Genomic DNA, 60948 nt, shown 5'->3' on the forward strand with positions numbered 1-60948 from the left:
ATGTGTTTATAATAAGTTCACTGGATGGAAACAACTCCAAAAAGTATCTAACGTTACACTGAGGAAGTTGTTATTATAAGATAAATATTTCCATTTAGCAGAACTAGCCTCCTAAAATAATAACGGATCCACTTAAAGCATAAAAGACAAACATCAAAATGGCTGACGGGACATAAAGACCAACAATTACAATAAAAAAAATCCATTACAGTTGGTGATAATAAAAAAAAAGACGTAATTAAATTAAAATTACATTTTGTAAAAATTGGGATTATTTAGCAGGATTATAATTTTAAAATCCATCAGTTTTTCTATAAAAACACCGAGCTGAAGTCTCTGTTCTCTTTGTTTTCTAATGTTACATTGTCATCAATACTTATTGATATTTATTAATCTTGTTTTTATTTGCATATTTGGTGTTGATGTAATCCAAAAGTACCGGGAAGTAATTAAGTTACGTTACTTTATTACTGTGATACTGAGTACGTTTTTGTTTTAATTAGTAACTGTCTCAGATTACATTTTAACCCTCCTAACCCTGTTTAAATGACATTATTCTAACTATAATGTGTTTAATATGTTGAACTCACTGAATTAAAACAACTTGAAATCCTCCAAGTTACACTGATAAAGTTATTAAATAAATAGATGAACGTTAGATTTCCGTTGAGCAGAACTAACGTTAGCTAACCTCAACGGCTAAACAACAACGGCTCCACGTCGAGCATAAAACACAAAAACAAAATGGCTGACGGATCATTACAGACGTTATTCTGCCTAATGAGCACAATTTTTGGATTTTCTATTTAGCTAAATTAACAATTTTGTAACTTGCGTTTTCAAACGTTTAACTTGTTAAAGACCAGATAAGTTCACTCATATAACATTAGATTACTTTTATTGCAATTTATCCGAAAGAAAAAACTAACGGCCGAACGTTGGGGATGACGTCACCAACGGCTATGCGCCAGCAGTTGAGCAGCTGGCAGGAGACACGCGCACACACGCGCGCACACAGTGGGGCCAGAGTGGCGCGAAAAAGGAGCCGTTTGCTTAGCAGACCTTTAAAAAATAAAATAATAATTAAATAAATATTTATTTATAATCTTTATATTATAATAATATTTATTTTTTCTAAAAAATAAAAGCACCATAATTGTTTATAAATCCATAAATTAGATTTAGATAGTAATAATAATAATAATAATAATAAATGCTTGTACAATGATTTATAATATTTGAGCTGCATTGAGTTTAAAGTGAAAATAAATCAAATTAATAACAAGAACAACATTTCATAATAAACAAATTAATAAAACTAAGATATGAGATAATAATGAAAACAACGTTATGTAATATAACTTAATTATTATTTTAATAATTAAAATATAATCTGATCTGAAACAGTTGGATTATGATAAGTTGCAGTAACTTTTAACATTTTCTAGTTAGAGCTTCTTAAATGTGAAGGTTTTCTTTGTAGTTAATGAAATATTTATTTTTTTAACAAACAATTTGATGTCACCACGAGCTCTCTTTCCTTTCATATACAAACTATTAATTGGTGAATAAAGAATGAAAACACCTGTTAGTTGCAGCCCAATAATGTTATCACGTTGCCTTTTTTAGACTAAATCATGGCTTGAATGTAAGAATATGAAACACCAGCTATATAAATGAGTGAATTACCATATAATTGTCTTCCCTTCCCTTCCAGATGCCCCTCGCCTCAGTGAATTTACCCACACTGCTCCTCCGCCCATTATTCACTTCCCATTTACGATGTCAGGCCGTTACCCCAGCTGCCGCGTGCCGTGTCCCAACCTCCTGCTCAACATGCCCCTGTTGCCACCCGTACCTGCCGGCCTTTACAACGACGGCCTCTTTGGACCTTTAATGTTCCCCCACTTTCACCTGGGTGCGTTGCATTACCCTCCTCCACCAGAGGCTGCTGCTGTGAGTTATCCCTGAGTACTTTTAAGACCATCTGTATTGGAAACCCTTCCTACTTTAACCGTGTGTTTGTGTTTAATGTTTCAGGATCGGGGACCGGTCTTCTTCACCCTCCAACCACCCCCGCTCCCAGAGCCCCTGCAGGAGGAGCAGATGCACCCACAGCCTCCTCTTTTCACTAAAGATACTTAACTAATTATCTCCTTCATTAATGATGCTGTTTGCAATCTGTTGTTTTGTATTTAGATTGATTTATTATTCTTTTTGCGCAATCAGCTTTCAATTAGCAAAATATTTTTGTTTAGTTCACATTTTTTATACCATTGATACCAGAATGTACTGTTTGTTTATAAAGAAAAATAAAAGTTTGTTGGGTTTATCTTTTCATATCTTTCCCTTTTTGCTTTTATTTCAACATATTAATGATGCTATTAGGCATTTATTCAGTTTTTCACAATAAAATTACACTAGCTTGTTCCAATCTTTAATGTAATTTTGTTTTTATTTTAGTTTCATAATTTCTTGGGGGATTTTTCCATTGGCAATTCAAATATTTTTGATTATTCAACAACTGAACTAATATTTCATATCTAATCTTATTAGTAGTAGCTAATAACTCTTTTAAGGAGCATTATTAGGCAGTCTCATTGCTCTAGTGATTGCTAACACTGAAATGACATTTAAAATATTTCACATATTAAACTTAAAACTATAACAAACCTCTATAAACTCTTTTATAGTTGGCGTTGGTGTTTGATGGTGGTAAACGAACATCAGTGGAACTCAAAAAGACTCTCACCTCGCAGGTTGATGGACAACAAAAGTAGTTTTACAGGTGCAGCAGAGGTAATAACCAACCTGACCCCCCCCTCTGCCATCCATACCTGTGGTCTCTACCAACTCTACAGAGTGTAACAGCTTTAAAACACATATCTACAATTAAATCTTACAACTATTTACATTATACACAATACACACGTCTAGTGAGTAATATAGATTAAACTAAATGTATAATACACTGAATAAATACCAAAACGAAAGTCAAACTCCTCCACCCACTCCCCTCTCTTCACCTCACTACTTGGTTCAGCCCAACCAGGTGACATCAGCTGAGACCTCAAAGAGACAGAGGTTAGTAGGGATTTCAAAATAAAAGCATAACAAAAAAATGAACTTCCTGTATTAGTTTTGTGCATCTTAACACAGTCAATGTGCGTGTGTGTGTGTTTCTCTTTCAGCCTTAGTCTCCATCCCTTTGAGATACTATTGATTAATTGATTATGATAAGTTTATCTTGCAAGAGTAAAATAAGATGATTTCAGTTATAATATTTATATTTAATAAACTAACTTCTGAAAGTAAAAACTCACTTCTGGCACTGCCTTTTCATAATCTCACTGTTTTTATATATCTCTATCCCTTTTGGTATGTACTTATGTATTATATTACATTGTTCTTGTAGGACTTGTTACTGCATTGATGACATTAGGCAATAATTTGTTATAACCTGCCCAGGGACTATGATTGATAATTAGCTTTTTAGCAAACTAACAAAGAATCCCTTAAAAATATGCATGTAATCCATTAAAATACCTCAAAATACCACAGTTACAAAATTATTAATGAGCCAGTTAATGAAATCATGAATAAGGGGATGGTGTTCATTGGGTTTGTTCATTTTAAAGGGGAATTACATATTAAGAATCCCCTTAACACATGCCTATAATCCCTTAAAATACTTTAAAACACCCCATAGTTAAGTGACTTCTCATCTACATTATTTTCTTTATACATTTCCCACTTTCCCTCCTGGTCTGCTTCCACTCATTCTCTTTCACTCATGTTTTTCTGAGGTCGACGCTATGAGGTACATTTTGTAATAATGTCCACCAGAGGGAGCAGGCCTCCTGTTACATCTGAAACATGAACTTAAAGTAGCTCAGGTTTCTGTTTTTGTTTATTTTGTTCAGTTCCTGATTATCACATTGCATAACTACACTGTTTGTGGGAGGGTAAAGGAGCATTTACTTAAAATATTTAGGATAAGCATCAAATCTCCACTGATATTAAAACAGGAAGAAACCCATCAACCCATTAAACTCCTACTGTTATATAAATAAACTATATTTACTCCACTACTTTTATTTACTGATGAGCTACTTTACAGATTAAGATTTTTACATTAAGAAAATAGATGATAAACTAATATAAAATACAACACATTGTTATATATCAACACAGTGGTTCCTGAACTGTTTTTGCTTGTGACCATGAGTTGTACATTTCCAGTCTGAACTCCTCAAATAGTTTAATTTAAATAAACGTCTGAGGCTGTATTAAGTAAAACTCTTATGTATTTAACACACACACACACACACACACACACACACACACACACACACACACACACACACACACACACACACACACACACACACACACACACACACACACAACAAATCACCCCTCAGATTTATCTTGAAGGGGACCCCGACCCCGAGGTGGATGAAACTACGTACTACAGCAGCAGATGCATCAATATTAACAATCTAATCATAAATATATCTGATATATCTCTCACAGAGGCCAATTCTCTGCAGAACAAGTACTTTTACTTCTGATTTTGAATGCAGGACTTTTACTTAATACTTCTTCCACAGTTGTTAATCACATCACACCTAAATGTAGAGCAGGTGACACATCGCTCCACATATATTGAACCGAAGTCCGTTGCTGGTTTCTGATATTTGTCACCAGAGTGTTGAAGCTTTATGAAGAATTCCAGTAACAGTGCGACACCGCAGCCCCGCTGGCTATCTCCATGCTGGGGCGATTTCCATCACACTGACTAATGTTGGCAGCAGCAACTACAAGGAGTTCACTAAGAAGTGTGGATTATGTGTGTGTGTGTGTGTGTGTGTGTTGTGTTTGTGTGTTTGTGTGTGTGTTTGTGTGTACCTCCCAATTCCTGAGAATACTTAAACCAGATGAATCACTTCAGCTTTTTTCCTCTTTCTTTATTTTGTCTTTCTCGTTCCTTCTTACACGCCTGATAGTGAATGTCACCGCTTCCTGGAATCATCATCCGTCTGAAGGAACAAACTAACAAAGGCAACAGTGCATGTAGAGTACCTAGCAGCTCTGGGCTTTGAGCTACATGCTATCAGTGTGCTTACATGCAAGTGAGCATTAAACAGACGTATTAACCTAATTACAGTTCATCCTGAGGGGAAACATGAACGTCTGCATCAGATTTAATGGCAATCCAACCAATAGTTGCTGAGATATTTCACTCCAGAACCACGAATGTCGACCTCACACAGGTGCTAAAGTCAGAGTATTACCAAAGGATAATTAGTATATGAGTGGCTGGGTGCCGCTCCGCCACATGTTTATGATGCAATGCAAACATTTTCCAGTTGCTGCTGTTTGAAATGTTGCTGACTGAGTTACAGACAGTCAGCTTCTCTAAATCTGGCTAACTTTAGCTGTGTTTCCTGTGTGTCACCTCTCTCTACACACAGAGATTTCTGGAGGATAAATCACTGGGATTCACCCACTGGACACCATCAATGTTTGTCAGTCCATCCTGTAGCTTTTGAGTTATTTTAGTCTGAACCAAAGTGGTCGACAGACGGACAGACGGACTGACACTGACATTCACAGAGCTGCTAGTGTGCCAAAAAACACAACAACAACATACCTTGCTAAAACATATGATGGACAAATCAATTCTGTTAAACGTTACAGTTACAGATACAATGAAGGCCTTTATAAGTCTAACAAAATGTTCTTTTTCAGCTATAATTACACTCAAGAATTATCTGAACTCTGAACTTGCAAAACAGTTTCTGAGCAGCAAGTGATCACATGATTGATCTATGTTCAGAGCAGGAGCAGCCAATCAGAGACAATTATTCATCCTAAAGAAATCCTTACATTTTACTCTTATTCTGTCATTTTAATTCATAAAAAGCTGATTTTTAAAATATCTGCAGTATCAATTAACATATTTATAATTAATAAAAATAGTGATGGCATAATAGGAAATTGAAAAAAGAACTAAACTGAAAAAAAACCCCATTGTTCTCCCAGTAGACAGACGTACTTCAGTATACTGTGTTTGCTCACCTCTGGCTCTGAACAGGGGTCTCACACACAGGAGGGCCACTTCAAGGTTCAAGCACTGCAAAGAAAGTAGAATATAGTGAAAATATTTCCATTAATAACATCATACTTAACAAAAACAAAATGCAAACAAAAGTTTCTATCGATTTTTATATCATCTTTGTTGTTCGCAGCCAAACAACAAATAAAGTCCTGAAACCAGCTCTCTTCTTATTAACTGTTTGCAGACCTGACATTTGTGTTTTAATTTGAACTGTATATGAAGGGGGAGTTTTAACTAATATGAAATCTTGCAGGCCGGATTATATAATATTATATTATATTATATCATATGATGTTGCAGGCTGGAGGGAGGGGGGTGGAGGACTTTGAGACCACTGATCTGGGATCTCCTCACAGCAGGTGCAACACAGCAATCTCTGATGGCTGATTTATACCTTTAAATGTAAAAGTAGGTTTTAAAAAAAAGGGTTCAAGTCTGGGCAACAGATTTACTCTGAAGAATAGAACAGAAGGGGACAAAGGAAATAACTCATATCAGTCAGTACAGACTAAATACAGAATACAGTGAGTCAACACTGTACAAATGTGAATTTCAGCACTGCCGACACGCATCATCTCCGCCCTTAAGTATTACTGAAAGAGGATCTCTGTCACTGCTGTTTTTATGCTTGTTGAACTCCACAATGTGAGTGAAAAGGCAGCAAAGACAGGAGTTTGGCAAACAGTAATCCCGTCCAGATTCCAGGTTAAAACCTCATATGTTTCATATAAAAACACCTGGCAGGTCTGGCACTGTTGAAGGGAGAGATCTCAATCCAAAAACACTGCTGACTCCGAGATAATGTGCAGCTATTGTTTATTGTGGTGTCCTTTTTATCGTTTACAAAGCAGCACAGACGCTGCAGAATATGACTGATGTGTGTGTGTGCAGTTCCAATTAAAACCTTATTATAAAGACTCATGGCTCGTGTTTGTAAGTCGTTGCAGAAGAAATTAACTTTCCTCAGAAGTGCTTCCACAGAGGTTACCATGTCAGCTGGTTATGTAACCCTGTAACAGTGAACACATAAGCTGCTTAGAGGAGCTGCTTTTGATTTTACAGATGGCTGAACCCACTGAATCTTCACCGTGTTATTTCTGCAAAGGTTGGGCTCCTGTCAGTCTCAGTCTCAGATCAATCAGTTCATCTTGCAGAGTGGTGCACAGAAAACAACCTACTGCTCAACATCAGCAAAACCAACGAGCCTGATTGTTGATTTCAGAAAAAAAGAAGAGGCACACACACACACACACACACACACACACCCACACACACCCTTGTTTGCATCAGTGGAGCTGAGGTGGAGCAGGTGAGCAATTTTAGGTTTCTGGGAATTAACTTCAAAGAGAACCTGTCATGGTCATGTCACATCTCCACTCTGGTTAAGAAAGAACAGAAACGACTGTATTTCTTAAGAAAACTTAAGAAGGCAAAATTCCTGTGCAAACTTCTTGTAGTTAGGGAGCGACAGAAAGCACCTGGACGGGAAACATCACAAACTGACATGGGATGTGCACGGCCCAGGACCAGAGGTCTCTGCAGCGGGTGATTAAAACCGCCCAGAAGATCATTGGTACTGGTGATACTGGTGAGGTGAGGATACTAAAAGACAGCTCGCACCCCAGACACGGCCTGTCCACCCTGCTGCATTCTGGGAAGAAGTACAGAAGCTTCCTCTTCCATAACACCAGACTTAAAGACAGCTTACAGCAACAATTCATCAAACTAATTAGTAATTGTATTTATTTTATAATTTTTTTATTATGTTTTTAACACTGGTATCAATTAACATATTTATAATACATAAAAATACGGATGGCTTAATAAGAAATTGGCTGAATTGAAGAAATTAAGCATCTAAATGTAATTCTACAACAATGTAAGTGACAATAAAATAATCTTGAATCCTTGAAATACTATAAAGTCACATATTTCCATACTGCTGCTGTCATTTTATTTTAATTAACAGCATACAACTCCATGATTGTTCTAAATGACGGAGAAATATGGCTCGACAGCTTACCAAAAACACCTAAAAATGACCATTTAGATACACGCCTAACAGAAGCATGTCGAGACAGGCGCAAAAACAGCGAGTTTTTCTCCAGAATCTCCACCCTGACTTTCCCCAAATGTGGGGATGATGACGAGAAGCATCTACTGTAGGGGATGTGCTGACAACGGTGATTATAAAAAAGGTACAATGCACTCCCTATTATTATTGCGCATCATTGCACGCCTTCCCAACATCAAGACCGGTGCATATCACGCATCACGCGAGATAAAAGATGCAACGACATGACAAGACAAAGACTGGAGCCTGTTTGAAGTTTCAGTTTTGCACAGAAACCCAGAGAGTACTTTCAGAGCCTGTACTTTTTCCCCTTTTGCTTGAGTAAAGAAGTTGAATCAGCACTTTTTTTTTTACACAAGTATCTGTACTTCTAAAGATTCTGTGTACTTTGACCCCCTCTAATGTGAGCCAAACACAACAGGAGTTTTACTGTCTCTCTCATTCAGTGCAAACAGTGCAAGTACTGTTTCTTGTGGAATCCACTTTAGATGTTTTTCCTTTGACAGAAAAGAAAGTTGCTGTGGACACTCACAGTGAAAGCAGTTTAATATTAACTGTTTGCTACAGGGGAGCCAGGTTTCATTTGATTGTAGCCGTTCAGCCTTTCTTCTCTCTTAATCTGGGCTTGACCTGAATTACGACATGAACACAAATTAGGAAAAGATCAACAAAGGTTAAGAGGCTTTATTGCATTTAGCATCTACATTCACAGTGCTTTTAAAATAAGTAGGTAAATCCATAATTGCTCAAGACTAAAAGGTTACTGAGTCAGCCACTGAAGAGCCAGGTTTTGCAACACTAAGAATCAGTTTGATAACGAGCCAACATAATTGTTATTTTTTACTGCTTCAGATTGTCCCGCAAAGAAAAAAAAAAAGGTGATTGCCACCTCTGATTGATAGTGATAGTGGTAGCTATCATTAAATCAGGCGTCTCTTCCACAGAACCTCACAAGATATGCCAGATGTCTTTTGAACAATAGTAGGCTTTGTGTCCAAAGAGGACACACCTCATCACTTAGATTCTCACTTCTTGGCATGTATGGTGACAACAATAATGATGTTAAGTACTGTATTAGCAGAACAGAAACATTATACCATTACTAATTACTTCCCTGTGACAAATGGAACAATTGTTTTTATTTGTGAAAATAAAAATCCCTTTTTAAACTATATTTTTTGGGGGCTTTTTATGCCTTTATTTTGATAGGACAGGTGAAGATAGACAGGAAGGGGGGTACGACATGCAGCTCAGCCTACATTGGGTGCGTGGTCTTCCTTCTGTCCTTCTGTATACATTTGTAGATCAAATCTCAACTATTTAGAGACACTGTATTCCACTTATGAAATAGACTTTCTACCATTAATTTGAGACAATTAACTAATTGTGATGTATAGCTACATATTCAAAAGAGTGGCACGTTCAAAAATATGCATTTTCTGCAGAAGTGGGATGCATCTAATACATTGAGGTACCATTGGTTTACAGGAGCATATACATGCACCACTGTATTTTGCTAAAGGCCGCTGTTACTTTGTTTAAATTTTACTTTTACAAGATTTTACCTGCACAACTATGATAAGCATGTACATGATGGATTGCTAGAATGTCTTTCTGACATATGTCGGTCGACCCCGGGAGGCAGAACTGAACAGTTAACGGTAAAACTGCACTGAGATCAGAAGCTATCTACAAACTGCCAGCGGGCTTCTCTCAATCAATCTGCACATCCAGCCGAATCTACTGATCCCCCGGAGGAGAAATAATGGGGTTACAGTAGCACAAGGACATAAATTAGTACAGACGAATTGGAAACTTTATAGGTAATAGTAGTACACACAGTGCCCACAACTGCTGCCGCATATGAAGTTATTGTGCAATATATTTTAAAGTAAAGTGACAGAGTGGTGCGATTAGTAGCAGCAAAGTCAGCATAATATAGTTTATATAAGAGTAATATGATACTGTCAGCTATAACTGTACACAACAATATTATATAATATGATTATAAATAAAAACGGCTCATTATAAGGTAACAAAAACACAAAGATTCCCATATTCAGGTGATTATACACTAATGAAAACATACCAATGTACCAATGGTACACACTGGACCTTTAAGACATCATGAACAAATACAACTTTAAAGTGCTGAGCCACACACGCTTTGTCTAAATGAGTGTCATGTAATATGTCTGTGCATGTTGACATGTTATATTACACCATTAAAGCTCTTTTCTGTGTCAATGCAATGACACTTTCCAGAAAAACAAATGCATGATATACCAAATGCTGCACGTGTTAAAACCACCACATCAGGAATATCAACCTTTCAATTAGCACTTCATTTGCATTTTTACTGCAAATATATAATAAATACTGGACTTAATAACGAATCATTAAGTCTCTTTTTAACTACTTCTGCACTTTAACTGAAGCAAACGGTTCGAAATTCTGGGAAATACGGTGTTTTGTAGGTTGCTAAATGAGAAGATCATGTCTCTACAGAGACTGTGGGCCTCCTCTCATACACAGCTTGGAGAAAGGTCACCCTCCCTTAGTTTACTTGCTTAGTGTTGCGCAAATCCTGGATGTCTCTATGGGATCACGGTTATGTTATTTGATCCCATAGACTCTCAACAATTGTTACGACGCGGCTCGTTTTGGAGAGCAGTAACATACAATTGGGATTGGAAATGAGATGGAATGGGACAATTAACAGGTTCAGGTTAAAATCAGGTGTTTAATTAACTAAGGAGAGTGCGCTTGCACAAGGAAATATAACAAAAAGAGGCGCTACAGGTGCTGACAAATAACTAGTACACAAAATGAAGTTGACTGAATGACACTAAAGAACAAAAAGAGATCAGCACCCATAAGCTTACAAAATAGCGAACCAAAAAATAAACTAGCAATTATTCTGCAACTTAAGGGGTCTCAAACAAAAGAGTGTCCAACTCTTGGTACACTATACAAACTAAACTAGTCACAAAGATTACAAAAGCACTGGCTGAAACCACTCAGAAAACAGCCAGGCAATACTAAGAAATAAACACTCTTAATTCTCTCTAAACTAGTACAAGGGGTATGCAACAACAGCGAGGCGAACTGATCACTGGTTCACAGCCGCCCTGAACTGTGGACACACAAGCTATTTAACTGCAGCTGGGGTTGATTGGTGACTTCCGATTGGTAGCTTCGGTGGAATCACAGCCACGCCAATCCCAGATGCCAGGGAACAGCAACCTTCTTGGTGAGGTGGTCTCAGCTCAAGAAGGACCAATCCTCGGCAGGGAATCACACAGCTGGATTTGCATAACCGGCAGAATCACTCAAGAAACAACACAATTAATCTACACAGCCAGCGGCGGCTGTAACACAATTGAGCCAAGACAGCCTAATAATGCTGTTTTACATGACCACAGGCTACAGTAAATACATGAAAAAGGTTTGTCCTATTAGTTCTAACAATGGCAAAGTAGGAATAACTGTAAGTCACAAAACTGCAGTATCTCTTTAACCAAATCACACACATTTAGGTTGTTATGTGACCTCCTTTTGATAACTAATGTAACATTTTATCCACTTGCATTCACTGAGCCTCCCTCGCCACCCTGGCCAAGCCAGCTGGATGCTGTACGTGCTCGACCCAGTGACTCCACAAACATGTGGGATATAATATGTTACTGAGTGAGCTTTACAGGACGTTACAATCTGACAGAGCCAGACTAGCTGTTTCTGTGTTTCTGCTCTTTATGCTAAGCTAACTGGCTGCATGAGAGTGGTACCAATCTTCTCATCTAACTGTAGGGAAGAAAGTAAATAAGTGTATTGCCTAACTATTCCTTTTAACATTCACATATCTGCACACCAACCACAGAATTCACTACTTCTTTTTGAAAACTTTAGGTAACAGGAACAACACAGAATTTAGATATAAGAAATAACCTACAACAGTTTCAGCTATCTTGCCCTCATGAGGGCGGCGTCACCTTTATGAGGGCAAGCTGGAATAAAGATGCGGAATAAATGTAAATGTTAACCATCACTTTCGCATTAACTCTTTTCTGTTGAGCACTTTTGACATGTGCAATCAAGCAGTGAGCAAACAGCTTCCTGTCAGGGTAGAAAAGGCTGTCAGGTTTTTTTTGTGTTTGCTATTGATGCATGTGAAGAGAAAGGCTGGGTGTGCCCAAGATAACACAAGCTGATAAAACCTGTCCAGTGTGGTCCTGGAATGCAAAACATACTACGTGTTGCCCTCACTAATAGGGTTGAATGACAACAGCTAATGAGTGTTTCCTAGGGATCAGTACAGTAGATTCCTCCGTCGGAAACGAGGAATTAACTAAAGCTACAGACTACGTGTGATGTCAAAGCGGCCGAGCTAATAAATATTTTATTACCGGTATGAATATGACACATGTGCATGGACGTATGTGTGTGTGTGTGTGTGTGTGTGTGTGTGTGTGTGTGCGTGTGTGTGTGTGTTCTGCAGTCTTTCTCAGATGGAGTCACATTTTTCTGTGCAGCCAGATCTCGACTGGTTGTCACTTGTTCGAGGGGTGAGTTTCGGATTAGGACTTGTGTTTGTGATGAAAGTGACAGTTAGGACAAGGATTAGGTAAGAGCCCAGGTTTGTATGCACGCAGTGGAGAGCTTGGTGAGGAAAGTATGTTGTAAATAAGAGTCTTTGTGATTTTAAATAATAAGAACAAAAACACATAATCTTGGCAATTTATATTTAGGTGCTACTAAAGAAAACATATAGACATTTATTAATAGTGTGAGGCAGTCTGGGGCACCAGGAGCAGAGTGAGCTGGGCGTGGAGCTTAAATCAGCGGACAATGGAAACACTATTAAAAAACATTCCTGGCCTGGTTCATTGGTTTCAGGCAGACTGGAAACAGAATGAGCAATATCCTGCAGGACCTTCTGCCGAGTGGGGAGCTAAAGAAAGAAATCTTTTGCTCATAAGTGGGCGATGAAAGACATATGAAGAGAGTTACGCTGAAATGAAAGGAGCGACTTTCCAAATAACCTGCGCCTGTGATTTTGAACAATAGGTAGTTTGTGTTTCTACAGATAACAACCAAACATGGTGTGTTAGGTAGATTAATCATAGTAAAATGATTAAATGTCTACATGTATGTTAATGGAATCAGCATTCAAACCTTTCTCAGTCTTTTTAAAGTGAAAGCTGTTTTTATTGTCATGAAATTTAGGAGCTCTTTTTTTTCCACACCTGTGAAGTTGCAGCAGGAAGTAAATTCTACGGTTTTGGTGACAGTCACAGAAATTGGCCAACACAACCTCACCCCTCCTTGGCTGAATGCCAATGAATGACAGATACTCTTGACCATTTTCAGACTGCCTGAACAACTTCTGAGTTTTATCAGTTTGTAATTGGAGACTAAAGTCAGTTTAGTGCTGTTCAGTTAAGGCCCAAAGGTCAGCCTGCATAATTCTTAACAAAGACTCTTAACAAAGACAGTGACTGGTTGAAGAAAACATCTTGCAGCTGGAGACCCAGATATTTTCCTGGGACTGGGTGGAGACCCAACCTTCAGGTTCAGTATCTTTCTCAAGGACTAATGACATACAGTGGGCGTAGTCAGGGATTGACCCGCCAACCTTCTGATTAGTGGACAACCCACTGCCGACCATTACATTTGAATCACTAGAGCTAGTTTAACATATCTTCCTAACATACATATAAAGCTCTTCTAACTGTGATAATCTGGATGGAAAAATATTCTACTTGTTTCACAAGTTGCTTTTTCCTAAACCTATCAAACACTTTAGCTGGAAATTGCATATTTCCATTCTGAATTTTGTTGAAACCAAAATGAAATTAAGCTTCATCCAGACAGAAGTGGGCTGTATCAGCGGACAACAGGAGGCACAATACTGAGACCTGGTGGACGGGACGTATTCCAATTTCTGCTTGTGTCTTTTGGCCTGAAGACGGGACTGAAAGGAGCATCTACATTCTGATTATTACCTTTTGCCTGAGAAACAAATAACCATTTGATACCTGTCCAAACCTGTGTCTTACAGTTCAGTAGAAGCATTCAGAATGTTGGCAAGCAAATAGCTCAAGTAAAACATACCACTGCATTGGCACAGGCCTATTCAGGTTTGTTGTAGTGAGATGTAATGCTGTAACATAAAATTATCAACATGTAGAGGCCGATTGCAGGATAACACACACATTTAGACAAAGCTTGTGTGGCTCAGCACTTTAAAGCTGTCTTTGTTCATGATCATTTAAAAGTGTGTGGTTTGTGTTAGTTTAAAGGGCACGAGAAACAAAGCACTGTGCTTAAGTGTGAAGTGTTTAGTTGTCAGTAGCAGAGTGAGAAAGATTAAGAGATGAAAACAAAACCATCTGAAATATCTCATCTCTTGGTCTGGAATGTGTTGGGTCAGAGGGAGTAGTGCACAAGTGTGTTCATCCAAAGATAAAATCCCTGAGAAAAAGATATGTAATATTACTCAATAGGGCCAAAATATAAGAGCTGGTGGGAAAAGTATGAATCCATGTTCCAAAATATTTAATCAAATGTTGTTTTTAATGAGAAAAAAACACTTGTTCGTCTTCAAATTCATACATTTCCAGTGATTGAATGTAATTGAATTAGCTTACTTAAGTACAGTGTTTTGCAGATATTTGGTCATAAAGTAAGTACATCATGATGGTGCTAAATTAAATGTCATGGGATGAAAGTAGTTACAGTTCATCTTGAGGGGGGCAATGGATGTCTGAAGCAAAAATGTTGATGTTTCAGTGTTGGACTAACTGACCGAAACCCATAGAGTTACAGTCGTGCTCTAATTCCCAGTAAGAGTTTCATTTCACTGTAGTGAGGCTCTTTCTCTCAGGCACTGTGAACCTCAGTATGTAGCGTGAGGTGGTGTCCGAAGTAATTGGTAAATTAAAATAGGCGTTAGCTTATGAATCACACCGACCAATTCTGGTTGACATTTGAACGATGAACCACCAAAGTGGCAAAAGGTTAACATTAAGTCTAGTTTGGAATTGCAAGTGTCTTCTTGTCGCTCTCAGAATTCGTCAACAATGTAAGCTGACAAAGCAAAAGTCTTCTTGTTTCCCTCGAAGCAAAAAAGACGTCAGAGTGGGACCGCCTATATGAGCTTCTTAGAATGTATTGATTTGGTTCCTATTGACGCAGAGATGAGTTTCTACATGTAATAAAATCTGCACCTGTAATCTGATTTTCACCAATCCTCCACTGAGAGTTTGGAGGGTGTGAGGAAATCACTTAGTAGCATTGTTGATTATTAGGTTGTATAATCCTCCCATTTTCTCCCACAGGCAGTAAATTAATCACCCAGCTGTCATTTGACATTTATTTTTCTGTTTCATCATATCTAAAGTTGATCTTGGCTCAACACTTTCAGCATTTTTCAGTTAATAAAAATGTCATGACATGTCTGTTTGTTCTGTCACTTTAAAAAGTTTTATCTTCTGTGATGAAACATGTCTTGCCAATTAAAACTGTAGTTGCGAACATGATCTTCATTTTTGACAGCAAACATAATTTATTTAGATTTATTTATCATAAAATCACATCATCACGGGCCAAACATAAATCAAAGGTCCTGAAGCGGAACAATTTTCAGAGCGTAAACCTGTTAAAAATCAGATTCTTATCACGTGTTTTTAAGTGTTGTCACACTTTATTAGTGGAACTTCGTGATCACCTGTTGTAGCTCTCACCTGGACAAACTGTCTGCTAATTGTTTCCAATGTAGTCACTGAACCATGTCGTCACTAGTATGTGAGTAATGTCTTTGCGTCTGGTTTATGCGCTAATAACAGGTGTTTTCTGCACAAGTTGTCTGTTTTGTGACGCAATTGATTTTTTAAATTGCTGTTGAAGACACATACCCCCCCTCCTTCTTCCTCCTACTATTCTCTAAGTCTTTGCTACTCACAGTGCAAAACCTGCCAAACCTGAGGGAAGTTCACACTCACATACACACACACAGAGACAAAGCCCTCTGTAATCACCCGGTAACCGGCTAAGCTTGTCAAAACTTGGCTGGTTAGATAAGGAACATAAGAGTCTTGGTGAGAAAGAAATGTTTTACTGTACATCAATAAAAGACACAGAGGGGTTTGAGACCTTTGTGTTTGACCAGAATAACCTTTAAGATTTGAATGTACACATATTATAGTGTCAGCTTGCTAATTGCTCACTTATATATTGCTCAGAAAGGATCAATTTGCTCGCTCTTATTGTTTTAAGAACACAATGGAAGCGCCCCGAGGAAGTCTACAGGAATTTCTGGCATCCTGAGTTCAGTGCAAAAAGACCTCCGGCTGTTACTGCCTCACAGTCTGAGGAGTGGAGGCTGGTCCTGTAGGGAAGGGGAGGGACCTAACAGCTGGATCTGCTGTATATCTGACCAGTGAGCACAGAGGACTGTGCCTGTGGTGTTGGGATCACCTCAAAAACCCTGTGCCTCTCGTACCAGCTGAGACTGACTGCTAACCAGTGATAACCAGAGCAGAACTTTGAGCACTCCAGTAACATCAGGTAAGAGATTTTTTTTTCAAACATTGGTGATTTAAAACTTCAATAATTTATCTAATTTGTTTCTAAGCTGATAAAAAAAGAAGACGCATCTCAAGGAAAAGCTCAGTCAGTGAAAGTTCATTGAAAGTTTTGTTAAAGTAAAACCACATTAAGTTAATTTTCCTGTGTGGGACAAAGTGAGATAAAGTTGTACGGCCAGATGTGAAGAACTAACTGTTTCCTGCACTATCAGCCAACACCCTCCTGATAAAAAGAGAAAGCAAACATTCCTCTCTGATTACCTTTGCCCACACTTATTAAAATACAGCCTCTAAGTCACTGTTGAGGCTTTCGACAAGTCTGTACACTGTGTCTACATCACCCTCTGGCTTATGACACGCATTAATGACAATATCATTACAGTTACAGAAACTGTGATGCAACTCTCCACGATACTCCATTGCCTCATTCATTCCGGTTTTTATATTGCTGAGGTGATGTCAAGAATGCACCACAATGATAAAGACTTCACTGATGTGATGCAAAGGGGCTCGTAACCCAAAGGTGAGAGCAAACAGGCAATTTGCAGTGTGGTATCAACCTGGTTTACAACCCTTGCTTCAAGGCACAAAGATAGTCAGTTTGAGGGGTTGTCAACTATGAAATCTTCTCGTCATTCAGACAGAGTCTTGGCTAAGTAGAAGCAACAGAGTTAGAAGACCTACAACTCATTCTGACAAGTAGGCGTAACTTTAATTAGCATCAAAAGCAAAGTCATTAGACAGTCACTGAGAATAGTTTCACTTTTTGCCGTAAATCAAGCTTTACTTTACACAAAATTAATATAAAGTCTCCTATTAAACTGCTGGTATAAAAAATGACTTATTTTAATCATTAAACATCTCGTCAAAGTCAACCAGGTTTGCTTTATAGGCTGAAAGAACGAATGAAAACACTGATGCTATATATTGTCTCATGACCCCGTTAAAGTAACGGTAAAGTCATTAGAATCAGAGCTGTAACGAAGCGTCCTGATGGCTCACCTGGTAGAGCAGGCGCCCCATGGGTTGGGGATGAGTCCTTGCTGGTTCGCATCCAATCTGTGGCCCTTTGCTGTGTGTCATCCCTCTCTCCCTTTTCCTTGTCCATCTTCCAAGCCTTAATGTCTAATAAAGGGGGGAAAAAGACCCAAAATATATACATCCATTAAACAAAAAGAGTACCCTAACCCTGTAACGATTCATTGATTCATTGACTAGTTGATCAACAATAAATTAATCAACAACCATTTTGCCAAAATATTAATTGTTCTCAAGCAGACACGCAACGCAGTTCATTAAATGTGCCAATTTTCATTTTTTCATTTTTTTGTAAATTAAGTATCTTTTGTGTGAAGAGGGTGCTTCAAATTCTTCTGACCAAACCAAGAACATAATGGGCGTATTAATCATTCAGCTCTAATAAGTAACAGATTATAAACAGATAATGAGGTATAACGACATATAACTGTACAATCTTATACAATCCAATGTTACTGTTGTGCAATACAGTCTACATACAGTCTCTAATGTTTAGGTTTTCTTTGACACAGACACAAAGGTGTTAATTAAATGATGTTTTAGCATTGAGGTTATAGTTAGTGATGATGTACTGGACTGCATTATATTCAGAGGTGTTTCTAATATCCTGCCCTCCTAATGTGTGTAAGTGGGAAGGACAAAGAAATTCAAAGATCTCTGACTATAATGTATTTCAGTATAACACCACCACAAGATTAAACATCAGAGATTAAGTATTTACTTATAAAAGGGTACTGAGGGACAGGAGAGTCAAGTAATTTGACTTAAAAGCAGCATGTGAACATTAAACAGCTACAGTACGTTTACACTGTGTGGTAACTCTTTAGCTTCAAACATTTGCCTTCACGACACGATAAGCAAACTCATACAGCGTAATAAATGTAAAGTAAATGTTCAACATCTAAAACATTTACAAAGCGGGTGTCAGTATCAAACAGCAAACTCAGCGGTTGCAGGCGGATACAGAACCACATAACTGCTGCTGTTGTTCAAATACAATCTTTTTTCTTTTTTTACATGAGCATAAGTTTGTGTAACATGGACTGCAAGTTCTCATAGTCATGATGTTGTAATTGCAGCATAGTGACCTCACGGGTTTTACATTGCATGTAGTGAAAAAACAGTACACACCTTTAGTCCACTGAGATTATAAATTACAGTAGAGTGCTATCTTTAATTACATGGGACTTCACAAGCTATTGTGGTAAAAAAAAAAAAAAAAAAAAATGCTTGAATGACAGGTGGTGATTTCCATCTCAAGCAGTAAAGCTAATTATTTTCAGACACAATTCCAACAGTAAGTAACATGTGGAAATATTAATGTAGTGAGCATGTTTGTGTACTTCATGGCCGAGTTCCCCTCCACACCTTTTTCCTGATCATGAATGATTATGTTTACTGCTAACTGGTGGGCATGACATAATCTATCACATAAAACACAACCTCTAACCTATCAAGACAGTGGGAAAAGCCAAAAGTTTCCAGATAGCAGCATTCCTACAGTACAGTACAGTACAGTGTTTGATCAAACTTCAATGTTATGGTCTTTTTTTGTGTTTTTATTACTACATCTTCTTATTTCTTTTGATTTCAATCTTTTCATAGGATCCAAAACAGAAAAACTTCCTTAAAAAAAATACAAACACAATTAGATTTTCTTGAAAGTTAGACTTAGATTAAACTTCACTGATGCATTTACTGACTAAACTAACTGCAGCAGCAAATTGTATGACCTCAAGGTTTAAAATATAGCCTGCCCTTAAGCTTTTCTATAATGGACAATGGATCACATGACTACTTGTATGTGAAATAAAGTGCTCATAGTGACAAGCCCACAGAAAATGTGTAGAATTTTAGCATTTTTAAGCAAATTCTTAATAATGTCAGTTTAGCTGCAGCAGGCAGGTATTTTCAGCAAAAAAACCTCTGCAGACAGACAAAGTTAGCGACTGTAGCTGATGACCATAGTGGAGTTTAGCAGATAAAGAGCCAGATATTTCCTTCAGGAGTAGGTGGGGAACAAAAACAAAGGAAAAAATATTGAGAATTGTAATTATGAGGTTTAAAGGGTTAAGAGTGTAACGTTTGTGTATTTCCATGCCAGTTGTTACAACACTGGGCATCTGGCTTTTCCAGTTTTGAAGTTTTAGGTCTCGTCATGCCAAAGCAAATACAAGATGCTTGTGAAACGTGTCTGTGAACTTGCAGGGAGTTCTTTTCTAATCTGAAACAAGACGTGATGAAATAGGAAGAGAAATGTGGGTATGTAAAATAAAGGCCTGAAGTAGAATATAATTACATTTACTGGGAGGTTGTTTTTTTTTTTTTTTATTGAATCAAATGTATCTTTACATTTACAATTCCCTAACCACTTTTTACTGTTTATTCATGTCTCCTACATACATAACCTTTTACATGTACCCAAAAGTCTGTAGGAAGGAAGTCTGTACTGGAAATACTATTCATGCTACAAAAATATTTAATTTCTCTTCCTCTTTTATGTTTGTTGTTGTCATTTATTTTTATGGCTAAAAAGCAATTGTATTGAATTAGGTCAGTATTAATATCACCCTCGTAAACATTGCTTTTTTAAATCTTTGTTGATAACTTATCTGATATCAGGTGTCTGGTGGTGTCAATTTAATTTTATGGTATAGCTGTAAAACAAAAGAAAGGGCAATAAATATTTAGAGTACACGATAAAAAAAAAAGAAACATGTCGTAAAATAATCACATTATCAAATCACAAACAGTTGTAAGAAAGAGATTTGATAAAACTTATTTGGCTTGCCTTATCTCTACAGAGCCGGAACTACAAAGCCCTGGGGCTCTGGCCATAAAAGCCTGGGTACCTTTGGTCTTTATTTATCCTGGATTCTGGGGCGGTGAGAAGCATCCAAGGATCTGAGACCGCACACAGACACTTCAAGGAAGCTAAAAGGTTTGAAATGAAGTTGGAAGACATATTTTATGGGTGCCATTCACGTTTAGATCTCTGAGGGCAACAGGTGAACCTTACTACCCACTAAAAGTGGAAGAAAGGCAGAGCTAGAACGGTGAAAGGATTGCTTATTTTTTTAAAAATTCTTAACACACCCTATTTGGAGAACGTCTGAATAATATATATATATGACAAATAATTGCACAGATGCAAACAATCCTGCCTTCATCAAGGTCATCAGTTTTTATTGAAACTGTGTTAGAAAGATGTTCATTAAACTTTACGGTCAATAATGAACACTTCTCAGTATTAACGCAACACAGTTCCACAGCACCATAAACTATAGCCTACAAAATACAGTTGAGTCAGCACCTCTCTAAAACAGTTTTAACAAAAACTGCACTTAATGAAGGTAGAATTTATTCCAAGGCTAAAAACAATTTTAGCAAGTGGTACCTATTAAACTGCACTGAGTGCATTTGTCAATTTTTTGTATCACTTTGACACAGTACCTAGATCATTTTCATATCAATCATAAGGGATTGCATATGATTTCAACACTATACAAAGCTTCTTAATAAGAATATGTGTATACCGGTATACATTTTTGTGATGAATACAAAAATACATTTTAAATGTTACTAAGAGACAATGCATGCATTATCTAAACTAATCTAAGCTAGTGTTTCTGTGTCACACAGCTCTTTAGGTCAAGATGGACACTGAGGTGAAGCAAAATGGCTACACAGAAGTCCACAAACCTGTGGCTGGCATATTTCTGGAGAAAACAAAGGAGAAAATAACCATATACCAAGCCATGAAAAAACGTCTTCTTAAGCCAGGAACAGCATTAGCCCTGCTTGAAGCACAAGCAGCCACAGTGGGCATCGTAGACCCAATAAACAATCGAATACTTCCGGTTGCAGATGCTGTTAAAGAGGGAATAGTTGGACCAGAAATGAAAGAGAAACTCCTCACAGCAGAGAAAGCTGTCACTGGCTATACAGACCCCTACACCAACCAAATGATATCTGTATTCCAAGCTATGCAAAAAGATCTAGTTCCAAGAGACTTGGGATTGAGGCTGCTGGAAGCACAGATAGCCACACAAGGCCTGTTTGATCCTGTTGAGAAGAAAAATATTCCAGTTGAATTAGCAATTCAAAAGGGCTACTATGAAAAAGGGTTGCTTGATAACCAGATGTCAGAGCTCAAAGTGTTCTACAATCCAAGCTCACAAGAAAATCTTAACTACCAAAACCTCCTAGAGAAATGCACTGTGGAGCCTGACACAGGCCTGTTGCTTCTTCCGGTTTGCATCACCTTCAAAGGTCTGCGAAGAGGTATTTCCTCCACTGAACTCCTTGAATCAAAGATTATTGACAAAGAAACATTTGATGACCTACAGAAGGGAAAGACCACAACACAGGATGTGATGTTGATGGAAACAGTGAAAGAATACTTGGAGGGCAAAGGCAGTATCGCAGGCATTGCTGTACTCTCGTCAAATCAGAGAATGAGCATTTATCAAGCCATGAAGCAAGGCATACTGATGCCTGGAACAGCACTAGTTCTACTGGAGGCACAAGCCGCGACTGGATTCCTGATTGATCCTGTGGAAAATAAAAAGTACACTGTGGATGAAGCCATCAAAAACAAACTCATTGGCCCAGAATATCATGCAAAGCTGCGTTCTGCTGAGCGGGCAGTAACTGGGTACAAAGACCCATATACAGGTGAAATTATATCCCTCTTTCAAGCACTCTCAAAAGACCTCATTGTTAAGGAACATGGGATCCGCCTACTTGAGGCACAAATCGCTACAGGTGGAATAATAGATCCAATCAACAGTCACAGACTTCCGACAGAAGTGGCCTTCAAGAGAGGTTATTTTGATGAAGAAATGAACAAAATACTAGAGGATTCAGGGGATGACACAAAAGGATTTTTTGATCCAAACACAGAAAACAATCTAACTTATCTTCAGCTGATGGAAAGGTGCGTCACTGATCCCATCACAGGACTGTGCCTCCTCCCTCTCCTTGATAAGTCAGACAGACTGAATTTTGACTTCATTGACTACCAAACTAAAAAGTCCTTCAAAGAGGAGAAGGTGAAAGTGACATGTGGGAAGTACATGGGAATGACAGTATCTCTGTGGGAACTCCTGATGTCAGACTACTTTGATGAACATCAGAGAAGAGACATCATTCAAAAGTACAGACAAGGGAAGCTCACTATCAAGACGATCATCACAACGGTTCTGGAAATCATAGAAAAATCTGTAAAAACAACTCAAGTTGTTTTTGAAGGCATCAGAGAAACTGTCACAGCCAAACAGCTTGTGGATGCAGATATCATTAGTAAGGAGGTCCTGGAGGATCTGAAAAAGGGAAAAGTGTCAGTGAAGGACGTGATAGAGGATGAAAATGTAAATGTATACCTACAGGGGAAAGACAGCATTGCAGGTATTCTGCTTCCTGATTCTCAAATCATGACCATCTACCAAGCCAAACAAAAAGGAAAGCTGATGCCAGGAACTGCTCTGATTCTACTGGAGGCACAGGCAGCAACAGGGTTCATTATTGACCCTATTGGAAACAGGAAGTTTTCAGTGGATGATGCTGTGAAAGCAAAGATTGTGGGGCCTGATGTCTGTCAAAAGTTGCGCTCTGCAGAGAAAGCAGTCACTGGGTACAAAGATCCATATGATGGCAAGATAATTTCTTTGTTCCAAGCCATGCAAAAAGATCTCATCCTAAAAGACCATGGAATTCGACTCCTGGAGGCACAAATTGCCACTGGTGGGATCATTGACCCAGTGAACAGCCATCGCATTCCTGTCCATGTGGCCTATCAGAGGGGATACTTTAATGAGGAAATGAATCAGATCCTGGATGATCCCAGTGATGATACCAAAGGATTCTTTGACCCCAACACCCATGAGAACCTGACATACTTGAAGCTCATGGAAAGATGTGTCAAAGATCCTAGTACAGGTCTCTGCCTCTTGCCACTCAAAAGCAAAAGTAACAAAATCATTATAGATGATAATATGAGGGAAACGTTCAAAACAACAACAGTTACTGTTAAGTATGGCAGGTTCAAGGGCAAGCACATAACACTGTGGGATCTTATCAATTCAGAGTATCTGTCTGAGGACAAAAGACAGGAGTTTTTCAAGCTCTTCAGGTCAAGGAAAATCACAATTGAGCAACTCATTGTCACCATTTTAGAGATCGTTGAGGGCAAGGAGATAAAACAGCAAGCAGGGCTGAACTTTGAAGGTCTCAGAGGAGAGATCTCTGTTGTGGATCTTTTGGAGCTTGAAATTGTGGATGAAACAACATACAACAGTTTGATTGATGGAGCAATGACCAGCACCGATGTGATGAAAATCGACAGTGTGAGAGCCTACCTACAAGGGAAAAGTTGTGTGGCTGGTGTGATTCTGCAACCCTCCAATCAGAAGCTAAGCATCTATGAGGCACAGAGAATTGGCATTCTCACACCTGGCACTGCCCTTTGCCTCCTTGAAGCACAAGCTGCCACAGGGTTCATTGTCGATCCTGTGAAAAACAAAAAACATACAGTGGAACAAGCTCTCAAAAACAAGGTAATTAGTCCACAGATGTATGAAAAACTTTTGTCTGCAGAGAGGGCTGTCACTGGTTACCAAGATCCCTACACTGGTCAAAAGATTTCACTTTTCCAAGCCTTGCAAAAGGATCTAATTGTCAAGCAGCATGGAATCCGTTTACTTGAGGCTCAGATTGCTACAGGTGGTATCATTGATCCCTTGAAGTGTCTTCACTTACCCCTTGAGGTTGCATACAAGAAAGGATATTTTGATGCAGAACTCAACCAAATCCTATCAGACCCAACTGATGACACAAAAGGCTTTTTTGACCCAAAGACACATGACAATCTGACATACATGGAGATGGTGGGCAGATGTGTCAAAGATAAGGAAACAGGACTGTTTCTCCTGCCACTGAATGACACACCAAAAGCTACAGGACCAAAGGCAAAAATGTATACTGACACAGAGATAAAGCAAGAGTTTGAAAAGACAGCTGTGAGTATATCAATTGGACGCTACTCAGGAAAATCTGTTTCTCTGTGGGACTTGATTCACTCTGGGTACTTCACTGAGGATCAACGGCTTGAATTCACTGAAAACTATAGAACAAGGAAGATCAGCATAGAAACCATCATCACATTAGTGATCTCCACCATTGAAAAACTGGAGAAGAGTGAAACTCCCAAAATGACAATGGGCCTGCGAAAGCCTGTCTCTGCACAACAACTACTGGATTCTGATATCATTGATGCAAATACATTCAAACAGGTGAAAGAAGGAAATCTCGCTTTTGAAGCAGTAACCCAAAAGGAACCTGTAAGAGGATACCTGAAGGGAATCGGAAGCATTGCTGGAATTAAAGTTCATCCATCTCAGAAAGTAATGAGCATATATGATGCAAAAAAGAAAGATCTGTTGACACCTGGCCTTGCACTTTTACTTCTTGAAGCACAGGCTGCAACAGGATGGGTCATAGATCCTCTCAAAAACAAGTTCTATGCTGTTGATGAAGCAGCTAAAGAGAAAGTAATTGGACCAGATGTACATGAGCAACTTCTCTCAGCTGAACGAGCTGTTACTGGCTACAAAGATCCATACACAGATGCAACAATATCACTGTTTGAAGCCATGAATGAAAAGCTGATTCAAAGAAGCAATGGCATTCATCTTCTTGAGGCACAGCTAGCAACAGGAGGAATAATTGACCCTCATCAAAGTCACAGACTACCTGTTCATGTTGCTATTAAAAAGGGGTTTGTCAATGAAGAAATTAGCAAAATTCTGTTGAACCCCACTGATGACGCAAAGGGATTCTTTGACCCTAATACCAAACAAAACCTCTCGTACCTTCAGCTCATGAAGCGATGTGAGAAAGATCCTGAAACCGGGCTACTTCTTCTACCTCTGTTTGAAGAAGAATCCCACGTGTTTCACACAGATGAGAAAATAGAGCTCACATTCAAAAACAAACATATTTCCATTAATGCAGGAAAATTTAAAAACAAAGAGGTGACATTGTGGGAAGTGTTGCTATCTGAATACATATCAGAACAAAAACGGCAGCAGCTCATACAACAATACAAGACAGGAGCCATGAACATTGAGAAGATCATTGAAATACTCACTGTTATCATTACAGAGGTATCATCCAAAGAAAGAAAGTTCAAAGGACTAAGAAAGCAGGTCTCAGCCAGTGAGCTGTATGAGTCCAACATTATCTCAAAAGACCTTTTCACACAGATTATTAAAGGTGAAGTAACTGAAGAGAATGTTAACAAAATGGAATCAATTCAGAAGTACCTTGGAGCTACAAACTGTATAGCAGGTGTCAGAGTTGAATCTACAAAGAAAGTTATGAGCATCTATGAAGCAAAAAGCAAAGGTCTGCTGACTCCTGGAACTTCTCTTGTTCTACTGGAGGCCCAAGCGGCCACTGGCTTTGTCATTGATCCAGTGAACAACAAGAAACTGTCTGTAGAGGAATCTGTGGCTCAAAGAGTGGTTGGCAGTGAGTGGAAAAACAAGCTGCTTTCAGCAGAAAGAGCAGTTACTGGTTACAAAGATCCCTACACTGGAAACACAATTTCTTTGTTCCAGGCCTTGAAAAAGATCTCATTGTGAAAGATCACGGAATTCGTCTCCTTGAAGCACAAATTGCCACAGGAGGCATAATTGACCCAGTGCACAGTCACAGAGTGCCTGTAGAGGTGGCATATGAAAGAGGTTACTTTGATGAGGAAATGAATCAGATTCTGTCGGACCCTGATGATGACACCAAGGGCTTCTTTGATCCCAACACTCAGGAGAACCTCACCTATCTCCAGCTGGTTGAGAGGTGTGTTACAGATCCCATCACAGGCCTTAGCTTACTGGTCATTGCTAAGAAAGGCGAGTTCTATTTCTTTGTTGATGAAGCAACAAAACTCAATCTGAAATCTACCACAACAACCAGAGCAGGAGGGAAATACCAAGGAACAACAGTGTCTCTGTGGGATCTGCTCTACTCCAAATACATCACTGAGGAGAAGAGGAGAGAACTTGTGCAACAGTACAAGTCTGGATCAATCACAATCGAACGCTTTTTGGAAATCATTCTGACCATCATTCAGCAGCAGACCACAACAACCTCATCTTCATCAATCGTCAAATGCCAACCACCAGAAACAAAAGTGGACAGCAGCACAACAAAAACTACTATCACCACAATCACAGAGACAAGTGAAGTTCAAAAATTTCATGGAATCAGAAAGGATGTCACTGCTACTGAGTTGCTTGAATCGCAAATCATCAATGAGGACCTCTATAAAGATCTTAGCGCTGGAAATGTCACAGTGACAGAAATAAGCAAAATGGAGTCAGTACGTAAGTACTTAGAGGGAACTAACAGCATTGCCGGGGTGTACCTGCAGTCCACCAAAGAGACCCTAAGTATCTATGACGCAAAAAGCAAACGTCTGCTGACTCCTGGAACTTCTCTTGTTCTACTGGAGGCCCAAGCGGCCACTGGCTTTGTCATCGATCCAGTGAACAACAAGAAACTGTCTGTAGAGGAAGCTGTGGCTGAAAGAGTGGTTGGCAGTGAGTGGAAAAACAAGCTGCTTTCAGCAGAAAGAGCAGTTACTGGTTACAAAGATCCCTACACTGGAAACACAATTTCTTTGTTCCAGGCCTTGAAAAAAGATCTCATTGTGAAAGATCACGGAATTCGTCTCCTTGAAGCACAAATTGCCACAGGAGGCATAATTGACCCAGTGCACAGTCACAGAGTGCCTGTAGAGGTGGCATATGAAAGAGGTTACTTTGATGAGGAAATGAATCAGATTCTGTCGGACCCTGATGATGACACCAAGGGCTTCTTTGATCCCAACACTCAGGAGAACCTCACCTATCTCCAGCTGGTTGAGAGGTGTGTTACAGATCCCATCACAGGCCTTAGCTTACTGGTCATTGCTAAGAAAGGCGAGTTCTATTTCTTTGTTGATGAAGCAACAAAACTCATTCTGAAATCTACCACAACAACCAGAGCAGGAGGGAAATACCAAGGAACAACAGTGTCTCTGTGGGAACTGCTCTACTCCAAATACATCACTGAGGAGAAGAGGAGAGAACTTGTGCAACAGTACAAGTCTGGATCAATCACAATCGAACGCTTTTTGGAAATCATTCTGACCATCATTCAGCAGCAGACCACAACAACCTCATCTTCATCAATCGTCAAATGCCAACCACCAGAAACAAAAGTGGACAGCAGCACAACAAAAACTACTATCACCACAATCACAGAGACAAGTGAAGTTCAAAAATTTCATGGAATCAGAAAGGATGTCACTGCTACTGAGTTGCTTGAATCGCAAATCATCAATGAGGACCTCTACAAAGATCTTAGCGCTGGAAATGTCACAGTGACAGAAGTAAGCGAAATGGAGTCAGTACGTAAGTACTTAGAGGGAACTAACAGCATTGCCGGGGTGTACCTGCAGTCCACCAAAGAGACCCTAAGTATCTATGAAGCAAAAAGCAAAGGTCTGCTGACTCCTGGAACTTCTCTTGTTCTACTGGAGGCCCAAGCGGCCACTGGCTTTGTCATCGATCCAGTGAACAACAAGAAACTGTCTGTAGAGGAAGCTGTGGCTGAAAGAGTGGTTGGCAGTGAGTGGAAAAACAAGCTGCTTTCAGCAGAAAGAGCAGTTACTGGTTACAAAGATCCCTACACTGGAAACACAATTTCTTTGTTCCAGGCCTTGACAAAAGATCTCATTGTGAAAGATCACGGAATTCGTCTCCTTGAAGCACAAATTGCCACAGGAGGCATAATTGACCCAGTGCACAGTCACAGAGTGCCTGTACAGGTGGCATATGAAAGAGGTTACTTTGATGAGGAAATGAATCAGATTCTGTCGGACCCTGATGATGACACCAAGGGCTTCTTTGATCCCAACACTCAGGAGAACCTCACCTATCTCCAGCTGGTTGAGAGGTGTGTTACAGATCCCATCACAGGCCTTAGCTTACTGGTCATTGCTAAGAAAGGCGAGTTCTATTTCTTTGTTGATGAAGCAACAAAACTCATTCTGAAATCTACCACAACAACCAGAGCAGGAGGGAAATACCAAGGAACAACAGTGTCTCTGTGGGATCTGCTCTACTCCAAATACATCACTGAGGAGAAGAGGAGAGAACTTGTGCAACAGTACAAGTCTGGATCAATCACAATCGAACGCTTTTTGGAAATCATTCTGACCATCATTCAGCAGCAGACCACAACAACCTCATCATCATCAATCGTCAAATGCCAACCACCAGAAACAAAAGTGGACAGCAGCACAACAAAAACTACTATCACCACAATCACAGAGACAAGTGAAGTTCAAAAATTTCATGGAATCAGAAAGGATGTCACTGCTACTGAGTTGCTTGAATCGCAAATCATCAATGAGGACCTCTATAAAGATCTTAGCGCTGGAAATGTCACAGTGACAGAAATAAGCAAAATGGAGTCAGTACGTAAGTACTTAGAGGGAACTAACAGCATTGCCGGGGTGTACCTGCAGTCCACCAAAGAGACCCTAAGTATCTATGACGCAAAAAGCAAACGTCTGCTGACTCCTGGAACTTCTCTTGTTCTACTGGAGGCCCAAGCGGCCACTGGCTTTGTCATCGATCCAGTGAACAACAAGAAACTGTCTGTAGAGGAAGCTGTGGCTGAAAGAGTGGTTGGCAGTGAGTGGAAAAACAAGCTGCTTTCAGCAGAAAGAGCAGTTACTGGTTACAAAGATCCCTACACTGGAAACACAATTTCTTTGTTCCAGGCCTTGAAAAAAGATCTCATTGTGAAAGATCACGGAATTCGTCTCCTTGAAGCACAAATTGCCACAGGAGGCATAATTGACCCAGTGCACAGTCACAGAGTGCCTGTAGAGGTGGCATATGAAAGAGGTTACTTTGATGAGGAAATGAATCAGATTCTGTCGGACCCTGATGATGACACCAAGGGCTTCTTTGATCCCAACACTCAGGAGAACCTCACCTATCTCCAGCTGGTTGAGAGGTGTGTTACAGATCCCATCACAGGCCTTAGCTTACTGGTCATTGCTAAGAAAGGCGAGTTCTATTTCTTTGTTGATGAAGCAACAAAACTCATTCTGAAATCTACCACAACAACCAGAGCAGGAGGGAAATACCAAGGAACAACAGTGTCTCTGTGGGAACTGCTCTACTCCAAATACATCACTGAGGAGAAGAGGAGAGAACTTGTGCAACAGTACAAGTCTGGATCAATCACAATCGAACGCTTTTTGGAAATCATTCTGACCATCATTCAGCAGCAGACCACAACAACCTCATCTTCATCAATCGTCAAATGCCAACCACCAGAAACAAAAGTGGACAGCAGCACAACAAAAACTACTATCACCACAATCACAGAGACAAGTGAAGTTCAAAAATTTCATGGAATCAGAAAGGATGTCACTGCTACTGAGTTGCTTGAATCGCAAATCATCAATGAGGACCTCTACAAAGATCTTAGCGCTGGAAATGTCACAGTGACAGAAATAAGCAAAATGGAGTCAGTACGTAAGTACTTAGAGGGAACTAACAGCATTGCCGGGGTGTACCTGCAGTCCACCAAAGAGACCCTAAGTATCTATGACGCAAAAAGCAAACGTCTGCTGACTCCTGGAACTTCTCTTGTTCTACTGGAGGCCCAAGCGGCCACTGGCTTTGTCATTGATCCAGTGAACAACAAGAAACTGTCTGTAGAGGAAGCTGTGGCTGAAAGAGTGGTTGGCAGTGAGTGGAAAAACAAGCTGCTTTCAGCAGAAAGAGCAGTTACTGGTTACAAAGATCCCTACACTGGAAACACAATTTCTTTGTTCCAGGCCTTGACAAAAGATCTCATTGTGAAAGATCACGGAATTCGTCTCCTTGAAGCACAAATTGCCACAGGAGGCATAATTGACCCAGTGCACAGTCACAGAGTGCCTGTAGAGGTGGCATATGAAAGAGGTTACTTTGATGAGGAAATGAATCAGATTCTGTCGGACCCTGATGATGACACCAAGGGCTTCTTTGATCCCAACACTCAGGAGAACCTCACCTATCTCCAGCTGGTTGAGAGGTGTGTTACAGATCCCATCACAGGCCTTAGCTTACTGGTCATTGCTAAGAAAGGCGAGTTCTATTTCTTTGTTGATGAAGCAACAAAACTCATTCTGAAATCTACCACAACAACCAGAGCAGGAGGGAAATACCAAGGAACAACAGTGTCTCTGTGGGATCTGCTCTACTCCAAATACATCACTGAGGAGAAGAGGAGAGAACTTGTGCAACAGTACAAGTCTGGATCAATCACAATCGAACGCTTTTTGGAAATCATTCTGACCATCATTCAGCAGCAGACCACAACAACCTCATCTTCATCAATCGTCAAATGCCAACCACCAGAAACAAAAGTGGACAGCAGCACAACAAAAACTACTATCACCACAATCACAGAGACAAGTGAAGTTCAAAAATTTCATGGAATCAGAAAGGATGTCACTGCTACTGAGTTGCTTGAATCGCAAATCATCAATGAGGACCTCTATAAAGATCTTAGCGCTGGAAATGTCACAGTGACAGAAATAAGCAAAATGGAGTCAGTACGTAAGTACTTAGAGGGAACTAACAGCATTGCCGGGGTGTACCTGCAGTCCACCAAAGAGACCCTAAGTATCTATGACGCAAAAAGCAAACTTCTGCTGACTCCTGGAACTTCTCTTGTTCTACTGGAGGCCCAAGCGGCCACTGGCTTTGTCATCGATCCAGTGAACAACAAGAAACTGTCTGTAGAGGAAGCTGTGGCTGAAAGAGTGGTTGGCAGTGAGTGGAAAAACAAGCTGCTTTCAGCAGAAAGAGCAGTTACTGGTTACAAAGATCCCTACACTGGAAACACAATTTCTTTGTTCCAGGCCTTGAAAAAAGATCTCATTGTGAAAGATCACGGAATTCGTCTCCTTGAAGCACAAATTGCCACAGGAGGCATAATTGACCCAGTGCACAGTCACAGAGTGCCTGTAGAGGTGGCATATGAAAGAGGTTACTTTGATGAGGAAATGAATCAGATTCTGTCGGACCCTGATGATGACACCAAGGGCTTCTTTGATCCCAACACTCAGGAGAACCTCACCTATCTCCAGCTGGTTGAGAGGTGTGTTACAGATCCCATCACAGGCCTTAGCTTACTGGTCATTGCTAAGAAAGGCGAGTTCTATTTCTTTGTTGATGAAGCAACAAAACTCATTCTGAAATCTACCACAACAACCAGAGCAGGAGGGAAATACCAAGGAACAACAGTGTCTCTGTGGGATCTGCTCTACTCCAAATACATCACTGAGGAGAAGAGGAGAGAACTTGTGCAACAGTACAAGTCTGGATCAATCACAATCGAACGCTTTTTGGAAATCATTCTGACCATCATTCAGCAGCAGACCACAACAACCTCATCTTCATCAATCGTCAAATGCCAACCACCAGAAACAAAAGTGGACAGCAGCACAACAAAAACTACTATCACCACAATCACAGAGACAAGTGAAGTTCAAAAATTTCATGGAATCAGAAAGGATGTCACTGCTACTGAGTTGCTTGAATCGCAAATCATCAATGAGGACCTCTATAAAGATCTTAGCGCTGGAAATGTCACAGTGACAGAAATAAGCAAAATGGAGTCAGTACGTAAGTACTTAGAGGGAACTAACAGCATTGCCGGGGTGTACCTGCAGTCCACCAAAGAGACCCTAAGTATCTATGACGCAAAAAGCAAACGTCTGCTGACTCCTGGAACTTCTCTTGTTCTACTGGAGGCCCAAGCGGCCACTGGCTTTGTCATCGATCCAGTGAACAACAAGAAACTGTCTGTAGAGGAAGCTGTGGCTGAAAGAGTGGTTGGCAGTGAGTGGAAAAACAAGCTGCTTTCAGCAGAAAGAGCAGTTACTGGTTACAAAGATCCCTACACTGGAAACACAATTTCTTTGTTCCAGGCCTTGAAAAAAGATCTCATTGTGAAAGATCACGGAATTCGTCTCCTTGAAGCACAAATTGCCACAGGAGGCATAATTGACCCAGTGCACAGTCACAGAGTGCCTGTAGAGGTGGCATATGAAAGAGGTTACTTTGATGAGGAAATGAATCAGATTCTGTCGGACCCTGATGATGACACCAAGGGCTTCTTTGATCCCAACACTCAGGAGAACCTCACCTATCTCCAGCTGGTTGAGAGGTGTGTTACAGATCCCATCACAGGCCTTAGCTTACTGGTCATTGCTAAGAAAGGCGAGTTCTATTTCTTTGTTGATGAAGCAACAAAACTCATTCTGAAATCTACCACAACAACCAGAGCAGGAGGGAAATACCAAGGAACAACAGTGTCTCTGTGGGATCTGCTCTACTCCAAATACATCACTGAGGAGAAGAGGAGAGAACTTGTGCAACAGTACAAGTCTGGATCAATCACAATCGAACGCTTTTTGGAAATCATTCTGACCATCATTCAGCAGCAGACCACAACAACCTCATCTTCATCAATCGTCAAATGCCAACCACCAGAAACAAAAGTGGACAGCAGCACAACAAAAACTACTATCACCACAATCACAGAGACAAGTGAAGTTCAAAAATTTCATGGAATCAGAAAGGATGTCACTGCTACTGAGTTGCTTGAATCGCAAATCATCAATGAGGACCTCTATAAAGATCTTAGCGCTGGAAATGTCACAGTGACAGAAATAAGCAAAATGGAGTCAGTACGTAAGTACTTAGAGGGAACTAACAGCATTGCCGGGGTGTACCTGCAGTCCACCAAAGAGACCCTAAGTATCTATGACGCAAAAAGCAAACGTCTGCTGACTCCTGGAACTTCTCTTGTTCTACTGGAGGCCCAAGCGGCCACTGGCTTTGTCATCGATCCAGTGAACAACAAGAAACTGTCTGTAGAGGAAGCTGTGGCTGAAAGAGTGGTTGGCAGTGAGTGGAAAAACAAGCTGCTTTCAGCAGAAAGAGCAGTTACTGGTTACAAAGATCCCTACACTGGAAACACAATTTCTTTGTTCCAGGCCTTGAAAAAAGATCTCATTGTGAAAGATCACGGAATTCGTCTCCTTGAAGCACAAATTGCCACTGGAGGCATAATTGACCCAGTGCACAGTCACAGAGTGCCTGTAGAGGTGGCATATGAAAGAGGTTACTTTGATGAGGAAATGAATCAGATTCTGTCGGACCCTGATGATGACACCAAGGGCTTCTTTGATCCCAACACTCAGGAGAACCTCACCTATCTCCAGCTGGTTGAGAGGTGTGTTACAGATCCCATCACAGGCCTTAGCTTACTGGTCATTGCTAAGAAAGGCGAGTTCTATTTCTTTGTTGATGAAGCAACAAAACTCATTCTGAAATCTACCACAACAACCAGAGCAGGAGGGAAATACCAAGGAACAACAGTGTCTCTGTGGGATCTGCTCTACTCCAAATACATCACTGAGGAGAAGAGGAGAGAACTTGTGCAACAGTACAAGTCTGGATCAATCACAATCGAACGCTTTTTGGAAATCATTCTGACCATCATTCAGCAGCAGACCACAACAACCTCATCTTCATCAATCGTCAAATGCCAACCACCAGAAACAAAAGTGGACAGCAGCACAACAAAAACTACTATCACCACAATCACAGAGACAAGTGAAGTTCAAAAATTTCATGGAATCAGAAAGGATGTCACTGCTACTGAGTTGCTTGAATCGCAAATCATCAATGAGGACCTCTATAAAGATCTTAGCGCTGGAAATGTCACAGTGACAGAAATAAGCAAAATGGAGTCAGTACGTAAGTACTTAGAGGGAACTAACAGCATTGCCGGGGTGTACCTGCAGTCCACCAAAGAGACCCTAAGTATCTATGACGCAAAAAGCAAACGTCTGCTGACTCCTGGAACTTCTCTTGTTCTACTGGAGGCCCAAGCGGCCACTGGCTTTGTCATCGATCCAGTGAACAACAAGAAACTGTCTGTAGAGGAAGCTGTGGCTGAAAGAGTGGTTGGCAGTGAGTGGAAAAACAAGCTGCTTTCAGCAGAAAGAGCAGTTACTGGTTACAAAGATCCCTACACTGGAAACACAATTTCTTTGTTCCAGGCCTTGAAAAAAGATCTCATTGTGAAAGATCACGGAATTCGTCTCCTTGAAGCACAAATTGCCACAGGAGGCATAATTGACCCAGTGCACAGTCACAGAGTGCCTGTAGAGGTGGCATATGAAAGAGGTTACTTTGATGAGGAAATGAATCAGATTCTGTCGGACCCTGATGATGACACCAAGGGCTTCTTTGATCCCAACACTCAGGAGAACCTCACCTATCTCCAGCTGGTTGAGAGGTGTGTTACAGATCCCATCACAGGCCTTAGCTTACTTCCTTTGCACAAGTAAAGGAAAGAAAACCTTTCTACAACTATAAATTCTTGTGCTTTGCTCGTGTTATTGGATTTTTTTAAACAGAACTGCAATTAGTATTATTTTCTCTCTTAGTCACAAAATAATTTTACTGCACTTTTTTTAAACTCTTTAGTTTGTCCTTAGAGACATTTGGACAGAAAAATAAATAGCATACTGTACTGTGCTGAATATTGTTAGTTATTCATGCTTGAAAAAGAGTTTGAGAAAGGGATTATAGAAAATGTGTTATTCTATTATAAAGAGATGTGTCTTGTTGACAATTTGTGATCACCATGAGCACTGTAGACCTTCGAGCCAGCCTGCACAAAACCAAGGCCATAGCACTGAAACACCAATTTCGTCCATTATTAAAACCCTAAAGTGAACACAACCTGGTGAAACTGACATTGAAACCTCTGCAAAAACTGTCTAATTTTAAGATTTTAATAATCACATAAAAAGTATACAATACAAATAGGGAGTTAAAAGTTATTAGCTACCTGTGTTTGGTATGCCAAATGTCTGCTGTGAAAAAAGCTTGTTGTTTTTTTTTTTTTAAATGGGCGTTAAGACTAAAAAGTAGCATATATATACATTTTTCTATATTGGTCTTTTTCGAGTAATTACCCAATTTTGATCTTATTTGAATACATACATGGCAGTAATTGTTGTATCCAGCATTCTGGGTCTGTGATACTTATTTTCCTTGTTTTATTGTTTCTTGTCATTTGCGGGATCTATGGATTTGATTGTTTTCACACTGATATAAGTATTTTTACTCCACCTATAGAAACTGGACTTATGTTTGACATGTAATGTAATTTTTTTCTTACAAAAATCTGTTTTCTAAGTAAGTCAAATGTGAGTACAGTACCTAGTTTTGCTAGGCCTACTTTGACCTCACCTGGAAGCCAGCCATACACTTCCTGTTTTTCTTTAATTATTGTAAAACCTTTCTTATTCAAATTGTTTCATTGTGCGACTCAATAAATAAGATGTAAATACTATTTCTTGGCTTTTTTTCCCCAACAATTTTGCTCATACATCTCAAATAACGTACTGATCTTGATGTGTATTGACTCTGTACGACGGATACTGTACAAGAGTTTCCTATTTGTAGAGTCTCCACATGGGTTGGAAAACATTTAGAATCAACAACAATAAAAGCAAATCAAAAGTTAACACTTAACACAGGTCTCTTACTTGAAACACTGAACTGAATGCATATTTGAGTGCAACAAGAAGTAATTTGGCCATTCTGTAAATTTAGCTTGATAGTACAGCACTCTCTAGTGGAAAGAAATGTCATAACCAAGTTTAAGGTGACATGATGAACATTTATTTCTAATTTCAAATATTTTTTGACAAACGTTTATCTGGAATTATTGTAACCTGGTATTAAAAACAAGTCAAAATTACAGTCCAAAACTCCTGGAATACACTACTCAATGTGGCGATACATATACATGTATTTAAATCTAATATGTCAATGTCACTTCTCAAGCTACATGTAGACAGTGCTCTTATTGACCCTTACCTGATTCAAAACGCTTGGTTTCTGCTCTCTAATCACAGTAAGGGGTGATTTTGCATAAACTGTCTGTTTTGTGTGAACAGTACACCTCTAAAACAACAACATCAATTCAATTTTATTTTATTTACAAAATTGTGTGAGTGTAAAAGATCTACAATACTTAAACAACATAATCCACAAAAGAGTCATGTTTTAAGACATTCTTATAAGTTTTTATGATTTCTGGAACCAAATGAATATGAGAACTAGTCCAATTTGTCCAGCAGTTGGTGAATGTCTTTTTGGCCACGGTAAATTCTCTTTACTCCTCTTGGAAGATAACGGCAGGATGAAAGATTGAGGTAGCTAAGAGCAGTCGTTTGGCCGATGACGGACCTGCAAAATAAAGTAAATGATTTTTTTATGATCTTCTTTGAAAGATAAACCTGCAGCATTTAGGAAATTACAAATGTGAATGTTTGATTTATGATCAGTTCTGTAGGCCTGCACGTTGTCTCTTAAAAGGGCTGGTTCATAGTTTAATGGATTATTTGGACCGGTAGAGTAAAGAGGGAAAATTATACATTGAGTACCTGAGGGCAGGTGGTGTGATCCTGGTCCCACTGAGGTTGAGTGAACGCAGAGTATCTGCCTCTGTTGCCTGAGCGAGGTTACTCATAGCTATCTCCAAGTCCTCCGCAGTGAAGAGCTGGTTTGAAATGTCAAGCTGCTGCAGTGTTTGTCTCCATTTCTGGGTCACCATGTGAATCCCCGCCTTAGGTGATGACAACCCAACACTGCTGCTGAAATACTGTCCCCAGAACAGACACTCAAGCTCTGCCAAATCACACACAGAAGAAGGTACAACAGATTAATAATTTTAGATGCAAATTCACACCACTGATATTATGAACAAAGTTGGATATTTTATTAGTAAATTCAAAATAAGTGTTCAAAGGCATTAAGTATAAGAAAACATAAATATTTCTACGCCTCATGCCTTTTAAGGCCATTGTGGATTAAATATAAACAAAGTATGAATCTCTTGAGTCAGCCCTACCGAGACAGGGTAGTTTTGAGAGTCCAGAGGGTGTGATTCGTGAACAGCCTCGCAGGTCCAGCACCCGCAGCCTGGTGGAACCAAAGAGAATGTCCCACAAATCTTTGTCGGTCATGTAGGAATAAGTAGTGGTTGCGATACATAGCTCCTCCAGTAACGGGAAGCCTAATGTTGAATCGGCACCAGTACGCATTTTCTTATGCAGAGGTCTGACATTCAGCATCCGGAAGGTCTGATGGGAAGTACAGTAGACGTTTCATAGGTGAACACGCTGCACATAGTATACCGATTCATTACACACTGACAAGGACACATAGGAGGAAAAGCGAAAAAATATATGACTGACAGGAGACAAGATAGCAACAAATTATTATATTAATTATTACATCACACAAACAATTATTTTCTTTAATAGTCAAAGTTGCATTTTCAAATGTCTAGTTTTGTCTATCAAACAGTCCGAAACCCAAAGAATGAAATCCTCACATCTGAGAAGCTGGTACCAGCTCAAGTTTGGTTGTTTTGCTTGAAAAATGACTGAACATTATTATGAAAATAGTTGCCAGTTAATTTTCTGATGATCAACTAATTCTAATAGAATTACACTTCCTATGTACATTAGATGCAAAATGAATAAATTATAATGGCCTGATTCCTTATTTAACAGTGTTGTGGCTCCAAAACAATGAACTTATAGTACCAAATACATAAAACATTAATTCAGTGACATTTACATACAGTCACACAGATTTTTTTACCTTGAGTTTAGGACATGCCATCTGTAGCGCCTGGATGCAAACTGGAAGTTCACAATCTTTACTGTCGAGCTTTGTGTTGACCTCCAAAAACTCCAAATCGGGACAGAATCCCCTCTGAAAAAAACAAATACCACGTTCATCTGTGCTCCGTGGCTTGGGCTATTTGTAATACACATTTTAAAAAACATGATGAAAACAACTTACAGTGATTGCAGTTAGAAGTCTGTCATTCTTCATTCCATGAGTGAACAAAATTTGCTTGATCTGGGTCCCATGATTTTCAAGGTATTCCAGGAGTCCTTCAACCTGAAACTACAGCAAAAAAAAAGGATTTCTACAAATCTACAATGTATGTAAACAAGCAGGTGGGAAATGAACACCTGCTGGGAACTGCGAGCTGTGACCGGGGTATCAAATTGGACAATAACTATTCATAATTTAGAGATCCTGTTCTATCGTATCCTTCATTTGCAAGATTGTAAGTTTTATATTTGTCCAACTGTTGGATTTTTACCTTTTATTATCCTGTGTACACACAAAAGAGAATGAACTACTCTCATTGGACCACCCTGTACACATAAATTGACTGAATTAACAAATATCCTTCATCTGAGGCTGTCTGGTTTAAAATTGACACTGGTAGATGAACAAATACTCAAAAATAAAATAATAACCATGAAACTAATCCTGTAACATTTTCTACAAACACTATGTACAGAGCTGCTTTTTGATGTACCTCTGAAAATTGGAGGTTTATGCTCTGAAGAGACCGACTGTGCAGACCGAGGCTGTGGAAGGCCTTCACTGTCAGCCCTGTACAGTAGGAGAGCGTGAGGGAGCGAAGGTGAGGGCACAACTGCGACACAACCTAAATTTGATCACAACAGAAAAAAAACCAAAACATAGTAAACTCGGGATATGTAACATATTTTTTAACAAATATATATATAAAAACACCAAATGCCTTAAGATGAGTCCTAACTTCAACACTGGCCCACATAATTTAATGCTGGATCTCTTATTTTAGAATTCAACTTCAATTATAGTCCATGAGGAACAAACTAACAATCACTTTTATCAGCTGATTATTTCCTCAATTGATTGTTTTGTCTATAAAATGTCAGATAGAGACAAAATATATGATATGACAAAAAAAAGAAGGTGGACAAGCAAATATTTTGCATTTTCTTTTAAAAAATAACTGAAATAATTACACGATTATCAAAATAGTGACCTTATTAATTTTCCATCCTTTCAGTTCAGCGATTATAAAATAACAGTTTATATCTATTGACTTACCTCTACTGCATAGCTAACATTTTTTGTCCAGTGATGGAGAGAGAAGTCTCGTAGCTGGGAGAATCTAAAAAACAAGAAATATAGTTTCATATTTTGTTAGGTATAAGAAATCGAATCACAACGCACGCGTCAAACCTCTACAGACCTGTTCTGTGCCAGCCAGTCGAAAGTGGTCTTTATCTTCTTCTCCGTTTGAGGTTGCTGGTTTTTCCCAGGTGCAATCCAGCAGTGACCTACAGACACTTTACGCCACAGCACCGGACTCGAGGCTGCAGCGTTCCACAGATGACAAACTCTGCCCACCCTGCACCAGAATAAAGAATAAAGTTACAATAAATATAACAATACTTATCATATTACCATTGATATTAATATCTGGTATCTCCATTAAACATAATTAGAGCTTTAAACAGTTTTGTCAATTAATAGATTATTAATTAGATTATTAATCTAACAGAAAATAATCTGCAACAATTTTGAACGTCTGATTAATAATGTTTGAGCTAAAATGTCAAAAACTTACTGAAATTGAAGATGAATATTTGATGGTTTTCTTGGTGTTATTAAAGGATATTATTTAATAAATCTGAGTTTTGGATGCAAAACAAATCACCTTGAGTTTGGTGAAATTGTGGCATTTTTCTTTATTTTCTATTTTTATAGTTTATTTAACCAGAAAGTCCTAATGGACCAAATGATAATGGAGAAAAATCAGCAGTTAATGATTAAAATAATCAGCACATTGCATTTAAAACAATTGTCATGATATTGCAAATTAATACAGAATCATATATGAAATAATTACATTTTATAGTTTTGTAAAACAATTAAACTATATAAAGAATCTCGCTGCACTATAACCTCTTATCTTGGATTTTTGAGTATTTTCTTATCACGTGTCTAATACCTGCACAGAAATGGTACAGCACCATCTTGGACGACCACCATTTGAAAGATTTTGATTAGCACCTCCTCAGGGAGACTCTGGCCCCATCTGTGGTCTGTTGCTTTCTGTGGCACAAACACAATAGTGTCCTCTTTTTCCTTGGCAACCGGATTATTGGCCAGTTTAGGTTTGGCAGGAACTGTCCTTTTCTTCTTAATCTTAGCTTTGACTTTTCCTTTAGTCAGCTTCTTCTTTTTGCTTCCCTTCTTTGGGGGAGTCCAGGCTGAACCGCTGTACTGAGAAGTCGTGCTCGATATGACGAGAAGCATATCTTCCCCTTGATGGACAGTGTAGGCGGGCTGGGTAGGCCTGGAGACTTTTTTATGCTTCTTGGCTTTTGCATTTGCAGGTTTACCAGCAGGCCTCTTCAGAGACACCTTCTTTGGCTTCGGTCCATCTTCTCCTTGACCTGATGTACTTGATGTGCTCGGCGCGGTGTCTTCTTTTCTTTCACTGTGCGTTAAAGCCTCTGCTTCAGAGGAATCCATCCTGTGCTGCTAACTCGGTCTTTATCACGAGCTCACTTCAAGAAAACCAGACACAGGCAGAGAAGTGACAGCACCTGGAAACAGAATGAGAGTGAGATTAGTTTGTGTTTGTGGGGGTGATTTAATCTCTGCAGTGTAAATACAGATGCAAATATATTGTAGAAGAGTCCCAAAGCTCGGTAGGACTGTGAGTTGTCTCCCAACTTGTTGTGAAAACGCGAGTGTCTCGGACAAATGTACTTTTTAACAGATTCATTTCACCTTTTTCAAAAAATGTATTTTCAATCTCGAAGCTGCGTGCGCATCCTCGATTGTTTGCCCCAGACACCGTCCTCGTTGTTGCGGGTTATTTTTTAATTTTTTTTTAAATAGAATGAGATTAAAAAAAGAATAGACTATTAAATAATGTACATGCTTTATAAAACATTGTTCTCTGTGTCGTTAAATATAAACAAAGCACTCACCATCACGTCCTCGACAGCAGAGCAGGAAACAGTAGCATAGTACACCCACAATGCATTTCTGGTCCCCCTATCGTGATTGGCGGAGAGCTCGTCAACGTCCCGCCTTCTGTAAAAACTGTCCAATCACTGGCCCCCGCTCACTGTGACGTCGCTGTGTTATTGTGCGGCCGAGTGTGATTCCCGCGGTGCGTCTGGCGTCAGGGGTAAGAAACTTCCACTTTACAACGTTAACGGTACCTTGTGACGGCCTCTACGTTGGTTGGGGTTATTTGTAAACGCCACAGGAAGCAGCACAGCTCTCAGGCTCTGGTGTTAATCGTATATTAAAGCCGTTTGGTGAAGTTTGCTGGGGGGGGTTAGGTTGCTCACCGGCTACGGTAGTGCAGCATTAGCACTCATTTGTAGCATTAAGGCTTTTATTAAAAAGTTGTGCGCGCAGGTGGAGCAGGCTGTGTCTGGATTAAGGAAACAAAACCCAGTATTATTCTTGCATGTGTACACCTCCTGTATCCGGAGGTGGTTTGTGGTAGGAGGGGTTCCCTGCACAGCCTGGACCCCCCCCCAAACCCCAAAACCTCCACAAAGTGGCACAGATAACACAGATGCAATCTAAAACAACAGCTGTTGTACTGTTTATATATAGAAACACCTTTCATAGTGCAGCATAATATTATTCAACAGCACCACCTAAACTATTTAAATCTTTAGCAACTTTGAAGTTTAATTAAAACGACCTCTAAGTTAACGTTGAAACATGCATACAGTTTATTTTCTCCTGTAGGGAAGGGAGACGACGCTGAAGTTGGCTTCCGATTCGGCACTTAAGGGGAAAGTTAAGGGGAAATTAACTTATTGTGCAGTGCGACTGTTTGTCCACTGATTGTCTGTTTTTTGTGACACTTCTTGATGTGAAAACGTTTTAGACATTTTAGGTAAGACATCAGCTTTGCCTGACACCTACGATTGTATCTGTGAAACTTTTATTTTATTTGTGAAAATGCTAAAGGGGAGATTTCACCGTTTTTGTTTTACACCAAGACCTCATTAGACCAGGTCCAGATCAAAAACCACTGCACCTAGACCTCTCAAATCTGGACTGGATTGATGTACAGACCCTGAAGATGAATAAAAACACAGTCTCTGATTTGTGAAACCTTTATTCTATTAGTGAAAATGCATTAAAGACACATTTCACACTTTTTTCAGCACATAGACCGCATTAGACCAGGTCCAGATCAAAAACCACTGCACCTAGGTCTTGGTGTAAAACAAAAACGGTGAAATCTCCCCTTTAGCATTTTCACAAATAAAATAAAAGCTTCACAGATACAATCGTAGGTGTCAGGCAAAGCTGATGTCTTACCTAAAATGTCTGAAACGTTTTCACATCAAGAAGTGTCACAAAAAACAGACAATCAGTGGACAAACAGTCGCACTGCACAATAAGTTAATTTCCCCTTAACTTTCCCCTTAAGTGCCGAATCGGAGGCTGGCGAATCGAAAGCCAACTTCAGCGTCGTGGAAGGGAGTGGGTTACTCTGCATACAGTTTTTGTGTTTTTGTGCACGTTAATGGCAAAGGGAGGCATTTTCCCACAGTGGTGCATTCTCCAGGACAACAATGAAAGTACGACACTTGTTCATGTTGCTCATTCAGGCTCAAACACTATTAGAAAATTATAGGTACAGGTAAATCTGTTTGTCTTGTTGTTTGTGTCGTGGTGCAGTTTTACTTAAAGGTATTATTGTTTTTTTTTAATTTTTTCATCTCATTTGTGTCAGTTTGTTTTCTCTGTTTTGGGGGATTGAATGAGAGTGAATGAACCCAAAATGTGTGACAAACTGCCTTTAACAGAAAACACCTATAGCTATAAAAGTGATGGACGTTAAAAAATATAAATCACAATTGATTTAACATTTTCATACATTCAGTTTCAGCTAGACCATAGGGCCATAGCAAACTTTATATCTCATTTTTCACACTTACTTCTTTAAGTGGTTGTGCTTCTAGATGATGATGAGTGAAAGTTTTCTTCTCTGTCTCTCTTGAAACAGCACACAATGGATGAAGGTGAAGATTTCTCCCTTTGTGGTAAAGCGGCTGTAACTGAAGCTAATCTGAGTAAGTGGAAAACATCTGAAGTAAAAATGATCCAGTAATAAAGCTGTTATTAAGACGACTATATGAGCTAATTCTTTATATGGTAATTGATTACTTAACAACTTTCTAGAAATGTATTTGTTGTATTTTTATAGCATAATCCTCATACTTCCAGAAAACCTTGCATTTCCACGTATAGGTAACCTATGAGAGAGCATAAATAAATAATTGAATCCAGCACAGTCACAGATTTGATTTGCAATCCCCTCCACCCATCCTTTCATTAAAAACCTGCAACCCTTTTTGTCAAGCATTACTTCTCAGCTAACTTGCTAACTTTTCTGTTTCTCAGGAGATGAGTACTATTGGAAGCTTGTTGCAGACTTCATTGGTCCTCAGTCGGGAGAAGGATTAGAGCTTGAAAAGGCGCCATGCAAGAACAGACTTTTGATTCAAGTAGGACTTCTGAAAGACGACAACAATTTTCCCTGGATTGCCATTGTAGAGTGGCTCAAGAAAATTTTCCCCAGTCATCAGTCGGCTGACTTTCGTCGTTTGATCGAAAGAGGCATCGCAACAACACTGAGTCTGGGAAGTGATGCGAGGCTGACCTTCCTGGAATCAGACGTCAACTTTAACTTTGTTGGGCCAATATGTGACAGCATCGGAGTGGAGCGACAACACCTTTTGGAAATGAGGGATTTTACAGAGCGAGCGCAGTCGATTGAAGTCACGAATGGATTGATTCTTGAGTTGATCAACTTTGTCACCAGGGAGAAAATTGCGCCAGTCGTTTTAGTCACTTGGCTTAGAAACTTCAACCCCGAGTTTTGTAAGAATGGGGACATTCAAAAGGCGTATAAAGTCATCAAAGCCAAGATAAAAAAGTTAAAACTGCATTGCCGCAATTATGAAACAAGAAGTCACAGAAGGAATGCAGTGATGGATATTCTGCTTCAAAGTCCATTTGAACTTGTGCGGAAAAGATCACCGAAACATATTGTAAAGAAACGCATGAGAAGAGATGAAACCATAAATTATGAAAAAGTAACAGTCAAAGAGGAAAACGAGAGCTATGAAATCACACAAGGTGAGGTGTCTGACATGAACAGAGGAGCTATAAAGAAATTAATACTGAAAGAACATGTCTCACATGACGAGAGTGATTCGGATGAATCCAACAGCGGAGAAGAAACCTCAGATAAGAAAGAAGAGTCCCTGACCCTGCTTGACATCACGATGCTGTCTGTCCAAAAGCTGTCGAGTGTGTACGGTGGGAAAACCGCAACATGCAAGCAAGTTTCTTTAGATCTCCTCAGGAATCAGTATAATCTAACATGCAAGGAGCATCCGGCCATGGCAGAGTTTGAGAAAAAACTCGACACACTCTGCGAAGACATTTCACTCGCCTCTCCTGTGGTGTTTTTAAACTACAACGCCAACTTCCTTGTTGACATGCACGATGCCGTTGAGCAGCAGATCATGAACTTCGAGAAAGAGATCGTTCTATCGAGGGGAGAGAAACTAGGCCGGGACAAGCTTGCACAATTCAAGAACTTTGTGAATTTGTCGGAAAGTGCCACTTCACGCTACATTCACATGGCTTGCGACATCTTAAGCCCTCGCACCCGGAGTTCACAAAACTACAGAAAACACTGGGTCGCTTTCTGCGAGGAGAAGAAAAATCCCTCCAGACTTGCGGTAAATGAGTTAAACCGATTCAACAACTACTTTGAAGCTGCAGCGGGTCTTATTCACCATCACAAAGAGATCCCTCTCTTCTTCTCTGATTTGCTCTCGCTGAATAACGACGAATGTCCACACATTATTCTGGAGAGCGTCGCCGCCGATGCTGATGATTCTGTGATACAGAGCCTCGTGTGTGTCCTGGCCATCGTTTACTGCAAAGTCCTCGGGCCTTACTGGCAGCTTCTGAAAAGCGGAGGGGAGTACTCGCTCTTCAGCCGGTACATACTCTCTCTCTACCAAAAGTTCCTTGATTGGTCCAAAGATCCTTCAACGCTGCTGGAGCCTGAAGGGGCCACAAATGTTTTTCACCAGTTCGCATTGCAGGAGAAAACCTTTGAGGGGGTGTTTCATTACTGTGGTCAGTGGCACACAAATAGGGACCTCATCAGGGCTTGCTTGAAGAGGATGGTAAAGGTGATTGCTGCTGTCACTGAGGAACACCTCAAGGATTTCCTGCCAGGAGGAACATTTTCTCAAGTCCCTTCGCCAGATTTGAGCTTACAACTGGTGAGCTGCACGTTCTCCGTCTTGATGGCGGAATATCCTTTCAGCCACGCGTACCCTTACAGGAAGAAGAGACCTGACAAGTCCTCCAAACGCTCTTCGCACAGGAACGGGTCATCAGACAGCTCCCAGGAAGACGATGACCGATCTGGTTCATCTGATGGCAGCTCCGATGAATCCGGTTGGCAGGCTAAGAAGAATACCAACACTGTCCAGAAATATGAGTACAGTCCGCCGTTGAAGAAGGATTACAGAAGTAAAAGAGAAAGGAAACATCAAGAGGAGCAGGAGGCGAACATGGATAGGGACTACATAGTGGCCACAGTGAGGAAAAACGGAGGGCCGTGCAAGACGCAGCAGGATGTTGACAAAATGCTGCTGCGATTTGATGGAAAACCCCGAGCAGAGAAACAGGAAGCGATCCGCTGTGAGGTTCTGTACCAGAAAATGATTCTGAACAACACAGATCCGAACTTGGATTGTGTTTTCCACAACAGCACGCAAATGGTGTTGAAGCTGAAGCTCTCGCTACCTCGGGTCAAACCCGGGTACTCTCTTGTGTTGGCGCCGAGAAAGACAAAAATAAAGCCCGCGTTGCCTGCTGCAACGGATCAGAGTGAAACCAGCAACACATGAGCGCTTTAATTGCATGTGAAGAGTGAGATTATCGAGGGATTATTGATGGATGAGAAGATAAATAACTTGGAATGACGAGGGAAGGAAAATGGGTTGAACATGTGACTTCATCATGTGATTCTGTTTGCAAACTAACCAGAAATACACACAATGACCTCAATCTTTCCACACCAATATTATATTGTGTGTCGTAATAATGTTTGATTCTGTATACGTCAGATGCAGCCGTACCTACTGTATTTCCAATGCCGGTATACCCTTTTTCACAGCAGCCGTTTTGACATGAAATAGTAGGGTAATCACAGGCGTTACCTGTTATATATTATATTAGGTTCTGTACCATTTAGTGTCGCAGTGAGCCAGCATACACAATAGCAGCACTCTTAAATCTGTGTTTATCCTACTATTTCATATCCAAATGGTTGCTGTGAAAAAGGCATAAAAGTTAAAATGATGAGGTTTGATTTTGAGGCTCTTACACGGTTTATGTCACATTTCCCCAATCATGGTTCTGTACTGTAACAATGCTTTTCTAGAAAACTGTTGCTGAGAAGGAAGCTTTTTTTTTTAAATGTATATATATACACAGGATTGTACCCACTGTAATCATCAGATAATAATCAGTGCTGACTTTAAAGATGTTAAAAGAATCACTGTCTAAATAAACACCTTTGTTCATATTTTATTGATCTTTAGTTTGTCGACCTGGATCATAAACTAGAAATAGTTCAATGCTGATGTTTGGTGTTTGGTTTTGTCGGTCACATAATAACCCGTGGGTTTCTTTCTTTGAAGGGCATTTGTGGTTGCATCACAGGCGTCCGCAGTGTCAGTGAGTTCATTCTTATAAAAGCTTCGACTGGGAGGAGCTCAGGAAAAAAGGGAGGCAGTAATGAGTGAGGGGCTTATTGGGGTCACTGTGCCAAATGTGAAAGCCTGCAGAGATATATATAGATATAGATATATATCTATAGATATATATATATATCCTATATATATATATATATATATGCACAGCCAGGACTCCTAGAGGGGATGGACACCCACCATTTGATTTTATGGTATTAGTATTTGTATCTAAATTGTAGGTAACTTTATTTATTTAGAGCTACTCAGTGCATATATTATATCCAGCAATGAATGGTCGAATAAAAGGTCCCCATGTTTAACTTTATATGGGAAAACTCTTGCTTTTGAGTGCCGCCCGCATCCGCTGCCACGGAGAGCAAAACGACCGCACCCACCTTATCCAACCGGTGGTCGACGCGGACGATGGTGCGTTCATGTTTCCCGGAAAACTGAACGCTCTGTTAAACCGAGCACGAACAACGCGTTTAATATGGATCCACAACTAACGACAGAGCCGACGTGGCACATAAAACTGGGTCCTTTTTTTAGATATAAGACAACTGGTATTACTTTACAGTTAAATTTAAGGATTGGTTTTGTCTCCCAACAACTAGTATACACATAACTCACTGATTTGTAACCGTGACACAGGATCTCACGTAGGGGAACGCGAAGGCAACTGAAGGGGGCGGGAACTTTACGTAAAAGCGTCCACCATTCTTCAGGTTCAGGGCCGCGCGGGGAGGAGCCACATTGTTGTTTAACACAAACAAAGTCAAACGGGTTGTTGTTGTTGTTGGTGGTGGTTGTTTTTGTTGTTTTAGCGGCACTTCTTTCGTCCTCTCGGCCGGAGCAAAGCGGCGCCATGGCCGGCGGTTGGTGGAGCAGCGCGGCGGTGACCCACGCGCTGATCGCTCTGTTCGCGATGGGCTCGTGGATTTCCGTCAACAGTCTGTGGGTCGAACTTCCGGTGGTTGTCGGGGTGCTGCCCGAAGGTCAGTGGACAGATTGACACATGTTCCTGTTTATAGTCGAGGTTTTTAATTCAGGGTTTGTTTCTGTACTTCTGTTTTTGTTCTTTATTCAAGCTTTGTGGTGGATTAAATCTGGCTGTGACGTCACCGATCGATCACAACTCGCTGATGACGCTACAGCTGTGTTGTTGTGATCAGTTCATCGATATTAAATATTAAATGTAAACGTGTAGATTACATTGTAGTTTTGTGTATAGAAAGCATCAATGAATAGAAATAGTAATATACAGAATAATTTCACTCTCTACAATGGGGGATTGATTGATTGATTGATTGATTAAGCATCAGCCAGGATGGTCACGTGACAAAAGTAAAAAAGAAAGAAAACATTTCATAGTATTTAATTTTTCATATATTATTGTATACAACCACAAAGTACATTTATGTGACGCATTTATGTGAACTTTAATCATTTAATAATAATTATACATTTTATTTATAGAACATTTTTCTAGGAAATCAAAGACACTTAAAATGTTTCAACTTTATAATATTTTGTTTTAAGAGGGAAACACTGGGCTTACCAGCTGTAGTGTGTGATCACATTTGAAATATGATGTAATTGTTATAGATTATTAATGGTGATTGATCTGTCCCATTATCGAACATTAGCTGATGTCTGTGCTCAGCAACAAACACACAAACAAATAAACTGTCTGTAAACGCACCTACGGGCATCAGTGGGGCTGCTGTGGGACGATATTCGCGCTCCACCTTGTGAGGAAAGTGGTGAAAACGTTCCCACAGAATAGAATTATACTTTTCTGTGTCGATATATCGGCATTATATATCGGCCATCTGCCGCCATTGAAAAAACAATATCAGTCGACTGCTCATTATTTAATGACCCGACAGTGACACATAGAAATCTATTCATAATAATTTAATATCATATCGTTTATAAAATAATATATTTTATAGCACTGAGAGGGCTCATTCTGTGTAGTGTTAATATATATTATAAATAATTCTTCTACAGTGCTGGCAGTCAGTAGGTGTGGCCCTCTCTGGGTTAGGCTGTTGCTACAGTTTATATGTAAATAGTTTGTTTGAGCTTGTAAATATTTAAATAGTTTGTTTGATCTTCTCCCTCTCTGTGTAGATTTTTGTTTGTTAAACTTTTGTATTTAAAATGTACGATGAACCTGTAGTGAGTTTGGGATTATGATATTGTTGAATTATAATAATGTTGAGTGTAGATTGCATTTGCAGTGATGCATTTCTTGATCAAACAGTTAGAAATAATCAAGAGACAGTAACTGAACCACGGACTGAACACATGTGTGAATCAGATATAAGTGCAGGAAACAAGTAACAGACCTTTGATGGCGGACCAGAGTGAGTCAGTGAAGTTATCAGACAGTAGGTGAGACAGTCGTCCTCACATTACGGGCTGTGGAAGAAGCAGTACGGCTTCATCGTGTGAATATTGTGTTTTTTTTGTGTTTTAGGATGGAACCTGCCTGCCTATCTCTCAGTGCTGATAGCGTTCGGGAACCTCGGTCCAATAGCAGTGACCATCACACACCACTGCGCTCCGGGACGTTTAAACGAACGCCTCGTCATCCACTGCATCCAGGTGCTGGCGGTGGTGGCGTCCGCTCTTCTGGCGATCTTCTGGTCACACACCGTCACGATAGCTGGAGAAGAAAGGTCGCTGCTGTTCCTGCTCTTCACCTTTGTGTTGTCTTTGGTCTGTTGCACATCCAACGTCACCTTCTTGCCTTTTATGTTTCGTTACCCGCCTCAGTATATCCGTACTTTCTTCATCGGCCAGGGCTTCAGCGCGTTGTTCCCTTGCGTCGTGGCGTTAGGGCAGGGCGTTGGCAAGCTGGAGTGTAAAACCGTGAATGGCACCTTGAAGCCAGAGTATTTAGACCAGAACTTCCCTGCGCAGAACTTTTTCTGGTTCTTGTGTGCCATGCTGTTGATCTCATCTCTGAGTTTCTGGGCTTTAACGCGAAGACAGACGGGGTCGCAGGAAGATGCGCCGTCACGGGAGCCTGACGAAGCAGCAGCAGCAGCCAAAAACGGAGAGGAGACGCACCCGCTGCACAACGGAGCGTCGCCGGTGTCCGAGGAGCAGACGCAGGTGGAGGAGCAGCCACCTGCGCAGACATTTTGGACACGGAGGAACATTGGCCTGCTGTCGCTGCTCGCCGTCTCCAACGCCCTCACCAACGGGGTCCTGCCGTCTGTGCAGAGTTTCTCCTGTTTGCCTTATGGCACCATGACCTTTCACCTGTCTGTGGTCCTTGGCAACATAGCGAACCCCCTGGCCTGCTTTCTAGCCATGTTTGTTGTCCTGAGGTGAGACAACATAAGAGTGATTGAACACGTACATTAACAGCCAGTTACAGTTTTTACATCGGATGTGTTGCAGTGTTTTGATCGGACCCATTTCTGTCTTCCAGGTCCTCCGCTGGTCTGGGCTTCTTGTCTTTAGGAGGGGGAGTGTTCGCTGCATATCTCATGGCGTTAGCGGCTCTCAGCCCCTGTCCTCCACTCCTGGGAAACACTACCGGTGTGGCTTTAGTGGTGAGTGATAATACACATTTCCTAGAGCAGGGTCAGTTAATAAAAACCAAAACTTCTCAAATCTTGTTGAATCTGATCAAAGAATAAGTAAACAATATGACTCTGATCAGACATTCGGACAAACACACAATAGTTTGCATTAAAAAGTTATTAAAGAGAACTTCTGATTCTTGCTTTTAGCATCGGGGTCCTACTTGATCACGTTTTTCTGCCAAAGTTTTGATTATTTCACTAGAGACATTTCTGTATTTGTGTGTTTGTACCTGTGCTCTTCATGCTGGTTTGAAGTGAGCTCAGTTGGAAAAATGTCCTTGCACATGTTTCAGGATTTAAACAAGACAAGGCAGGTTTGTTTTATACACAAAGGTAGATTCAAGGTCCTGTACAGTGAAGTTAGAAGCAAGGTAAAAGGTAAAAACAACACAGTTAAAAGTACATGCATATGTCAAAAAGTAAGATTAAAAATAAGAGTATTGATATATAGGTTAGACAATAATAATAAGACTTAGGGCTGGAGAATAACAAGGTTTTCAGTCTAGATTTTAAACCTGCAATGGTTGCAGCATTCCTTAAACCATCAGACAGTTGGTTCCATAATCCTGTGCTGCATAATGACTTTAACCTTTAGTAATATTTAAATCAACTGGGGATGTTTGAGTCCTTCTTACAGATCTAACGAACACAGAAACTAAAAGGCCTTGTGTATTTTCTTCACTGATTTTCTTCACTGATTTCTTACAGATCATCTCCTGGATTATTTTCACCGGCCTCTTCTCCTATGTGAAGGTGGTGATCGGGACTTTGCTTCACGAGGCAGGTCACGCTGCCCTGCTGTGGTGCGGCATCTCTATCCAGGCCGGCTCCCTTATCGGAGCCCTCAGCATGTTCCCTCTGGTCAACGTCTACCACGTGTTCTCCCGCGCTCAAGAATGTGTGGATGACTGCAGTCAGCAGGAGGGAGACGTTTATCTGAAGTCTCTTTTTTAACGGACACTGCGTTCCCATTTATTCGTTATGTGAAATGACTGTTTTAACCCTGTTTTTGGAGGGTTTCCTGTCCTTGAGAGAAGCACCGTATCCGTCTTTCATGCCACCAATGAGGCATCCTCTCCTGATTCAGAGACCTCTGCCTGAGCCTGTAAAAGTAAAAACATGCCCAGATAATGGGAGCATTGTGTTTGCCGCACACTGGCCAAGGGGATGTGAAAATGCGTATGAATGCAGTAATACCACAAGTGCTTTGTGCTGTATTTTATAAAGGATCTCTGTAGTTGAATTTTGTTTACAGTAGCAAAAAAACAGCAGCTGATGGATTTTGTTCCCACTACAACGAATCATGTGAAAATATATTTGCTCAGGGACACACAGATTCACTTATCCATCCATGTGTTGCTCCTGAATCTAATTCATGAGGAATATTCACACTATTATTAACAATATTCACAATACACACATGTCCCTTCAGAAAAGAGAGTAGTGTTTGAAGTTTTAAATGTTTAGCTACCTCTGCCCTTTGATTCTATGTAAAATGTGATTATATTTACAGTTTCATCAAAGGCAGATTTGCAGTTTGGTTACGTTGAAGTCAGTATTATGAAGATGGTAATTTATAATGCAGTAACTTTAAAACATGCAGTTCAGAGATGACATTCCTTGATTTTTAAATTTTTTTTATGCCAAAATTATTTTGAATTTTTTTCTAATTTAATAATTCTTTAAGGTTTGACTGTGTTTCAACATTTTTATGTGATTTACTACGATTTTGGATCTGTATTAATTCCAAATATACAGTAATGTTATAATACCTTAAGGGAACAATATCTGGCCTTGATACAGTAATGAGTGTACTGGTTTTGGTAAACAAGGGATTACGTCATCTCAGTCAAATAATAATGTATATCTTTGATGTGCACTAATACCTTTTTAAGTTAATGTTATTAACCTTGCTGCTACAGTATATCAGATTTAATAACTTCACTAAAGTCTAAAGAAGTTTACAGAGAAACAATATTCGTTAGCATTGCCTTAACTTTACGGTTGTATTCCTGCTGTTTTAATTTATCGGTTAAATTATGTGCTGATTTTAAATCGATTCATGTTTGGACAGTTAAGTGATTGATTGTGCTTTTTCATGACTGTGGACATATTCTGTTGATTTTTTTTTGTTGTTGTTGTTGTTGATTGCCCTGCATACAACAACATGTGACATCAAATGACTGGTGAACAATAAAGATTTGTTGTAAATGTCCTGAAGCTTTTTTTAGTCTTAACATGTTTCCTGTATGGTTTGTGAAACAGGATGAACTTTGATATACAGTGAACTCTGAACTACAACAATAGATGTTACTTCATCAGATAACAGAGAAGACTGATTACATGTTACAGTATTTTATGTTTAGGGCGCTGACTGACTTAGGTAGTAGTATATTAGGATATATATTAAAAACACTGCAGCATTGATCATCACATAGTTCATTACTGTGAGTTATATATATATATATATAATAAAATAAGAAACTGAAGTACTAAACTGATGGTTAGATTCTAAAATGTGATTTTAAAGGAATAGTCCAACATTTTAGTAAAAACACGTTATTTTCTGCTGAGCTAAGTTAAGCTAACTGGCTGTAGCAATAAAGGGAATTAATCCCCAAAATAGTCCCTTTAATATTTTAAAAATGGAATTCATACACACAATTTGGATTATAGTCAAATGATTCATAATGTTATATTATATTTTTCTTCATATGTGCTTTAGGATTTGTGATACCTTTTCCACTTTAAAGGACCAGTGTGTATTTAGAGGCGGCGGTATAGTTTCTTATATTCAGGTGATTAAACACTAATGAAAACCTTTGAATATTCAATTTCTGCCTATAGATCCTCCTAAATGTTGCACTGGACCTTTAAATAAACTAATAACATGTGTAATTATGTAACTGAACGGTGTAAACACTCATTTCCACCTCTGCTCTGCTCCCATGATCCCCTTAAGCAGAATTAATGAATTCTGGAGATTCTTGAATGCGTCTCACTCATTCAGAAATTGCTTCAAGGCAAAAGCAACGGAGGCTGCAAATCACAGCATGTGACATCGTCCTGACAGTGAAAGTATTTAATGTTGAGACAATGATCAGTTAACTAAAACGAGTCATGGTTGGCTTACATGCTCGTACACCCACTCGACCCAAGGAGGGTTTTAATCCTGTGACGCACACATATACGCGTACAGTTTACTGCACAGGACTTTGGCTTCTTTCTCTCCCCAGAAAACTCCAAACTCTCCACCAAACAGCATGTGAGTATCTGCAGGAATGCACCCTGACATACACAATTTTAATACTTTAATGGTTTGTAAATGTGTGTTTAATAGGGGGGAAAAAATCTGTTATTGTTTATATATTATCTATAGAGCTGTTTATTAAAATATATTGATGTTTTACGTGATGATTCTATAATAAACTGTGATATAACTATAACATTTCAAAGAGATTTTTTTATAATTGTGCTTCCAGATCTAACAGATAAAGGTTATTTTTAACATTCTGCTTTGAGGACTTTCTGCATGAACTTCCGAGAATTATTTTCTAATTTTTTTTCATTGTTCAATGACTCCACTGCATGCAGTTTCTTTTTACAACAAACAATGCACTGCTCAGATTGTTTTCCTAGCTTATATAATAGTCAGTAGTGCAGCAGGTGGTCGTGTTTTCTTTGCTGTAAGCTCCGTGTGTTTAAAACAGGTTTTAACCCTGTGATCACATGAAAATAACTTGATGGATAAAATCACTTTGCATGTAAGATTTTTTAGCATTTATATTTTGGCTTGTGCGATCTGCATAAAATCAAATAATTTTACAGCTAGCAGACCAGGAAAAGACAAGACAGTAAGGGAACAGTAAACATTAACCAAATGTAGGAGTGTCATGTACTACACTTTTAGCAAGTGTTGGCAGTGGGCCGCTTCCTCATGGTGACACATTAATCTGTGACGTAAAGTTTACTGTTGACACTTTGTAGTAGTTGGTTGTCTTCACTGTTTTACTTTGAATTACTTTTAATTATTTCCTATTCTTTGCTGCTGCAATGATGCAAACACCTGAGGATTAATGAAGTTTTAGCCTTCCAGTGATAAAGCAAACAGTTACTTAACATTTGTTTTTGTTACTTATTAGGACATTGCATTACTTACCTGTAACCATTTCATGCCTAACCCCAACTCTTGTCCTAACTATAACCCAATATTACATAACACCTCTTAACTCTTAAACTTTATGGTTAACTTTGTCTGGACCAGATTTTTGTCCCCACAACTTTTTTTCAATACAGATACATTTTTTGTAACTTGAAAGATCAGGCCCGACCCGACCCGAACGTCTGCTTTAAATGAACAAATAATATAAATAGTTTATTACAAATACAGTAACTAAGTACATTGTGCATTAAATATAGTGCAAATAATTAATCAAAACTGATCAATAACAAATCCAGAAACTACAGCTGCATGCATTATGAATAAAATAAGACATATATTTAAATCAAATTGTGCCCGACCTACGGCAGTAGTTTTGGGCCTGAACTCGGACGGTTGCGTCTGGTCCAATCGGGTTCGGGCAGAGAGTCAAAGCTCTACTCAAAGGTCAGAGTTCAGCTGATAAACAAGTTTGGAATCAAAACTACCAGCTGATGTTCTGTGTCATGAAATTCACAGAGCCTTTTTGTCTACGTCTAGAGAAACACACCTCCAACATGTCCCTTCTCACTCACCTGTGGGCGTGTCTGTTCGGGATGGGCTCCTGGGTCTCCATCAACGGCCTGTGGGTGGAGCTGCCCCTCATTGTCCCACAGATCCCAGAGGGATGGTACCTGCCCTCTTACCTCTCCGTCCTCATCCAGATGGCCAACGTTGGGCCTCTCTTCGTCACTCTGATGCATCGCTTCCGGCCCGGCGCCCTGAATGAGACCGCTGTCATATATGTGATCATCGGCCTGGGTACCGTGGCGAGCTTCCTGATGGCTTTCTTCTGGAAGGAGACTGTTGTTGTCGCCGGTCTTCCTCGCAGCGTAGCCCTCTTCGTCTTAACTTTCTTCCTCTCTGTTGTTGACTGCACTTCCTCCGTCACCTTCCTGCCCTTCATGATGCATCTCAAGCCCCAGTACCTGACCACCTACTACATAGGGGAGGGTGTGAGTGGCCTGCTGCCTGCTCTAGTGGCTTTGATCCAGGGTGTTGGGGTGGTGCACTGCATAAACAGCACACAGTCTCTGAACTACACCCTGAACACCTCCAACAGTGCTTTGACCTATGACCTCCAGGCCCAGTATCAGCCAGCCAACTTCTCAGCGGAGGTGTTTTTCTTCTTCCTCAGTGCGATGATGCTGGTGTGTTTGGTGGCGTTCTTGCTGCTGAACTACCACCCATCTGTGGCCAGGGAGCATCCCAACGGTCGATACACCAACGGGGTGAAAGAGAAATCTCAGAAAAACAGGAAGTGGGCCGAGCAGAAGCCCATGATGGATCCGTACAGACCTGAGAACCAGAAGCAGAGAAGCAGCTTTGGCACTGGCTCTTACAGCTGGATGCAGGTGTTTTATATCTTCGTGATCCTGGCCTGGGCGAATGCTCTGACCAACGTGGTGCTTCCCTCAGTGCAGTCCTACTCATGCATGCCGTACGGGAACAACGCCTATCACCTATCAGCCACCATGGCTGCTGTGTCAAACCCGCTTGCCTGCTTCATCGCCATGTTCTTCCCTATAAGGTCAGTGTGTTGTGTGTGGTCTGTTCACTCTTCAGTTCAGGACACAATACTGGGCTTGAGGGTTTGATACACTTTTTTTAACAAAGTCAGATTTATTTCTAACCAGAACCCCAAAAATCACCCAAATTTTGCCTTGAAGCTTTACAATCTGGACCTGCAAGACCCTCAATCCTAGACCCTCAGTCTGCATAAGGAAAAAGTCCCAAAAAACACCATTTAACTAGAAAAAATAAGGAAACCTCTGAAAGATTTTTGAATCTTTTGGTTGTAAAATGTAAACAAACTGTTTAAGTTTCAAAATACTTACTTTTATAATGTGTGTTTTCTTCTAGGTGCTAGGTTTAAATGGATAAAATGTATTTGTTTCAAGGTACTGACAGCAATTTCTCGAAAAGTTTGAAATATTGTTTAGAAAAACCTAAATTTAGAATTAAATTGTATAAAAAATAATGTGAAAACTATCAGAACGTGGTTGGAGTCATTCTCCAGTAGTGCTGAAACAACTGTTTTTATTATCGGTTAACCCAATAGTTACCCACCTGGGCTCTGGACCCCCACTACGGGTCGGTAAAGCTTCACAGATTCAATTATTTTAAAAGTTTAGATTTAAGATCTGTTGGGTCTCTGTAAATAACTTTATAAGGTTGGCTCTTGAATTTGTCAAAAAGAAGCCTAATAAGTATTTTTAGATTGTTAAAAAATTGTGAGACAAATAATCTGCTTAAAATGTATCCGAATTTCTCGTTTTACACAAACGTCCTGCAGTTATTGTCTTCACTATTTGGGTTCTTTGTACAACTTATTAGTTGTTCTGTACTGTTATTGTTAAAGACTGAATATAATATGAAATATCCATAAAATATGTCAGTTAGAGAGGTTGTCAGTTTACTCAATGATAGAAAAGGGGTCCCTGAAGGAAAAAGGCTGGGAACCAGTGGATTAACTTTCTCAATGAATCGATTTATAGTTGTGTACAGATGCAAACATTAATAGACCCTGTCTCTCAAATTAATTAATGTGTCATTTCACAGATCTCTGCTGCTGATGGGAGCTCTCACAGTGATAGGCAGTGGAGTTGGAGCTTATATAATGGCCATGGCGGTCCTAAGTCCATGTCCACTGCTGGTTAATGAAACCACAGGTGGTGTCATCATTGTGAGTTGAAACACAACATACAGGCATCCAAAACAGTAAAAACCCATCAGGTTTCAAACTCACCTTCCTCTGCCCTACAGGTGCTGGCCTGGATCCTCTTTGTTCTCACTCTGTCCTATGTGAAGGTGATCATCGGGGTGATCCTGCGTGACGAAGGCCACAGCGCTCTTGTGTGGTGTGGAGCCGTAGTGCAGCTGGGCTCCCTGCTGGGAGCTGTGACCATGTTTCCAGTGGTCAGTGTGTTTAGCTACTTCTCATCAGGGGACCCATGCAACACAAAATGTCCCTAAATGAAGACTGGAGGCAGATACAGTGAAGGCTCGACAGGCTTCACATCTGTGTTATGTGGATATTAAGGAGAAAGTCTGTTAGATGTTGTTTTTTTATTGTGGATATGGATTTATTCACTTTGCAACATCTGAGTCATTTCCACTTGTTACAAGAAAAGCAAACCACAAAGAAACATAAATACAACAGATGAGCTAGTTGTAACCTTACTGATCATCAAACTTTGCACATGTGGAAGTGGTGAATTTATGTAATAGATACAGTTTGGGTTGTATAAATCTACCCTGACAGCTGTATGTGTGCAGGGGCAATTATTAGGGATAAAGCAACTTATTGCCCTTTTTGTTACATCTTTTTTCCTTGAATTGACCAATAAGCATCACTCACTTATGAGTGCTTGCCTTCAAGTCTTAGATTTGTTTATTTGGTTGTTTATTCTGCTTAAGGTGTTGTGTGCCTTTCTGTTTATATTGAGAGTAAAAAATATTGGACTAGTACAGTTTGTAGAAAAATGTATTTAAATAAGTTGAAATGAATGTTTGTAATATAATAATTCTGCAATCACATTTATTTTTTCTTTTTGTGATGTCACATTACACTATAAAGATATAATCCCATTTACGCACCTGTTGTCTTTATGTTGACCTCACTGGACACAAACTGGACAATCAGGTAACAGATAGTGTTTTTCAGAAAGCAACATTGACCACTTTTGTCTTTCTTTGAATAAATAAAGTTAGTAAGTAATTAAACAAGATATGTTTTCATTACAAACACACGTCAAAATATTCAAATGACTGGTTGTTGTTTTGTTTAGAGCCCCTACGTAGCCTCAGTCCACCTACACAGGTGTTTTCCCCTAATTTGCCTGATCCGACTTCTGATGTCTCTGTGGACGTTTGCAAACTACACTTGACTGACATTTCCATCTTCCCTGGTGCTTTGCTGCACGAGATAAGGCAGAATAACTTATTGTGGTTTGTATGTTCTTTTGTTTGTTTGTTTTACTTCGTTAAAGGGATATTCTTACACAGAGTTTGTGACAACACTAAATTCCCAGCATAGCTCCGCCCACCAGAGTAGGGCTGTAGTGGTTGATGCATTTTAAAATGTACAATACTGACAATACAGTATATGGCCAAAAGTATGTGGAAAAGTATGTACACATGCAAGTGTATAATATCTCACTCTAAAACCATGAGCATTAATCTGCTGCTTTAACAGCCTCCACTCTTCTGTAAGAATCCCTATAACATTTTGGAACCACGTTGCAGGGATACATTTGGCGATGAGGCCTGGTTTGTTCCAGTTCATCCCAGAGGTGTTAGATGGGGTTGAGGTGACGGCTCTGTGCAGGCCAGTCGAGTTCTTCCACAGCAAACTTTGGAAAACTTTCTGATTTTGTCACAGGTACACCCATATAAACTATTGCCACAACATTACAAACTATTGTCTAAAATATAACTTTATGCTGTAGCAATAAGAGGGTACCTAAATGGCATAAAAACAGCCTTTCACTAAAAGTATACACAAAAGTATAAAGAAAGAGGAGGCCACATAGTTATGGACATATGGTGTATTTAAATGCAAGGACAAAGTCTGATGGTGTGCCTACAGCTCAGCATGAAACCATCAAATTGTAAAAGTCTGATTTTCTATAATATACAGCAAACAAACAAACAAACAAACATTATTTTCATCAACATAGACATACAGTTGAATGCAAAAGAAACACTCTCTCAACACAAATCTAATTTACATTTCATTTTCATAAGATACTATCATCATATTTTCCATAATAATTTACATTTTGGCATTGGAGGCAGAAACCTACAAAATCAGTCATGGAAAGTTTAACACAACCAATGAGATCATTTCTCTGTCAAAGAATGAATATTAAATCCACTCACTGTGATTATCTAAGAGTCCATGAGTTTGTTTGCATTCATGTAAATCAGCTTAACTCAAAATTCAAGTGATGGGAATGTTGTGAAGCACTGTCAGATTTGTTATTCATATCAGTAGAAGAAAACTGAAAGACAAAAATCATCTGGCTTTCTCTAAGAAGTTGAACAACTTCCCCTGGGCGTGAAGGTAAAACATTGGATGCACAACACTTGCAACAGATAACAAAAATATACATAGAGGTGTCACCAGGCAGTTATATGTATCTGCATCAAATACCATAAACCTTTGCAGTGTAGTAACCGGAGTGTAAAAAAACAAAGTGATGTATGAAGTGGCAAGAACAGTTTTAAAGGCTCTCTTCTTAACAGGGTGCAGTTTGCCTTGCCCTGGGCCGGACTTCTTCAGCGTCCTCGCAATGCTGACACTGGACCGCACCATCATCACAGTCATAAGCGGCAACACAAACACTGGGATCATTTTGAATGCTTCCTCTGTGTAAGGGGTGAGAGTCTCAATATCTAAAATATTTGCAAAAGCCATGGGCACGGAAAAGAGCCAAACTGTCACAGCACAAACCTCCCTGACTCT

At 39.8% G+C, this 60948-nt stretch overlaps 5 protein-coding genes and 1 long non-coding RNA gene across 9 annotated transcripts in view; 5 read left to right on the forward strand and 1 right to left on the reverse strand.

The window, feature by feature from the left end:
• The window catches only part of LOC127358458 (uncharacterized), a 3058-nt gene extending 741 nt beyond the window's left edge, over positions 1 to 2317 (forward strand). The window contains exons 2-3 of the long non-coding RNA XR_007882430.1: positions 1718 to 1956; positions 2041 to 2317. This is a non-coding gene — a long non-coding RNA (uncharacterized LOC127358458). The remainder of the gene's footprint in view (positions 1 to 1717; positions 1957 to 2040) is intronic.
• A 14310-nt stretch (positions 2318 to 16627) lies between these two features.
• eppk1 (epiplakin 1) lies at positions 16628 to 36316 on the forward strand. Its single transcript, XM_051391479.1, is given in 4 exon segments — positions 16628 to 16766; positions 20629 to 20765; positions 21467 to 26449; positions 26452 to 36316. Coding segments are annotated over 2 exon segments (13821 nt in total). The 5' UTR covers positions 16628 to 16766; positions 20629 to 20765; positions 21467 to 21480; the 3' UTR covers positions 35304 to 36316.
• A 309-nt stretch (positions 36317 to 36625) lies between these two features.
• On the reverse strand, positions 36626 to 42008 carry fbxl6 (F-box and leucine-rich repeat protein 6). Of its 2 annotated transcripts, none has more exons than XM_051391517.1 (10): positions 41838 to 42008; positions 40847 to 41447; positions 40085 to 40243; positions 39940 to 40003; positions 39377 to 39508; positions 38845 to 38952; positions 38641 to 38754; positions 37883 to 38114; positions 37416 to 37659; positions 36626 to 37218 (listed from the first exon to the last, which is right to left on the reverse strand). In XM_051391517.1, exons 2-10 carry the CDS (start codon positions 41371 to 41373, stop codon positions 37089 to 37091), a joined length of 1710 nt encoding a protein of 569 aa, XP_051247477.1. In that variant the 5' UTR covers positions 41374 to 41447; positions 41838 to 42008; the 3' UTR covers positions 36626 to 37088. The 2 variants fall into 2 exon arrangements, with proteins under 2 accessions (XP_051247477.1, XP_051247478.1); XM_051391518.1 differs by lacking the exon at positions 41838 to 42008 and adding an exon at positions 41635 to 41762.
• LOC127358412 (uncharacterized) lies at positions 41974 to 47506 on the forward strand. The gene is made up of 3 exons (XM_051391496.1): positions 41974 to 42040; positions 43892 to 43958; positions 44290 to 47506. Exons 2-3 carry the CDS (start codon positions 43898 to 43900, stop codon positions 46824 to 46826), a joined length of 2598 nt encoding a protein of 865 aa, XP_051247456.1. The 5' UTR covers positions 41974 to 42040; positions 43892 to 43897; the 3' UTR covers positions 46827 to 47506.
• A 412-nt stretch (positions 47507 to 47918) lies between these two features.
• slc52a2 (solute carrier family 52 member 2) lies at positions 47919 to 53495 on the forward strand. The gene is made up of 4 exons (XM_051391522.1): positions 47919 to 48670; positions 50161 to 51019; positions 51124 to 51247; positions 51989 to 53495. Exons 1-4 carry the CDS (start codon positions 48541 to 48543, stop codon positions 52232 to 52234), a joined length of 1359 nt encoding a protein of 452 aa, XP_051247482.1. The 5' UTR covers positions 47919 to 48540; the 3' UTR covers positions 52235 to 53495.
• An 851-nt stretch (positions 53496 to 54346) lies between these two features.
• Positions 54347 to 59073, forward strand: si:ch73-196l6.5 (riboflavin transporter 2). Of its 3 annotated transcripts, XM_051391524.1 has the most exons (5): positions 54347 to 54545; positions 55811 to 55886; positions 55980 to 57009; positions 58041 to 58164; positions 58245 to 59073. In XM_051391524.1, exons 3-5 carry the CDS (start codon positions 55997 to 55999, stop codon positions 58452 to 58454), a joined length of 1347 nt encoding a protein of 448 aa, XP_051247484.1. In that variant the 5' UTR covers positions 54347 to 54545; positions 55811 to 55886; positions 55980 to 55996; the 3' UTR covers positions 58455 to 59073. The 3 variants fall into 3 exon arrangements, with proteins under 3 accessions (XP_051247484.1, XP_051247485.1, XP_051247483.1); XM_051391525.1 differs by lacking the exon at positions 55811 to 55886 and having other exon boundaries at positions 55959 to 57009; XM_051391523.1 differs by lacking the exon at positions 55811 to 55886.
• Positions 59074 to 60948: the final 1875 nt, after the last annotated feature.

The sequence above is a fragment of the Dicentrarchus labrax genome, unplaced genomic scaffold (genome assembly GCF_905237075.1).
Source record: "Dicentrarchus labrax unplaced genomic scaffold, dlabrax2021, whole genome shotgun sequence".
In the NCBI taxonomy this organism is placed as follows: domain Eukaryota; kingdom Metazoa; phylum Chordata; class Actinopteri; family Moronidae; genus Dicentrarchus; species Dicentrarchus labrax.

Bases quoted from the DNA above. Each gene is read 5' to 3' on its own strand.
- fbxl6 (XM_051391517.1), bottom strand. From the start codon at position 41,373: ATGGATTCCTCTGAAGCAGAGGCTTTAACGCACAGTGAAAGAAAAGAA. The intron at 40,004-40,084 runs GTCTGTAGAGGT...CTTGTTTTTTAG, and splicing joins GACTGGCTGGCACAGAACAG to ATTCTCCCAGCTACGAGACT. The intron at 37,219-37,415 runs GTACTCAATGTA...TTTATTTTGCAG, and splicing joins ATCACACCACCTGCCCTCAG to GTCCGTCATCGGCCAAACGA.
- slc52a2 (XM_051391522.1), top strand. From the start codon at position 48,541: ATGGCCGGCGGTTGGTGGAGCAGCGCGGCGGTGACCCACGCGCTGATC. The intron at 51,020-51,123 runs GTGAGACAACAT...TCTGTCTTCCAG, and splicing joins GCCATGTTTGTTGTCCTGAG to GTCCTCCGCTGGTCTGGGCT. The intron at 51,248-51,988 runs GTGAGTGATAAT...GATTTCTTACAG, and splicing joins CTACCGGTGTGGCTTTAGTG to ATCATCTCCTGGATTATTTT.
- si:ch73-196l6.5 (XM_051391524.1), top strand. From the start codon at position 55,997: ATGTCCCTTCTCACTCACCTGTGGGCGTGTCTGTTCGGGATGGGCTCC. The intron at 57,010-58,040 runs GTCAGTGTGTTG...GTCATTTCACAG, and splicing joins GCCATGTTCTTCCCTATAAG to ATCTCTGCTGCTGATGGGAG. The intron at 58,165-58,244 runs GTGAGTTGAAAC...TCTGCCCTACAG, and splicing joins CCACAGGTGGTGTCATCATT to GTGCTGGCCTGGATCCTCTT.
- LOC127358412 (XM_051391496.1), top strand. From the start codon at position 43,898: ATGGATGAAGGTGAAGATTTCTCCCTTTGTGGTAAAGCGGCTGTAACT. The intron at 43,959-44,289 runs GTAAGTGGAAAA...TCTGTTTCTCAG, and splicing joins TGTAACTGAAGCTAATCTGA to GAGATGAGTACTATTGGAAG.